The 72,089-nt window shown below is 35.9% G+C and overlaps 4 protein-coding genes and 2 long non-coding RNA genes across 7 annotated transcripts in view; 2 read left to right on the top strand and 4 right to left on the bottom strand.

Moving 5' to 3' along the window:
• LOC131012432 (uncharacterized) overlaps positions 1-6,417 on the bottom strand; it is a 10,123-nt gene extending 3,706 nt beyond the window's left edge. The window contains exons 1-5 of one of the 2 annotated variants that reach the window (XM_057940383.1): positions 6,233-6,417; positions 4,570-6,126; positions 3,262-3,402; positions 1,372-3,130; positions 1-170 (exon numbers count right to left, since the gene is read on the bottom strand). The exon at positions 1-170 is cut by the window's left edge and continues 81 nt beyond it. In XM_057940383.1, the coding sequence (XP_057796366.1) occupies positions 1-170; positions 1,372-3,130; positions 3,262-3,402; positions 4,570-5,991 (3,492 nt within the window). In that variant the 5' untranslated portion in view covers positions 5,992-6,126; positions 6,233-6,417. Of the gene's footprint in view, positions 171-1,371; positions 3,131-3,261; positions 3,403-4,569 lie in introns of both variants that reach the window. The other variant, XM_057940382.1, reaches the window with a different exon arrangement.
• A 15,957-nt stretch (positions 6,418-22,374) lies between these two features.
• On the bottom strand, positions 22,375-24,915 carry LOC131012430 (uncharacterized). The gene is made up of 4 exons (XR_009097323.1): positions 24,776-24,915; positions 24,620-24,684; positions 23,193-23,268; positions 22,375-22,597 (listed from the first exon to the last, which is right to left on the bottom strand). It is a non-coding gene; the product is annotated as an uncharacterized LOC131012430 (long non-coding RNA).
• A 14,925-nt stretch (positions 24,916-39,840) lies between these two features.
• Positions 39,841-41,791, bottom strand: LOC131012429 (uncharacterized protein At4g28440-like). The gene is made up of 2 exons (XM_057940381.1): positions 41,434-41,791; positions 39,841-40,287 (listed from the first exon to the last, which is right to left on the bottom strand). Exons 1-2 carry the CDS (start codon positions 41,657-41,659, stop codon positions 40,097-40,099), a joined length of 417 nt encoding a protein of 138 aa, XP_057796364.1. The 5' UTR covers positions 41,660-41,791; the 3' UTR covers positions 39,841-40,096.
• A 1,424-nt stretch (positions 41,792-43,215) lies between these two features.
• LOC131012428 (uncharacterized) lies at positions 43,216-44,069 on the top strand. Its single transcript, XR_009097322.1, has 2 exons — positions 43,216-43,500; positions 43,567-44,069. It is a non-coding gene; the product is annotated as an uncharacterized LOC131012428 (long non-coding RNA).
• Positions 44,070-52,976: 8,907 nt separating this feature from the next.
• On the top strand, positions 52,977-56,487 carry LOC131012427 (D-amino-acid transaminase, chloroplastic). The gene is made up of 5 exons (XM_057940380.1): positions 52,977-53,123; positions 53,220-53,284; positions 53,859-54,031; positions 54,116-54,789; positions 54,878-56,487. The coding sequence occupies exons 1-5, from the start codon at positions 53,099-53,101 to the stop codon at positions 54,973-54,975; spliced, it is 1,035 nt and encodes a 344-aa protein (XP_057796363.1). The 5' UTR covers positions 52,977-53,098; the 3' UTR covers positions 54,976-56,487.
• On the bottom strand, positions 55,265-58,471 carry LOC131012426 (probable aminotransferase TAT2). The gene is made up of 6 exons (XM_057940379.1): positions 57,632-58,471; positions 56,830-57,169; positions 56,519-56,737; positions 55,903-56,118; positions 55,704-55,797; positions 55,265-55,612 (listed from the first exon to the last, which is right to left on the bottom strand). The coding sequence occupies exons 1-6, from the start codon at positions 57,883-57,885 to the stop codon at positions 55,500-55,502; spliced, it is 1,236 nt and encodes a 411-aa protein (XP_057796362.1). The 5' UTR covers positions 57,886-58,471; the 3' UTR covers positions 55,265-55,499.
• Positions 58,472-72,089: the final 13,618 nt, after the last annotated feature.

Raw genomic sequence — 72,089 nt, 5'->3', positions numbered from 1 at the left:
AGAAGTTTGAGACTTGATACCCTCTACATGAGCACTTGGGCAGAACTCATATTCCATGGCAACCTTAGATGTTTCACAATCATCTTCTGAGGCTTCATCATATGTCTCAATAGCCCATAAATCGATCATTGGCATATAAAGCATGCTAACATGTCCCCCAGCAGATCTCACTGCGACATGTAATATTCATCATCCAGTGCACAAAGGGAAATATAGGATAAGGTTTATTAGAATCATAACAGCTTTATAAGCATTTAATCAATTGGAAAAGACTTGGAAGCTAAAGATGAAAACAAAGCTTAAGATGAATTGAACTGTCTCACTAGCTAAAATATGGCTACAATCCTTGGCAGAAAAACAAACAATTATATCACATTCTCATAAATCACTTAATTCTATCCCTCCCTGACATTTTATATAAATCCTAAATACAATTCCAAACCATTTTCCATCTATTCAAATGCACACGTATAGCTAATGCGACAAACTGACATCTAAATAATATTTCCTCTTTAAAATTGCAATAGAACCATCTTAATGAGACCCAAGACACACTAAACCAAATACTTTCTATAAACAGAACGAATTAAATAATAAAACAAACAGCAAAGGCACCATGCCTAACACAATATAAGGTATTTGCTAACATTAAACAGGGACTCTAACTGTAAAGGAACTGAAATGGGCCTATTGCATTTGTAAAATGCATACACTAATGCAGATAAAAATACATTGACAGATAAAATGGAAAATATTCTCTTACACTTATGAGAAATATATGGTCAAACAGATTTACAGATGAAAACCAAGTTTGCATCACCAACAATATTAAAAGAAAAAAAAAATGTGCAGAAAACAACAAAGTTATTAAACAATAATATTCAACAATCACTGATGAAGATCGTCCGAGACATACTTAATTGTAGGCAGTTTTTATGAAAATATTATCAATTTAATTTGAAATCTTGTGCAGATTATACAAATTGAGCATGATTTCAAATTCAAATCCATAAAGCAGACTCTACATTTAGCTGAAAACTCGGAAATAATCCTTAATATTAGTAAGTCACTTCAATTATCCTGATTGGACTCGAGATATCTTAGCACAACATGCAACCCATGTCCAACATAACTTATGTTTCACTCATTAATAAACCAAGACCAAAATGATAAACATAATAAGGTCATGGAAGAGGAGCTCCCACTTCCATAGGTATGAAACAGAAATGTAGGTGTCCCAAAGAATTTTGCAGTCTATCAAGGCAAGAATAACTTTAAAATTAGCATAAATCACAAATGTGCTACTTTTTTTTTCTCCTGAAACGGAAAGAATCAATTTCAATGAGTTGAAATGGGAAGTCATTGACATACTCAGTATACGTGTTAGCCCATGAACCATGTCTCCATGTCCTTCATGGGAGATACTAGCCAAATCAAGTTTCCATACATCAACATTGCCAACAAAACAGTGGAGAAGACATGAAGCAAGATGCCTTTGGCCGGATCTAGGATTCCCACAAATCAAAACTTGAAATCCTGCATTACTAGAGGGCACACAAGACATATTTTGAGACAACGTAGTGCGAGCACCCATTTGCAGAGATTTGGATGGGAATATTCCTGAATGTTCATCAGTATCTTCATCTGCCACATCAGAACTGCATAAGTTACTCTCTCCAACAACAAGGTTTGCAAGCAAAAGGTTCTTCTCAATCTCATTTCTAACATCCAAATCCTGAAGCAAACCATCAACATGTAACCACCAATTATCACTCTGCACTTGCCGGTCATCTAAGACAGAAACAATTACATTTTTAATCAATTTGCAAGCCTTTTTAAGGTTAGATGGCAACCAGACACGCTCATCCAGACACAGGCAAACCAGAAGCCTTGTCAGAGACAGGAGAAGGCATGGAAGAAGATGAGATTTAAGAGGTGAAGAAACCACATCATTCAAAGCAATTGCACTTTCTCTTCGAGAACATGGAGGCGGTGCACATGAAAGAGCCTTTAACCAATCTCTCTCGTCCACAGCAAAATTGGGAATAGCAGGGCATCTTCTGCCAGGGCTATTAGTTCCAGCTGCAGCTAGAACTTTTTGCAAAGGGAAGCTCCTTCTTAGACCAAATATAGCTGCTTGAGTACAGAGAGCCTGCAGATCAGCACCTGCAAATCCTACAGTTTTCTTTGCCACCCACTTCAACAAGGATCCAGCTATTGGTTTGGGCCACTTCTGAGTGTGCAATGAGAGAATTGCTTCTCTATCCTTGGAAGAAGGCAGTGGAAAATAAATTTCCCGGTCAAATCTCCCAGGCCTTCTTAAAGCTGGATCAACTGAATCAGGACGATTAGTTGCTCCAATTACAATAACTGAACCTCGAGATTTTAGGCCATCCATCAAAGCAAGCAATGTGGACACAACTGAATTATGTGTTTGATCTTGCTGCTTAGTACGACAAGGTGCTAAACCATCTATCTCATCAAAGAAAATTATAGAAGGTTGAGATTTCTCAGCCACTTGAAACAAAAGTCTTAGCTGGCGCTCAGCATCACCAACATATTTTCCAAGACAATCTGCCCCTTTGCGTGCAAAGTATGCTATCCTCCTGTCACCACGAGCACAACAACCAACTAGTGCACGCACAACTAATGTTTTACCAGTTCCAGGATATCCATGCAACAGAACTCCCCTAGGAGGTGTAAGTCCTAGATTATTGAAAAATTCAGGGTACAAGAGCGGTAAAATAACAACCTCTTTCATGCATTGAATCACATCTTGCAACCCAGCAACAGATTCCCAGCCTGCAAATTGTCTACCTTGCTCAGAGTTTGCACCTCCAATATATGTAGGTGCTATTCTCCACAAATCCCTTTGAAGCCTCTTGCTCTCACGCTTTAGGAATTCTTCATCCTCCCCACAGTTCTCTAACCATTTTTCTTCAGCTTCAATATCCTTACGATACGAATCATTGGCCATCTTCCGCATATCAAACTTCAGCTTCTTGGCCTTCAGTTTCTTCATTCTCTGTGCATTATGTATTCCATATGGTTGAAATAGATGGCGATGATCAGTGCAGGCTATGAGAAATTTACGATGATCAAAGATGCAATTTTTGGCTCGTGCACATGGCTGCAAAAAAGCAAACAAATAGCCTAACACCGTCAATACCAAAAGGGAAAAAGGGTACAGCAAAGCATGTGCAAGAAATGAAGCCTGAAGTGGCGAAAGAGATGCTAAAACAAAATACGCAAGCCACTCACTAGGTGGTAAGTTTTGGGACATCTATCAACACGACACCCTATGGTTGCTCCAGGTCTCCTACAGCGGCTACATTTGAGTACCTTTCCTCTGTAAAGTGCAGCCCTCACATTTTTCAAGCATCCAAGTCCAGCGAAATAAACCTGTAAGAAAAAATCATCAGACTAACAGATAGAAAATTGTATAGAACAATTAATAAATAAATAAATAACATGTCATTAGATGTTTCGACATAATGAAACCAAAAAGCAGGAACATGTGCTGTATGAAAGAAGTCCAGAAAGTCGGACAGACGACATTATTGCACATATGATAAAAGAAATGAAAGAAGATATATTTGAAACTTGCAAAATCTGTTGCATCCTCATTGGCAGTTGCAGAAGACCAATGATGTAGCACCTGAAACTTTTTGCAGTTTTTGTTCAACAAAAGGTTCCTCAACAAAAAAATGATTTAGTTCAAATTTCAGAACCCAAGTCACAGGTCAAAGCTTGTATTAACCAAATAATAAAAAACATTAAAAGAATATGCCACATATATTTTGCACATTCTCAAGGAAAGCATATTATCAGTAAGTCGATCAACCAGACAAATGGAGAAAAACTTAAGAAGTCGGGCAACCAATATGATGTAATATTCAAAAGCACAAACTTATTACTAGAATTTATTCAAGCCAATAGAATACATATCCCCCATAAAAATAAAAGGCAAGACAATGCCTCGGCGATCTTCCTGGCAATGGCATACTGTCTGAAATGATACAAAACTAATAAACAATTAGAACCCCCAACCCATCCAGAATCACAAAACTCCGATCATACCAACTGTAATTATAAAACTAGAGATAAAAGAAAACTGAAAAAACTAATAACCACATAAATTAAGTAACTCTTTTTGGCCATTCAAATTGAGGCTCCTTAGAGTGGGTTTGGTGGCCAAGTTTTTGAAGAAAAATCATTAAACCATACACACTTCTCTCTTCATCCATTGATGTTTTAGTAAATAAATTATTGCTCTTACCCCATATAAAGAACATTATTTTTTAGCCCTTTGTCTGCCTCTACCTAGCTTCTCATATGCTCAACCAGGTAAAAAAAGGAGAAACATTATTTCCATCCTAATTAACTTTCTGTATTTAATGATTTTCCACGAGTACTAAAACAATAGGAATACAAAATCATGATAAAGTTGTAAAAGGCTGCCCATGAAAGCATAAGATAAATTAACAGTCTAATAAGAGATCAAATAAGACATTGCTAGTGAAGCGAGATATAACTGCAGTGATATGAAACTAAGAATGTAAAACACACCTCTGGACTCCATACAGCACATTGCTGATGAACCCAAATTCCAGCTATACCAAATCTGTCATTAATAGGACCAAGGAGTCGTCCAAGCCATCCAGATTGATCACCAAATCCATCACAAACATCATAATTAGGTTCCTCTGAAGCAGATGATCCACTATATGCCTCATTATCACTGCCGCCACCTTCCAGTAGAAGTATTTTTGGAGGCTTGCCATCCGTACCACCCCCACATAAACCACAACGCCTTCCAAGTTTTATTCTTGGTTTTCTGTCAGTAACAGCTGAAGGTTTGTATTGGCCTTGTGGTTTAATATCAATATCATCTTCAAGTGGCTTTTCAGGATGTCCATCCTCTTTTGTTTGGTCAGCTATGCCACAATCAAACCCGGCAGCATTTACTCGGTCAGGTACAATATCACATGCTAATTCTTCCAGCTCCACTTGCTCGTCCATTGTCTCGTCATCTTCAAGAGGCTTTCCAGGATGCCCTTCATCTTTTGTTTGGTCAGCTGAGCCACAATCAAACTCAGCAACATTTACTAGGTCGGGTACAATATCACATGCTAATTTTTCCTGCTCCACTTGCTCTTCCCTTGTTTCAACATTCCCATTACTGTTGCATTCTTCTAATCTCATCTTTTCAATTGCAGTCTCCTCTCCCTCAGCTAACTGTGAAGCCATATTGCAATCTACTTCAATTTCATTAGTGCACTCCAACTTATTCTCCAAAGATGACCCTTCTGCCTCATCTATCACTTCTAAAATCTCGTCTTTGTTCTTTTGTTTCCCATCCTCCGACCCACTTTCCAAATCAACCTCCTGGTTGTCATTTTCCAAAACATTCGATGCTTTAATTCTTCCCGGCCTCTTTGATTTAACAACCGTTGATTTCTCACCCATCAGGTGCTCTTTCTTCTTATAAAACTGAGGTTCCTGTTCATCCCGTAACCGATCAAGATCCTGAAACAGCTTTCTTTTACCCTTCAGTGGCAAATCCTCCCTCACCCTCCCAGAAAAACCTCTACTCTTTTGCCTAGATCTCAACCTTGACCTCCAACCATCACTTTCCCCATCACTTGAACTTGAGCATGGCGTTTCACATTGCCTCCTATCTACTCTCTTAACTTTCTCAACACTACTAGCCACACAATTATCAACCTTCCTTCGCTTTTTAGGTGGAAGAGGTGATGAATCGAGCAGCATAGGCGCTTTACGAGCCCTACTGCTCCTCCGGAGTTCAAGTTCATTCTGTTCATTATTAAACTCACTTGACTCAACCTTTGGGACCCCTCTATGGCTCTTATTGTAACCTTTTTCATAAATAGCATCTAATTTCTTGTGCTTCTTCTTCCCCTTAAACTTATTCCTGAGCTTCTGATCTTTCCTTCTCTTCACAACTGAGTCCGACCGCGATAATCGCATAGCAAAAACCCTCCGACACCAAATACAAAAAAAACTATACAAAATCCCTGAATAACTACAAATCCTCCCCACACATCAGACGTTAAATCCAACAATTAATTCCCCTTTTTTCTTCAGAAAGGAGCTTCAGAGAATCTGAAAATAAGATAATCTGAGATAATGAGGCCGACGAAAGACTGACCTTGGATAACGGATCATGCACAGTAGACACACCAAAAAGAAAAAGGAACCCTAAAAATACCAGATTTCAGCCGATTTTAATCGCGCAAACATAATTTTCTGCAATTGATACTGAGATTTTCCGGCAATAAAATAAAATCCTGCAAATTAATTCCGATTTTCTTTCCTCCTCCGCTGCTAATTGGTTTAGGGCTTTTTGTCTACTGTTTTAGAAGACTACTTTGGGGCGGAGGTATTGAGAAAAAAGGGTTCTGAATTCAACAATGGAAAAACTATATACTGATACCTGAGGGTTTAGAGCACTCGCGTCTTCAGCTCGTTTCGTGCACGATTCAGTAAGAGAGTCGGAACTCCGGGCCCACCTACTTTTTATTGGTACGTGGCTCTGGTCTGTAGCCACGCGCTGAGCTCTGCGAATTGGATACGTGCTGTGTAAAGTGAATTTCTCAAATTTTTGTTGATTTTTCCCACCAAACGTTACCGCCAAAATGGGAATATATGATTTTATTTGGGTGTGGAAAAATATATAATTGGTTTTTGGACTGTCTACGTGAATAGCTACACCGTACAAACAAACTTTCAAAAGAAAAACAAGAAAAGATAAACGCAAGTGAAAGGGGTTTCAAGTTTGAAAGTTATTTATTCCTCAAAAAAAAAGTTTAAAATTATTTACCTTAAAAACGAAATTTTTCTTTATTTTAGTAACATCGTCGTAGAATATAGGACTCGTTTAGCATAAGTAATTAGAGTATATATATATATATGATACCCTAATATCTTGTATAATATACATAGCACACCGGAATACTTTTTTGAGTTAATATATAAAACTATCAACTTTTATATTGTAAAGATAAAAATTGTTCACTAAGATAAAAATGATAAAAACTATCCATTTTTTGATTGAAAAGACAGAAATAACCCTCACTTTAAAATAATAAAAACTATCCACTCACTTCTATCCCTCTCTCCTCTCTCTCTCTTCACGTCACTCCCTCTCTATCTCATTGCCTCTCTCCTCTCTCTCTTCACGTCAGTCTCTCTCTATCTCACTACCGCCACCACCTCTCACTCGTAGCATCATCCTCCGCCGCCGCCTCTACCATCTCTCTCGGCGTCGGAAATCCGCGCCACCACAAGCTCCTCGGCTCAGGGATCGACGAGTCTAGATCTGCTCCATCTCTCTCTCTCAGCGTCCGAAATCAGTCGTCTGCCGCACCATCTCCGGCGAAGCGCCGCCGCCTCGGCCTCGTCGCCTCCGCCATCTCCTGCTTCGCCCCCGCCGCGAAGCGTCGCCGCTCCCGGCCTCGTTGCCTCCGCCATCTCTCTCTCTCTCCCTCTCCCTTTCCTCCATCGCCACAGCGCCCCACCCAATCCCTACAGCCACCGTAGAACCCTCCACCACCGAGGCTAGCCATGACAACCACCACCACGGAAACCCCCAAAACTCAGCCCCCTCACCACCACCACAGAATCCCTCTCCATCGCAGATGCAAGCCGCCGCCGACGAAAGTCGCGCCGCCTAGGGTTTCATTCCCTTAGAGCGGCGCCGCCTCTGCTCACCTTCCGGCCAAACAATGCGGCGCCAGCATACATCCCCAGCCACAACAACTTTCGGCGAGCCTCCTTCCCAGGCAAAATCGCAGGTCAAAAAAAAGAAGAAGCGCGAACGCGGCGCCGCTGCTCTCTACCTCCACACGATCTGCGGCGAGTTGAATTTAATTTGTGTTTGATTTGGCAGATTTGGGGACAAAGCTTACTGATGCTAAAAAGACCATGTCTGCTGATTGATTGGGGATTGATTGGGGATTTGCGGCGATGGCGGTGGCGATGGCGCGACGCCGGCGATGGTGTGGCAACTACGACAAGGAGATGAGATAGCTAGAGAGATCTAGGGAAAGGCAGGTTGGGACGAGAGAGAGGCGATGATTGTGATTTGTGAGATACTGTAATTGGGAGTAGCGATTGCTGCCCAAAATTGCCGGTAACAAATTCTACAAAAAAAAATTGGATTATCAAGTTTGTTTTATGATGGATTTGAAATCAATTGTATTCATCTTGATTCAGAATTTTACTTTCTCTTGTACTCAAAATTGGGATGGATTGTTTATCTAAACCTCAATTCAATTTTATTTTCTTCAAGTTAGTTTAATTGCAAGGACTGGAAATTAGGGAAAGAGCAGGAAATTGGGGAATTTATGGAAGAAGATTATGTGTGAATTAGTTTAGCTTGATGAATGAGAAATAGATGTGAAAAAACAGAGGAAATTTATTTCACTGATGTATAGTCAATTGATGGTAGATTGAGTTGTTGTATTTTGGTGTTGTACACCAATTTGATTGAGCTGTATAATTATTTTTTTAATGTTCTTAAATTCACAACCAAATTTATGAATTCACAATTTAATGTTCTTGAATTCACGACCACATTTATGAATTCACAACTAGATTTAAGAATTCACAACCAGGTCGATGAATTCACAACTTAATGTTCTTGAATTCACAACTAGCTCGATGAATTCACAACTTAATATTCTTGAATTTACAACCAAATCTATAAATTCACAATCAAAATAAATTACAGTTTTAATTGTGAATTCAAACTTTAAAAACTCAAACTCACAACTACTTGAATTCACAACCAAAATAAATTCTAGTTGTGAATTAAATTCAGGTTGTGAATTCGACTGATTGTGAATTCACAACCAACATAAATCTGGTTGTGAATTAAATTTTGGTTATGAATTCGTTTGTTGTGAATTCACAACCAAAAAATTCTAGTTGTGAATTAAATTTTGGTTGTGAATTCGACTGGTTGTGAATTAAATTTTGGCTGTGAATTCGACTAGTTGTGAATTCACAAACAAAAAATTCTGATTGTGAATTCGACTGGTTGTGAATTGAGAATTCACAACCAGTGTGAATTCACAACCAAAATTTTTTGGTTGTGAATTCACACTGGTTGTGAATTGCGGGATTTTTTAAAGGGGTGATGTAAAGTGGACATTTTTTTTAATTTTTAATGTGAAGGGTATTTTGGTAACAGTGGACATTTTTTATGTTTTTTATTTTAGTGGACATTTTTTATCTTTACAATATGAAAGTGGCCATTTTAAAAATCCACTCTACTTTTTTTGTATAATATATCTATCACACCATAATATTTTGTTTGGTAAAAAATAAATGAAACATAAGGGCATCCACAGTGGAGAGCCAACCTTGGCTCTTAAAAGTGGTCCCCACCAATTGTGAGCCAACACCCCACATTGGTGAGTTAACCTCCTTAGCTCTTAAATTTATGTTTTAATTTAGATTTAAATTAGGATCTGATTAAATTTCCTTAATCACGATGGAAAGAAATTGATGTATATAACCCTTTCGAATATAAAATTAATTTCCACAACTATTATTAATTACTAAAATGATTTCATAAATTAAATCTGAAGCGTTGGATCTGTTGAAATCAATGGATTAGATTGCTTATTGCTTCTTACTCTTAGAGGGTTTAATCTATAGAAGTGAACCATATATATATATATATATATATATATATATATATATATATATGGTGGGGTTAACATAAAAACCCTCCTTAAGATAGGAAATAAGAATCCAATATCAACCATTTATTTCTTAAAAACTAACGGTTGAGATTAGAAATTTTAAATGCACACGGTATTTGTAAAATAAAGGCATGTAATATAAAAAGGTTATAATTGTAAATGTGCATAACCATTTAACTGCCAACCGTAAAAATATAAGGATCATAACAAACATAATTTCTTATAAATTATTGTATAATATTTTTTTGGGGAAACTAATACAAACTATTAGGATACAACAATATTAGTGAATTAATCATCTTTAGAAAATAAATCGTGCAACAACACATTAAAAGATTTCATTATTTTTTTATGCGCAAGGTACTTGCTTATATTGTTATAGCATAAATACACATAAATTCGTGAATAAGACTATTGGGATGTCCATTTGCTTTAATTTTTTAGTTTAAGTGCATTTTAATTGTGTTAGTGGATTAGTAAATAATATGTTGCATAGTTGCATAGCTTAAAAATTATAAATTATTAAGTTTTGCACATAAAATAATATGTGTTACTCGATAATACTGTGTGTTGTTGATTTTCATCCGTTTTATATTAATTATAAGAGATTTTAAGTGTGAATTTATGCATTGAAAATTACTATTTGCACAGTTAGCTGAATTGGTTGTTGCACAGATATGTTTGGTGGTTCGTATGCAACAAAATACCAGATTGTGCAACTATATCCTTATTATATGCAACTAAAAAATATTGTTAACAACAAAAAAAACACAAATATAACTCTGCGAAAATACTTGAATAAGACTATTGGGATGCACAGATGCATAGATGTTAAGATGCACAGTTGCATAGATGTTAAGAATTGCACACACAGATTTTGTTGTTACATAGATGTTAAGAATTGTTACACAAATTCCTGAATAAGACTATTGGGATGTTCATTTGCTTTAATTGTTTAGTCCAAGTGCATTTTAATAGTGAATTAGTGCATAGTAAATAATCTATTGCACAAAAGTATGTTGAGTTGCATAGGTTAATAAATTATTAGTTGTTAAGAATTATTGCATATACGAGAAATTACTTAATTAATTCATTATGATTTGTATACAAATTACCAAACTAACCTTAAAACTAACAAAAAGAGAAAAAAAAAACGGCACCTCCTATTTTGAATACCTAATTAGGCGTTATTTAATAAATGAAACAATGCTAACCATTAGATTTAAAATTTAAAAGGCCAAGATTAGGTTCTTAGTTCTCATTTTAATAGAGGTTTTTATTAGAACCTCTCCCTATATATATATATATATATATATATGCATGCCCGTCAAAATGTATTCGGCAAATTAATTTGCATGTCCAACATTCTTGGAGAATAGTTGATGGCCCTTCATATTAAGAAACACTTCAAATTACAACTATTACGTACATTTTATAATTTAATTTATCGCCTAACTAATTCATAGCTCCATTATTACTTATTACATGTCAATATTATACATGTGACATAGGTGTGCATCAATGCGCTAATTTTCTGAAATCAAAAACCAAATTGATCCCTAACTGCTAGAATCACACCGCACCAGCCACACTCCAAAATCGAACCATAACCGAACTGAGAAAATCGTCGGTTTAACCGAACCGACCGATTATATATTCTTTTTTAGCTATATATTTTCTTGCTAAATTCTTTGTACAATATTGAAGAAATGATACAAATAGATCTATTACAATAGTAATCCTTAAAGCAATGAACTAGCTAGTATACATAGTAATAGGTCTGAATTAATATGTCACTAATGAAAGAACCTTACTTTGATGATTTCAGAAAGATATAATATGAATCTAATATGTATATCAATAAATTGATGAATGGTCATTCATATATGGTTACAATTAATAATTTCATCTCATAGAACTTTAAAATCAAGGAAGAATAAAGAACTACTTAAAACAAATCACATAGGAGAGAAGTGAGAACTTAGAACATGAATTGGAATTGAGAAGTGAAGGCCGAAGGGGGAAATTGGGAAGGAGGAACCTGTTGGCTGTTTATGTGTGCTGTGGTGGAGAACAAGATAAGGGAGGGATTGCTGCTACTTGCTGAGCGGCGCCGAGCGGAGAAGGGATGAGGGTCGGGCCGCCAGTGATTGTAAATGCCAAAAGGAGGAAAGCTGCGCCGAGGAAGGGGGAAGGCCGCGCCAATGGAGGACGTGTGGACAGGCACCGGCAGCGCTGCAGCGGGGCGGCAGATTGAAAGACGGCGGTAGGTTTCGATTTTGGATTAAAAGGAGACATAAGATTCAAATTTTCAGATTGTGTGTGTTGTGTCTTGTGTATTGTATACTGTGTAGCTAGGTTTTCACTAATAAAAATGTTGGGAACTTAATGAAATATCCTATTCCTTGTTTTGATGATACCAAAATCAAAAGGTTTCTTTTGTAATAGACTAGAACTGCTCGAACTCAAGTGCTAGAGTTCTTTTTCTAGTTTAGCTTGCTGTTCTGAAGACTGAAGAACGAAGGACTGAAGACTGAAGTTGCCGACTGAAGCAACAGTCGAATAATCAGTTTTGAACTGATTACTTAATGCGTGCCACGTGGAATAAGCGGACTAATACTGAAGTCAGGTATCAGTTAAACATTCTTCCTCGGACTGAACCTCCAATGTTCAAAGGAAGCCACATACTCCAGAAGTACAGCCGCATTAAATGCAGAGATCTCAGGATCGTCCTTTCTCTGCAGAGGACACTCCTCTTTGGTGATTACCTTTTCAGAGATGTCGCATCTCCTGCTCTTCAAGATAGTCGTTCTCACCAAACAAGGAACCTCGAAGATTGAAGCCTCAGCCCAAGTTCAAATTACTCTCTAACGGAAGAAATCTTGAAGACCTTCACCGCCAACGGATCTATTCAAGACTTCTCCTATAAATAGCGCTCGAGGATCACTTCAATCTTCACCTATTCAACAACATAAGCTGAAACTCTGCCAAAATTATTTCTTAGCCAAAGCTCAGCCTCTCCAAAGTTTGAATCGAATAAGAGAATCCTAAAGCCAAAAATCAGTCACTGCTGATTACATAAATTCTCTTAGACCTTAGGCAAACCTTGTTTATTCAAAGCCTAGGTCAAACTAACTCCAAAGAACTTGTTCTTTGAAGTTTAGTTGGCAAGTTTTCAAACCTCCCTTCAACCGAGTGAATTGAGTGTTTGAGTTGTAAAGGAGTTCAGAAAGGTACTCTGACTTCGTGAGATCCTAGTACCAGATCGTGCTAGGAGTGAGAAATCCAACAAGATATGTTGGTACTGAAGATTGGATCTTCAGTTGTTTCGGTTGTGTGCACCAGCAAGCACACGTTTCGATTTTCTGTGCACCCGTAAGCACGAGCATCGGTTTGCAGTGCACCCGTAAGCACTTGCAGAGTGAAGTTGTTGGTTTGATCAACCGACCGTGGACGTAGGAAGTGTTTTCTGAACCACGTAAAAATCTTTGTGTTATTTACAGTTTTCAGTATTTACTTTCTTACTTATGCTCTTCCTTTCATCAACTGAAAACTGATTAAGTGCAAAGAGAAACTTAAGACTAACAACGTGCTCAACCCAAAAGGCTATTGTGAAACAAAAGTTTTCCGCTGCGTGTGTTATCAGTCTGACTGATTTATCCTCTGATAGTCAGTAAGATTTATAACATCTCTGTTTATCAAACTCAATTGAAGCTTTACATGCATCAGTTAAGATATTTTAACTTAACTGATAACTCTTTACTGAAAAGTATTCAGTATCAGTCGTCAACCCTGTTTTGGTCAAAACTCCTTTCTGTAAACAGGTGTCTGAGTTTGTGTTAAAAGTTTCATTTTGATCTTTGTGTTGAGATTTCAAAAATAGCCTATAGGTGTATTCCCCCCATATACCTATTAGAGACCCTCCGGACCTAACAAAAAATAATATATATTATGTAATATATATATATATATGTATATATAGGGTTGGTATCAAGTGAGAATTTAGGAATTTGTGACACCTAAGAACAATCATACACCTTTGATTAATGTTGATCCAATGGTTCTAATTAATAGATGATAATTAAAAATTAAATCACTTACCAAAATGTAGCAAACGAATTTTGTGAATAAAGGGCTAATAAGTAATTTTTTATTGTGAATAAAAAGGCAAGATTTTATAGATCCCTAAATTACCGCGTTGACTTAAAGTGAAAACTTGTTTGGGATTTATCCCTTCTTCAACGCCGATTTACCCTTTCTTCCTCATAGAATTCATCCGCCATATTCTTCGACGCCGATTTACCCCTTTTTCCTCATAGAATTCGTCCGCCATTATCGAGGAAGAAGAAGTTTTCCAGGATCCGGCGACGCTGTTCATCCTCAGTGCGACGTTGTTATTTAATAAGTTGTTGTTCATGTTTGTTTTAAAATAATAAGTGACGTTGAATATAATTGACATTTTTCTTAGAATTCATAAGATGTTGCTAATCTTCAGGGACCATATTGTGCGTGTGCTCCTCATCAAAGGTGGTGACCCTGTATCCACGATTACCAGCATGATGGAGGACAATGCGTAGACATAGTTTGCCTTTGCTTCTTAGGTTCCTTTCTCTTAGTATTCGACGGAATTTTTTTCCTGGGCTTCAATCCAGCTCGGTTACATAACACATACCTATAAAGCATGGTACCGTCTTCTGCTTTTTGGGCGTACTTAGACGTGTCTCAAAGCCAGCTGCATCCGCGTACTCCTCATAGAATTTGACACCCAACTCCAATGTAGGAAATATTTGTCCCTCAAATAGAATCAATTGAGGATCACACGTGGGTGTGACTAAGTCAATGATAACACTCATGTTTCCATGGTTTTTAATGTTATTATGATGTTAATTTTATAGGAAATTGAGTGTTGGATGATTGTTTTGTGCTTAATTTGCTTTATCTTGTGAAACATGATTCTTACTCGAACTTTGAAGGAATTTTCAGATTTATTGAGTTCGAATTTGGAAAACTATGCTTAAATAGAAGTTGTAGATCGTCTCGATAAGAGTTCGTGAGCGCAAACGGATCATAAATCGGAGTTTGGAAGAGAAAGTTATGGCCGAAACAAAAACGTCGCGCGCAGCAGTAAAAATTCGGCGACCTAAACGGCGACCGCCGAGTTGGTCGCCGAAATTCCTGTTTCAAATTTGCACTACGAGCGTTAAATTCGGCGGGCGCCGAATTTGGCCAATTTTCAGACCAAAAACGGCGACCAATTCGACGATCGCCGAGTTTGGTCGCCGATATGGGCGGTTTTGCGAGATTTTCCGATTTTTAGAGTTCTTCTGGGTTTCAAACACTGTATTTTACCCTGACACTATAAATAGGTCTTCTTTTGACCTATTTTGGGTTCTCTTTCAGTTCCCAACTTTTTTATATTTCAGTTTTCTAGCTTTAGAATTTTATTGCTTCCATACATTAGCTTTATTTTTCCTGCAAGATTTCAGCTGTCATTCAACATTCATTCCGGGTTTTATTTAATTCAGTTTTTATTATTGTTTTCTTCTTTATTATGCTTTTGTTTTATTTTAGTATGTCTGGCTAGTTCTTTAATCTGAACCTAGGGTTTGTACATAGCTGATTAATTATGGGTGTATGATTTATTGATATCAATTTGCCCTCCAACTTGTGATTCATGATTCCTGGTGCTTGTTCTCTTGTGAATTATCTGATCAATGATTTACATGTTTAGCTGTTCAGTTTGAGTCTTGAATGCGATAATTGTTCAGCCGATTCAGGAATGCATGATATAGTGTTAGCCTTGAGTCTTGAATGCGATAGGTGAAGCTACAGGAAGCTATTCTTTATGTGCTATTTGGAGTTAATTTATTCCTTGGAGTCTTGAATGCGAAAAGGGATTAATTAATCTACGTTCATAGGTGGTCGTTAGAGACGCTTGTGAATAATATAGTGATCTTTCATCAGGGTTGGATTGAAATTGGTAATTGAATCAATAGGTTGAATACATGTAGTTGATTAGTGAAAGTACATCCCTAGGGTCAGAGCTTTCCTTATATTTGAGTTAATTATCATAGTTTACATGCTCTTTAGTTTTTATTTAGTTAATCTTAGTTCGTAATTCACCTTCAAATTCGTTTTACCTGCATACTGTGAGAGTCTGTTTAGGAAGTAGATAGAGTAATTTCGTTTTACAGTCTCTGTGGATACGATACTCTGCTTGCTGTTTTAGTACTACAATTACACTGTTTAGTGGCAGTTATTGTTGCTATAAAAATAGTGATCAGTCAATAATATATTGTTCATCACGAGATCTATGAACATCTGTTAAACAAAATATTACCAAGATGAATAACCATAGTTGAATAACCAAATAATTTATGTAACAATACATAACAGTATGTTAAGAATAACATAAAATATGAACAAAAATCATGAAAAATTGATTACACAAGCATGAATAAACATGTTCGAATGAACATAAGTGGATTAAAAATTACTTAACATCCGAATCAAAAGCATGAAACATTGAAATCATGCCTTGACTATACGCATTCGAATAAACATATATATAAATTATGTATTAAATCGAAACATTGAAATCATGCCTTGACTCACTAATTCATAACATAAAACGAAATAACTTCGTACTTATTTAAGCCAAAAATAACAATGAGTAAAAAAAATAACAGTGAGTTAACCAGGATATGAAACTCCTACAAAGACGTGAGTTAGTGGGTAATTAGAGATATGTTTGTTTGACCAAAATCTAAAATACCATAATTATGGATATTATCTTGCATCAAATAAGTAAAGTAATGTATTGTGATAATAGATGAAATACAAAATTGCCCTTTAACGCCAATTTTAAAGGCTTAATACGGTTTTCATCTTAGAGCCGTTGGATTCACAAAATCAATGGATATGATTAGTTCTTAGGTGTCACAAAAATATACAATTCTCACATGACCCTCTCTCTCTATGTGTGTGTGTGTGTGTGTGTGTGTGTTTGTATATCGGTTCGATTCGGTGCCCGACCGATAAAACTTAGGAGAATCGAAACAGAATCGAAAAATTTTGATTTTTAATTTTTGGTAACCGAACCGAAAACCGCAACAGAAAATGTTGAACCGCACCTCACCAATTTCATGCAGTTCGGTCGATTTTTGTGGTGCGGTTCGAATTCTGCACACCTCTAACGTGACATTATATGCTACATGTTCAAATTCGAAGATCATAAGCACAGTACTATAGGTTTTATTCTTTAGTTGCAGTTTTTTGTTTTTTTATTTTTGTTTTTATTTGAGACAGATACAATGGCTACTCCTGAGCAAATCCAAATTCGAGCTCTGCAAGAGCAGTTGAAGAAGCTGCTTGATGCACAGGAGATGAGAGAGGCTCAGAAACAACTAGCCATCAATGAAGCGTTCATTCCACAGTATGTGTACCAGGAGCCCCCACGAGTGAACGTCAACAACTTTGAGCTGAAAACGGGTTTGATCACGATGGTCCAACAGAGCCAATATGGTGGACAGGCGATCGAGGACCCTAATGCGCACCTGGCGCATTTCCTGGAGTGTGTAGCACGGTGAAGATGAATGGTGTCCCTGATGACATTATCCGTCTTCGTCTTTTTCCCTTCTCACTGCGAGATAAGGCGAAGTCGTGGTATCATACGCTGCAGCTGGGAGAGAATATCGTGTGGGAGAATTTGGCTCATGCATTCCTACGCAAGTTCCATCCGCCTGGCCTTACATTGAAGTTGAAGATGGACATCTTGCAGTTTCAGCAGTACGATGGAGAAAAGCTAGCGGAGACTTGGGAACGGTATCAGGAGAAGCTCAGAAAGTGCCCAAGCCATGGATTTGATGAAGGCACGCTAGTGATAATGTTCTACAATGCCTGCGGGGAGCGTACAAGGATGCACATGGATACAGCTGCAGGTGGCTCTCTACTTCAGAAGAGCAGTTCTGATGCATGGAACATTATTGATAGTATGGCTTCTACAAGCTACCAATGGCCATCTGAGCGAATACAATTGAAGAAGGTTGCAGCTGTTTCCAGTTCTGATCCTATTGCAGCAATGGTTACTCAACAAGCAGCGATGGCTACGCAGCAGACAGCAATGGCTACACAGCTGGCAGAGTTGACTACAAAACTTGGTGAGTTGAATGTTGGACGTCCTGAGCAAGCTGTGATAGATCCGTCAGTTATGGAAGATGTCAATTATGTGACTGGCAGAAATTATGGGAATTTCCAGCGAGGACAGCCAGGAATGTATGGCAGAAATCAACAATTTCAGCAGGGTCAGCAGCAGTTTCAACCAGGAGCGCGCCCGCATCCTAACCTTTCTTACGGTAATCCAAACAATGCTTTGCAGCCTCCACCTGGATTTTCTGTGTCTAGCGGAGGAGTTATAAATGAGCCGAAGAAGGTATCAATGGAGGATATGATGCAGCAGATGTTAATGAAGATGACTGGGATGGAGACAACTGTTAGTTCAAGGATGACTAATTTGGAGTCTCAGGTGGTAAATATTGGGAGTAATTTTTCAGCACTGTCCAAGCAAGTGCAGATTTTGGAGACTCAAGTTGGTCAGATGGCCAACCAAGCAGCTACACAGCACAAGCCAGGCCAATTTCCTAGCAACACTCAGTTCAATCCGAAGATCCAACATCAACAGCCTCAACAAAATCAGCAACGTCATTCCATCCGGGTGGTTGATAATTTAGTTGAGGATGAAGGTATTTCTGTTTCTCCTCCTCTTCCATTCCCGAGGCCAAGATTAGATGAGTAAAGCTCCAAATTTTTGGAGACATTTAAGAAGCTGGGTGTGAATATTCCTTCCGTGGAGATCTTGAGAAACAAGCCAAATGAGGTGCAAATTGTGAAGGCTGTGATGGAAAAGAAGAGTGCATTCAATGAATTTGAGGAGGTGCTCGCAGTGAAGGAGTATCAATTGCCTCCAAAGAGAGAAGATCCGGGCAGCTTCAATATTTCTGTGAAGATTGGAAAGTCATTGTTTGAGAAAGTGATGTGTGACACCGGAGCAAGCATAAATGTCATGCCTCTCAAAGTTTATAGGAAGTTGGAGCTGGGGAATTTGAAGCCAACCAACAAGACAATTCAGTTTATTGATAAGTCTTGCTCTAAACCTCTAGGAGTTGCGGAAGATGTGCTTGTGAAGGTGAGTGATTTTTTCTTCCCAGTCGACTTTGTAGTGTTGGATATTCCGGAGGATCCAAAGATGCCTTTGCTGTTAGGGAGACCTTTCCTTGCCACTTGTGGAGCAAAGCTAGATATGCAAAGGGGGACGATGACATTGGGAGCCTATGGGGAAACTGTGATTTTCAAGAAACCTCCACCAAAGGAAGTTCCCCAGAATGAAGTGATTAACTTGGCTGACAGTTTTCTAGCAAATTTGGAGGATGAAGAGGTTGAGAAGAATGAGCTGCCCAAGTATGAAGCCAAGAAAAAAACTCCAAAGCCAAAAGAAGTTCTGACTTTTGAGATGTGTTTGTTTTTGGAGCATGATGGGGGGTCTTTGAAAACCCATACCCCCAAGAAGAAAAAAGTAAAATTTCGGATTTTTCGGAACAAGAATGAGAAGGGGGCAATGCTTGTGGAGGATGTCCGAGCCAAGAGAAGTGTTTTTGTGGAGAGGGCACCCAAGAGTAGAAAAGCTTTCCAATGGTTAGAGTGCTGTTTCCGACCTCCATGAGTTTTTGAGGTATCGTCAAGCTCTAGACGTTAAATTAAGCACTTGTTGGGAGGTAACCCAACCGTTTTCTTTGTTTTGTTTTCCTTTCGTTTAGTTTCTTTTTGTTTCTTTGTTTTCTTTGTTTTCTTTGTTTTGGGGTTTTTAGTGCAGCGTTGAGCTTGGAAGATGCGGGAACTCGCGCTTGGTTCATACCACCACCATGGAGCATGTTTTTTCTGTGAGTAGTGACACACATATCATCATCCCTCCAAACTTATTTTCGAACTTATGTTCTGTAATAAATTTGGGGGAGGGGGGTGAGAGTAGATATGTGTATCACTTTTATCTTTTTGTTAGCTTTATTGTTTTATCCTGCTTGGTTGGTGGTGCGTGATTGTTTTTGAGATGATTATTGCTCCTTTAGATTTCTGGTGAGATGCCAATGATGATTTATGTGAAAAAAAAAAAAATTGGAATTTGATTTTCTTTGATGATTTGAGCATATTGAAACTAATTTGCATAATTCTAGAGTGATTTTGACCTTGACTTTTAGACGTTGAATAAACCTGTGAGTTTTTGAGCTATATCTGTTTATCATACACAGTTTATTCTTTGTTGTGAGTTTTGTCATTGCATGTGGTGATCTTCTAGAACTTGCCATGGTTTCTGTGTCGAGGTTGCTGTTGTGCCCAGGATTAGGAGATGATTTTAGGCCATCTTTTGCTAGCCACATTATTATCCCAAACACTGTCCTTGAAAAAATTATCCTTTGTTATCCACTTTGAGCCTATTTAGCTTTTATTCTTTAGCTGGATGATAGGGGGTGATGAAGTATATGAGAATCTTTATGTGGTGAATATTCATAGTGGGTTGTGAAGAAGAAGGGATGATTTTGTGTTACTATTTACTCTTATGAGCTCTAGAAAAGTTATGGAAAGAAAAAAAAAAAACTGTTCAAAAAAAAAAAAAAGAGAAAAAAGTATAAAGTCGAATGTATATTGAGATATTTGTTAGAAAATCGACTTTGTCTGTTGGAAATAAATTGAGAGCATAAAAGAGTGTTTAGTTCTGTATTGTGATGATTAAATCCCTTGAGTTGTGTTGTTTATGGTGATATAGTTGGGTGGAAGATGGGATTTATTCCATGCTTGATTAGTGAAGTCATAAGGTTGGTGTTCTTGATTTATTTGAGTCACTTAGCCTATATTTCCCTACCTTAACCAATGTCCCTACATTATAACCCGAAGAAAAAGACCTTTTTGATCTTAAAGCTGGCACACTTTTAGCGATGGAGATTGTAGACGATTGGCAAGCCTATGGTAAGAGATCTGCATTGCATTGAATTCGATGAGAGCATACACGTCCTATATATTCCATCAAATTGAGAGTTGAGTGATACACATACCTTGTGAGATTCAATTGTTTGAAATGTCAAGGTTGATTTTGCTATAGGTTGTGTTTATTGGTGAATTTTGTGCTTGATTATTGAAGATTTGAGAATTCCATTATTCTTTATTTTTCGGAGGCATCTATGAGCTAGAGTTCTTACCCATTCGTGTTATTGTTTGTGTTCTTCTCATTATTCGAGGACGAACAATGGATTAAGTTTGGGGGAGTTGATAACACTCATGTTTCCATGGTTTTTAATGTTATTATGATGTTAATTTTATAGGAAATTGAGTGTTGGATGATTGTTTTGTGCTTAATTTGCTTTATCTTGTGAAACATGATTCTTACTCGAACTTTGAAGGAATTTGCAGATTTATTGAGTTCGAATTTGGAAAACTATGCTGAAATATAAGTTGTAGATCGTCTCGATACGAGTTCGTGAGCACAAAAGGATCATAAATCGGAGTTTGGACGAGAAAGTTATGGCCGAAACAAAAACGTCGCGCGCAGCAGTAAACATTCGGCGACCTAAACGGCGACCGCCGAGTTGGTCGCCGAAATTCCTGTTTCAAATTTGCACTACGAGCGTTAAATTCGGCGGGCGCCGAATTTGGCCGATTTTCAGACCAAAAACGGCGACCAATTCGGCGATCGCCGAGTTTGGTCGCCGATATGGGCGGTTTTGCGAGATTTTCCGATTTTTAGAGTTCTTCTGGGTTTCAAACACTGTATTTTACCCTGACACTATAAATAGGTCTTCTTTTGACCTATTTTGGGTTCTCTTTCAGTTCCCAACTTTTTTATATTTCAGTTTTCTAGCTTTAAAATTTTATTGCTTCCATACATTAGCTTTATTTTTCCTGCAAGATTTCAGCTGTCATTCAACATTCATTCCGGGTTTTATTTAATTCAGTTTTTATTATTGTTTTCTTCTTTATTATGCTTTTGTTTTATTTTAGTATGTCTGGCTAGTTCTTTAATCTGAACCTAGGGTTTGTACATAGCTGATTAATTATGGGTGTATGATTTATTGATATCAATTTGCCCTCCAACTTGTGATTCATGATTCCTGGTGCTTGTTCTCTTGTGAATTATCTGATCAATGATTTACATGTTTAGCTGTTCAGTTTGAGTCTTGAATGCGATAATTGTTCAGCCGATTCAGGAATGCATGATATAGTGTTAGCCTTGAGTCTTGAATGCGATAGGTGAAGCTACAGGAAGCTATTCTTTATGTGCTATTTGGAGTTAATTTATTCCTTGGAGTCTTGAATGCGAAAAGGGATTAATTAATCTACGTTCATAGGTGGTCGTTAGAGACGCTTGTGAATAATATAGTGATCTTTCATCAGGGTTGGATTAAAATTGGTAATTTGTCACACCCCAATTCTTGAAACAATAACTATAACTGGGGTACGACTAATCATCTAAATGAACAAGGGAAAATCCTTGTGAAATCCGAATAAAAGGGATAACAATCGGGCTTAGCCCCTTTGGATGAAGAAAGACAGGTATTCAAGTGATACGAATCAATCAACAAACATAACAACTTCAGGATCACAAGTTTAGTGTCATGCTTCAGATAACCAACATTCACTGATTGAAATACTTTGAGAGTCAATAGTTTAGGCTCAACAAAAGATATTGTTTAGAATCACAACATGATAGGTCTTAAGTTAAGAAACAAAAGACAGATACTGGCTAGTTCTGCAGCGGAAATCAAAATAAGGAGTTGAACTCTAGCCTCAGCTCTGCCCCGTCATCACCCGCCATTAACCTGAAAACATTTGAAAGTATTTTTGGGCTAAGTACTAATGTACTTAGTGGGCTGCAACTTTTAAAACATTTCACAATCTATAAGAGCAGTTTATCCAATCTTACTGACATGACATAGAAGGTTTTAAAAAGAAATAACTTCTATGCATGTTAAAACATTTCATATATATATTTTTCTTTGATTGCGCGCAGTTGTCACACTCTATTCTGTTACTCGCTGTGATCCTGGACCTTTTAGCCACCGACGGATCTCTGTCTCCCGCTGGCTTGGACTGAGGGCGTAACCCAGCCAAGTATACTTTGACCTCGGGATGCTACCCAGGCAGGCCTCTTATTTCTCATGCTCCGGAACACATCCAGCCGAGCACCCTTATAACGCCTCTGGTTAGAGCCCGATGGAGATCAACCCACCGAGTCACTAACAAGTGTACACAATTCTCAAACAACGTATTAGGTCATAAGAGAACCTCAATTGATTAACTGCGCGAGCCTTAAACATGGTAGAGTGCACAAAAATATTTATTGGATAAACAGTTTTTATTTCATGAAACATTTAAGCTCATTAGCTCAATCATACATTTGGAAAATAAGCCCACCTGTCTAGGCAAAGCCTGTCGTTTAACCTTATCTCTGAATCGGAATAGCAGTGCTAATCCTCCTGTTGCTCAAAGCCTACAAGAAATCTATTCTCAATAGGTCTCCTTGAATTCTAATCTTAAGTCATGGTGAAGTGCTTAATATTCTATGATTCACTTAGCCGGGTTTTCAAAATTTAATGAATAAATAATTGAAAACATTTCTCTTGAGTTAAGAACACCAACAATATTCTTACTCATCTTTCTTTAATAATTGGAATTATAAATAAAACCAATTAAATCTTAAATACTCTTATTGCAAAAATATAATGCAAATTCATGTCATGCTTGGCATATAATAAGAAATTACTTAAAATATGCTTATAATAATAATTAAATATTATTATAAAAATTTTCTCTTTGAAAATAATTAATTAAACTTAATAAGTCTAATTAATTATAATAGTGTAGCTCCTTTAAATAAAATCTGCACAAATCCAATTAAATTAATACTTGGGCAGCCCATGATTTAAAATAATCAAAGGCCCAGCTTAATAAAAGAAAATCGGCCCAACTGACTCGGCCCAAAATTAAGAAATAACCCAGCCCATTTAATTAAAAATATCGGCCCAAAAACTCATAAAAATCGGCCCATTGAAAATTTAACACAAAAGCCCAATATTCAAAGCCCAATAATCAAACCCAATTCCCAAAACCCAAACCTAAAGCCCACACTCCCTCCCCCCTTCTTCTTCCCCCCAGCCGCATAACACACACACGCATACAACTAAATCTGTCATCTCTCTCTCGACCTCTCCCTCTTCGGCTGGTAACAGCCGCCCACCGTGGTGCTCGCCGGAGGAGCAGCAGCGACAAGCCGCGCCACCGTCGACAACAGCAACAGATGAGGCGGGCTGCCACCGGCGCCCTCTATCTCCCATGCTCCATCCTCGGCCGGACAACAGCGGCGGAGCCGCCGCCGAGCCCTAGCCTCCCTCCGCTGAACCCAATTGAAGCAGCCGCTCCTCTCTCCCCACCCTCTGTTCACAGATCCGGCAGCCTCGGTCAGTGGCTCCGCGCCACCACCGTCAGCACACCATTCCCGGCGAGCAACCATGAAGGCCACCGCCGTCCTCTCCTTCAGCTCACACAAATACAACTCTCATCCTCCCCGACTCAGCAGACCCAACCAGACACTCCAACATTGGAACTCGGCAATCAAAATCAAACTCAAGACTTTTTTTTTTATTCTTATTAATAGATATGCTTCAAAATAAAATCTTTTCTTTTCAATGAATCATGCTATCATGTATGTATATGTAATAATGAAAGTCATACTATTGAAATGCTTGAATGTTTTGTTGTGTATATTGGTTTACTGGAATGGCACATATGAAGAGCTTGATTTTTAACAGTTGAGCAAATGAGGTAAGGGCTCGAGAGGAAACCTTTAGGTATTTAGGATGTGAAATGGTTGCTGCCTGATTCTGAATTTGCTTGTTTGATGGAATCACTGCACAATATTTCAGATTTTTGCTTCTCTTCAATATATGCAGAGAAACTAAGAATGAGATGGAGAAATCTCAAAGTTGAGAGGAATTTACCTATGGTTGCTGCGCACTTCAGGGATGAAGAAGAGCTTGTGAGGAAATTTCCAAGTGGATTGATTGTTGTAAAATATTGATTTGCATGTGATTGATTTAACAAAAGTATGGCTGATTGCTTTAAAAAAAATATGGCTAAAGTTGTGATTTTGGGGAGACAATGTATCGTGTGTGGTTGGAAAGGAAATTCTTTAGGTGGAAAGAGTGGATGGGTGGTTGGAAAGGTGTTAAAGTGGCTGATGGGAGAATAAAATAAAATACAATAAAAATCTTCCGGGTTGTACTATGAAAACTGTAATATTCGTTCAGTGTTCGCTAAATAAATATCTCGTGAAAATACTTGAAAGGTAAATTAAATAAATATGCAATGCATATAAATTCAATAACTAAATTTACAAATATTTTTGTAAATCATTTTTGTTGGAATTAAAAATAAATTCATTTTCTTTTATCCAGCGTGAATCAACTTAATATCTAAGTTCAAAAATTATTCTAAACTTAGTAAAAAAAAGAACGGGGTATTACATCCCTCCCTCCTAAAAAAAAAATTTCGTCCCCGAAATTACATACCTTGATAATCTAGCTGGGGATACTTGACTTTCATTGAATCTTCAAGTTCCCATGTGGCCTCTTCCATCCCGTGATGGTTCCACTTCACTTTAACGAGAACAATGTTCTTGTTACGTAAAACTTGAACCTTGCGATCAAGTATCTGGACTGGTTTCTCTTCATAACTTAAGTCCTGGGCTAGGACCACTTCATCATGCTTAATCACATGTTTTGGATCAAACACATACTTTCTTAACTGAGAGACATGAAACACATTGTGTACGTCTCCAATACTGGGTGGCAATGCCAACCTATAGGCTACAGGGCCTATCTTATCTAGGATCTCAAAAGGTCCTATATAACGGGGTCGTAACTTGCCCCTCTTTCCGAAACGTATAACTCCCTTTGAGGGAGAAACTTTGAGAAAAACTCGATCCCTAACATTGAATTCTAACTCCGATCGGCGTTTATCGGTGTAAGACTTTTGTCTATCTTGAGCTTCTTTGATTCTTTGCTTGATGTGGTCGACCTTCTCAACCATCTGTTGGACCAGTTTAGGACCTAACAGCTTTCTTTCACCTACTTCATCTTAGTAAAGTAGTGAACTACATTTTCGGCCATACAAAGCCTCATATGGAGCCATTCCAATTGTTGCTTTATAACTGTTGTTATAAGCAAATTCTACAAGAGGTAACAAATCCTCCCAACTTCCACCTTTGTCTGCGACAATCGTTCGCAACAAAAATTTTAGAATCTGAATCGTTCTTTCTGACTGTCCGTCAGTCTGAGGATGGTACGCTGTGCTGAAGTTCAGCTGAGTGCCCATTGCTTCTTGTAAACTTTCCAGAAACGTGAGGTGAATCTGGTGTCACGATCTGACGTGATAGATACAGGTACACCGTGGAGGCGTACTATCTCTTTGACATATAACTTTGCAAGTTTCTCCAATCCAAAAGTCATTTGAATTGGCAGAAAGTGCGCTGACTTTGATAATCGGTCCACTATGACCCAAATAGCAGTGTTTCCACGTGCCGACCTCGGTAAACTCACTACGAAGTCCATGTTCATGTGCTCCCACTTCCACTCGGGGATAGGTAGTGGTTGCAGCATTCCATACGGCCTCTGATGCACGGCCTTCACTTGTTGACAAGCGAGACATCGCTCTACAAACAACGCTACATCTCTTTTCATTCCTTTCCACCAGAAAATTTTCTTCAAATCCTGGTACATCTTTGTGCTGCCTGGATGTGCAGTGTAAGGAGTATCATGAGCCTCGCTCATAATCTCGTTCTTTAATTCTTCTTTGTGTGGCACACACAATCTTTCACCAACCATAAGTGCGTTATCCTTTGCTTCAGTAAATGATGCTATGTGAATTGCTTACCGCTTTCCATATGCTATAAGTTATGAATTGCTAATCGCTTTCATATTGTTATTTTGAGTCTCCGACTCATATAACCAGCTAAGTATCGTGTTTGGGACAACCCGAGCCCTTAACGATAAGATAAGTCAGTATCGTGTTTGGGACAACCCGAGCCCTTAACGATAAGATGAGTAAGTATCGTGTTTGGGACAACCCGAGCCCTTAACGATAAGATAAGCTAAAGTCGTGTTTGGGACAACCCGAGCCCTTAACGATAAGATAAGCTAAAGTCGTGTTTAGGACTATCGAGCCTTTCACGAATACCAGATGTATGGTCGAGTTAGATTCTTTAAATCTTTTCGGCATTAGAAAAGTTTCATGTGGCATTTAATGTCGACATGTTTCAGGTTTCAAAGAGAATGAACGAATGAGAAAGTTATGTTATCGTTTTAGGTTCACTGCCTATACGATCAGAATGATGGGAACTCTTACAAACTGTTTGAGTACCACCCAAGAATGCCTTGGGAATGTTAGTCGTGATAGCTCCGCTTGATCGATTTAAGTAAGGACTGGTAAGATAGAAACGTTTAACATAGATATGTTATAACGTAGCAGAAATAAGATAAGAATAAGGATTCACTTGAGTATTCCACCAAGATAGATCAGTTTTCACGTAGAGTTAGCCTTTCATAGGGTTACACTATAGAAGAAATATACCTTGGGTATATCTATGTATGTATACATGTATGCATGCATGCGGAATGAGTCTCACATTTGTGTTGATTTCATCCGTTAATCAGAATGGAAGATGCGCCAAGAGGACGCAGTAGGGGATTCATCCCTGAACAGCCTATCCCTCAAGTAGCACCAGAGCATACTGCTGAGGAAAAGTTTCGTAAGGAAAAGCCTCCAACGTTTGATGGCCTGGGCGATTCCACGAACGCCGAGAAATGGGTTAAAGCAGTAGAGCGAATCTTCAGTTACATTCGTTGCGATGACGAAGACAAAGTGACTTGCGCGACTCACCAAATGGTAGACGAAGCCGACTTCTGGTGGGAAAATTTCACATGCTGCCTGTAAGAGATTAGAACTGACTCCGCAATTGGTAGAGACAACTTTAGAGGTTAGCACCCCTGGTGGTGGAAGATTGGCTGCTAAGGACATTATCTCGAACTTAGAGCTAAACATAGGTGCTGAAACGTTTAGGGCAGATTTGTATGTCATCGTTACGATAGAATTCGATATCATCTTAGGAATGGACTGGCATACTCAAGTTGGTGCCACGATACTATGTAGCGAGAGAAAGATCTCTTTCCAATCCGCTGGAAATAAGAAGGCAAGTTTTCATGGCATAAGAATGGGAGGAAGAGTACCAGTAATTTCAGCAATGAAGGCCACAAAAATAATGAGGAAGGGAGAATGTCATGCTTTCCTAGTCAGTTTGACAGGAGAACGTGAAGTGGAGAAAACGATCGAAGAGGTTTCAGTTGTGCAAGAATTCAAAGATGTTTTTCCCGAAGAATTGCCCGGTTTGCCACCGAACAGACAACTAGAATTCACGATTGATCTTTAACAGTCGAGCAAATGAGGTAAGGGCTCGAGAGGAAACCTTTAGGTATTTAGGATGTGAAATGGTTGCTGCCTGATTCTGAATTTGCTTGTTTGCTGGAATCACTGCACAATATTTCAGATTTTTGCTTCTCTTCAATATATGCAGAGAAACTAAGAATGAGATGGAGAAATCTCAAAGTTGAGAGGAATTTACCTATGGTTGCTGCGCACTTCAGGGATGAAGAAGAGCTTGTGAGGAAATTTCCAAGTGGATTGATTGTTGTAAAATATTGATTTGCATGTGATTGATTTAACAAAAGTATGGCTGATTGCTTTAAAAAAAATATGGCTAAAGTTGTGATTTTGGGGAGACAATGTATCGTGTGTGGTTGGAAAGGAAATTCTTTAGGTGGAAAGAGTGGATGGGTGGTTGGAAAGGTGTTAAAGTGGCTGATGGGAGAATAAAATAAAATACAATAAAAATCTTCCGGGTTGTACTATGAAAACTGTAATATTCGTTCAGTGTTCGCTAAATAAATATCTCGTGAAAATACTTGAAAGGTAAATTAAATAAATATGCAATGCATATAAATTCAATAACTAAATTTACAAATATTTTTGTAAATCATTTTTGTTGGAATTAAAAATAAATTCATTTTCTTTTATCCGGCGTGAATCAACTTAATATCTAAGTTCAAAAATTATTCTAAACTTAGTAAAAAAAAGAACGGGGTATTACATAATTGAATCAATAGGTTGAATACATGTAGTTGATTAGTGAAAGTACATCCCTAGGGTCAGAGCTTTCCTTATATTTGAGTTAATTATCATAGTTTACATGCTCTTTAGTTTTTATTTAGTTAATCTTAGTTCGTAATTCACCTTCAAATTCGTTTTACCTGCATACTGTGAGAGTCTGTTTAGGAAGTAGATAGAGTAATTTCGTTTTACAGTCTCTGTGGATACGATACTCTGCTTGCTGTTTTAGTACTACAATTACACTGTTTAGTGGCAGTTATTGTTGCTATAAAAATAGTGATCAGTCAATAATATATTGTTCATCACGAGATCTATGAACATCTGTTAAACAAAATATTACCAAGATGAATAACCATAGTTGAATAACCAAATAATTTATGTAACAATACATAACAGTATGTTAAGAATAACATAAAATATGAACAAAAATCATGAAAAATTGATTACTCAAGCATGAATAAACATGTTCGAATGAACATAAGTGGATTAAAAATTACTTAACATCCGAATCAAAAGCATGAAACATTGAAATCATGCCTTGACTATACGCATTCGAATAAACATATATATAAATTATGTATTAAATCGAAACATTGAAATCATGCCTTGACTCACTAATTCATAACATAAAACGAAATAACTTCGTACTTATTTAAGCCAAAAATAACAATGAGTAAAAAAAATAACATAACCTATGAATTAAACTCATGAATCAGTGAAGGTTATGACTGGAATATCACTATTCAACTAAACAGAATTGTAGCTTATGTATCCACACTACTAAAAATCGATAATTTAAAACACATAATATATACGTTTCGTCTATATTTTAACCAACCATTTCAATTCAGGATTTTAATACAAAATCATTTACAGAATAAAAATGAAAACTGAGATCGACGTATTGCATTAAGCAAAAAATTACAATGGAATTAATACATGAACAACCGATTACTAACCTTCGTCAGACATTGTTGAATTGAGGATTGAATCTCTGCGGATTGTTATGGAGAAAAAAAAACCGTGAGTTATTGAGTCATGGTGTGTAAAATGCCTTCGAAACTTTTAGCAATCAAAGATATGTAATTAACCAGGATATGAAACTCCTACAAAGACGTGAGTTAGTGGGTAATTAGAGATATGTTTGTTTGACCAAAATCTAAAATACCATAATTATGGATATTATCTTGCATCAAATAAGTAAAGTAATGTATTGTGATAATAGATGAAATACAAAATTGCCCTTTAACGCCAATTTTAATGGCTGAATACGGTTTTCATCTTAGAGCCGTTGGATTCACAAAATCAATGGATATGATTAGTTCTTAGGTGTCACAAAAATATACAATTCTCACATGACCCTCTCTCTCTATGTGTGTGTTTGTGTGTGTGTGTGTTTGTATATCGGTTCGATTCGGTGCCCGACCGATAAAACTTAGGAGAATCGAAACCGAATCGAAAAATTTTGATTTTTAATTTTTGGTAACCAAACCGAAAACCGCAACAGAAAATGTTGAACCGCACCTCACCAATTTCATGCAGTTCGGTCGATTTTTGTGGTGCGGTTCGAATTCTGCACACCTCTAACGTGACATTATATGCTACATGTTCGAATTCGAAGATCATAAGCACAGTACTATAGGTTTTATTCTTTAGTTGCAGTTTTTTGTTTTTTTATTTTTGTTTTTATTTGAGATAGATACGATGGCTACTCCTGAGCAAATCCAAATTCGAGCTCTGCAAGAGCAGTTGAAGAAGCTGCTTGATGCACAGGAGATGAGAGAGGCTCATAAACAACCAGCCATCAATGAAGCGTTCATTCCACAGTATGTGTACCAGGAGCCCCCACGAGTGAACGTCAACAACTTTGAGCTGAAAATGGGTTTGATCACGATGGTCCAACAGAGCCAATATGGTGGACAGGCGATCGAGGACCCTAATGCGCACCTGGCGCATTTCCTGGAGTGTGTAGCACGGTGAAGATGAATGGTGTCCTTGATGACATTGTCCGTCTTCGTCTTTTTCCCTTCTCACTGCGAGATAAGGCGAAGTCGTGGTATCATACGCTGCAGCTGGGAGAGAATATCGTGTGGGAGAATTTGGCTCATGCATTCCTACGCAAGTTCCATCCGCCTGGCCTTACATTGAAGTTGAAGATGGACATCTTGCAGTTTCAGCAGTACGATGGAGAAAAGCTAGCGGAGACTTGGGAACGGTATCAGGAGAAGCTCAGAAAGTGCCCAAGCCATGGATTTGATGAAGGCACGCTAGTGATAATGTTCTACAATGCCTGCGGGGAGCGTACAAGGATGCACATGGATACAGCTGCAGGTGGCTCTCTACTTCAGAAGAGCAGTTCTGATGCATGGAACATTATTGATAGTATGGCTTCTACAAGCTACCAATGGTCATCTGAGCGAATACAATTGAAGAAGGTTGCAGCTGCTTCCAGTTCTGATCCTATTGCAGCAATGGTTACTCAACAAGCAGCGATAGCTACGCAGCAGACAGCAATGGCTACACAGCTGGCAGAGTTGACTACAAAACTTGGTGAGTTGAATGTTGGACGTCCTGAGCAAGCTGTGATAGATCCGTCAGTTATGGAAGATGTCAATTATGTGACTGGCAGAAATTATGGGAATTTCCAGCGAGGACAGCCAGGAATGTATGGCAGAAATCAACAATTTCAGCAGGGTCAGCAGCAGTTTCAACTAGGAGCGCACCCGCATCCTAACTTTTCTTACGGTAATCCAAACAATGCTTTGCAGCCTCCACCTGGATTTTCTGTGTCTAGCGGAGGAGTTATAAATGAGCCGAAGAAGGTATCAATGGAGGATATGATGCAGCAGATGTTAATGAAGATGACTGGGATGGAGACAACTGTTAGTTCAAGGATGACTAATTTGGAGTCTCAGGTGGTAAATATTGGGAATAATTTTTCAGCACTGTCCAAGCAAGTGCAGATTTTAGAGACTCAAGTTGGTCAGATGGCCAACCAAGCAGCTGCACAGCACAAGCCAGGCCAATTTCCTAGCAACACTCAGTTCAATCCGAAGATCCAACATCAACAGCCTCAACAAAATCAGCAATGTCATTCCATCCGGGTGGTTGATAATTTAGTTGAGGATGAAGGTATTTCTGTTTCTCCTCCTCTTTCATTCCCGAGGCCAAGATTAGATGAGCAAAGCTCCAAATTTTTGGAGACATTTAAGAAGCTGGCTGTGAATATTCCTTCCGTGGAGATCTTGAGAAACAAGCCAAATGAGGTGCAAATTGTGAAGGCTGTGATGGAAAAGAAGAGTGCATTCAATGAATTTGAGGAGGTGCTCGCAGTGAAGGAGTATCAATTGCCTCCAAAGAGAGAAGATCCGAGCAGCTTCAATATTTCTGTGAAGATTGGAAAGTCATTGTTTGAGAAAGTGATGTGTGACACCGGAGCAAGCATAAATGTCATGCCTCTCAAAGTTTATAGGAAGTTGCAGCTGGGGAATTTGAAGCCAACCAACAAGACAATTCAGTTTATTGATAAGTCTTGCTCTAAACCTCTAGGAGTTGCAGAAGATGTGCTTGTGAAGGTGAGTGATTTTTTCTTCCCAGTCGACTTTGTAGTGTTGGATATTCCGGAGGATCCAAAGATGCCTTTGCTGTTAGGGAGACCTTTCCTTGCCACTTGTGGAGCAAAGCTAGATATGCAAAGGGGGACGATGACATTGGGAGCCTATGGGGAAACTGTGATTTTCAAGAAACCTCCACCAAAGGAAGTTCCCCAGAATGAAGTGATTAACTTGGCTGACAGTTTTCTAGCAAATTTGGAGGATGAAGAGGTTGAGAAGAATGAGCTGCCCAAGTATGAAGCCAAGAAAAAAACTCCAAAGCCAAAAGAAGTTCTGACTTTTGAGATGTGTTTGTTTTTGGAGCATGATGGGGGGTCTTTGAAAACCCATACCCCCAAGAAGAAAAAAGTGAAATTTCGGATTTTTCGGAACAAGAATGAGAAGGGGGCAATGCTTGTGGAGGATGTCCGAGCCAAGAGAAGTGTTTTTGTGGAGAGGGCACCCAAGAGTAGAAAAGCTTTCCAATGGTTAGAGTGCTGTTTCCGACCTCCATGAGTTTTTGAGGTGTCGTCAAGCTCTAGACGTTAAATTAAGCACTTGTTGGGAGGTAACCCAACCGTTTTCTTTGTTTTGTTTTCCTTTCGTTTAGTTTCTTTTTGTTTCTTTGTTTTCTTTGTTTTCTTTGTTTTCTTTGTTTTGGGGTTTTTAGTGCAGCGTTGAGCTTGGAAGATGCGGGAACTCGCGCTTGGTTCATACCACCACCATGGAGCATGTTTTTTCTGTGAGTATTGACACACATATCATCATCCCTCCAAACTTATTTTCGAACTTATGTTCTGTAATAAATTTGGGGGAGGGGGGTGAGAGTAGATATGTGTATCACTTTTATCTTTTTGTTAGCTTTATTGTTTTATCCTGCTTGGTTGGTGGTGCGTGATTGTTTTTGAGATGATTATTGCTCCTTTAGATTTCTGGTGAGATGCCAATGATGATTTCTGTGAAAAAAAAAATTGGAATTTGATTTTCTTTGATGATTTGAGCATATTGAAACTAATTTGCATAATTCTAGAGTGATTTTGACCTTGACTTTTAGACGTTGAATAAACCTGTGAGTTTTTGAGCTATATCTGTTTATCATACACAGTTTATTCTTTGTTGTGAGTTTTGTCATTGCATGTGGTGATCTTCTAGAACTTGCCATGGTTTCTGTGTCGAGGTTGCTGTTGTGCCCAGGATTAGGAGATGATTTTAGGCCATCTTTTGCTAGCCACATTATTATCCCAAACACTGTCCTTGAAAAAATTATCCTTTGTTATCCACTTTGAGCCTATTTAGCTTTTATTTGCTGATAGGGGGTGATGAAGTATATGAGAATCTTTATGTGGTGAATATTCATAGTGGGTTGTGAAGAAGAAGGGATGATTTTGTGTTACTATTTACTCTTATGAGCTCTAGAAAAGTTATGGAAAGAAAAAAAAAAAACTGTTCAAAAAAAAAAAAGAGAAAAAAGTATAAAGTCGAATGTATATTGAGATATTTGTTAGAAAATCGACTTTGTCTGTTGGAAATAAATTGAGAGCATAAAAGAGTGTTTAGTTCTGTATTGTGATGATTAAATTCCTTGAGTTGTGTTGTTTATGGTGATATAGTTGGGTGGAAGATGGGATTTATTCCATGCTTGATTAGTGAAGTCATAAGGTTGGTGTTCTTGATTTATTTGAGTCACTTAGCCTATATTTCCCTACCTTAACCAATGTCCCTACATTATAACCCGAAGAAAAAGACCTTTTTGATCTTAAAGCTGGCACACTTTTAGCGATGGAGATTGTAGACGATTGGCAAGCCTATGGTAAGAGATCTGCATTGCATTGAATTCGATGAGAGCATACACGTCCTATATATTCCATCAAATTGAGAGTTGAGTGATACACATACCTTGTGAGATTCAATTGTTTGAAATGTCAAGGTTGATTTTGCTATAGGTTGTGTTTATTGGTGAATTTTGTGCTTGATTATTGAAGATTTGAGAATTCCATTATTTTTTATTTTTCGGAGGCATCTATGAGCTAGAGTTCTTACCCATTCGTGTTATTGTTTGTGTTCTTCTCATTATTCGAGGACGAACAATGGATTAAGTTTGGGGGAGTTGATAACACTCATGTTTCCATGGTTTTTAATGTTATTATGATGTTAATTTTATAGGAAATTGAGTGTTGGATGATTGTTTTGTGCTTAATTTGCTTTATCTTGTGAAACATGATTCTTACTCGAACTTTGAAGGAATTTGCAGATTTATTGAGTTCGCATTTGGAAAACTATGCTGAAATAGAAGTTGTAGATCGTCTCAATACGAGTTCGTGAGCGCAAACGGATCATAAATCGGAGTTTGGACGAGAAAGTTATGGCCGAAACAAAAACGTCGCGCGCAGCAGTAAAAATTCGGCGACCTAAACGGCGACCGCCGAGTTGGTCGCCGAAATTCCTGTTTCAAATTTGCACTACGAGCGTTAAATTCGGCGGGCGCCGAATTTGGCCGATTTTCAGACCAAAAACGGCGACCAATTCGGCGATCGCCGAGTTTGGTCGCCGATATGGGCGGTTTTGCGAGATTTTCCGATTTTTAGAGTTCTTCTGGGTTTCAAACACTGTATTTTACCCTGACACTATAAATAGGTCTTCTTTTGACCTATTTTGGGTTCTCTTTCAGTTCCCAACTTTTTTATATTTCAGTTTTCTAGCTTTAGAATTTTATTGCTTCCATACATTAGCTTTATTTTTCCTGCAAGATTTCAGCTGTCATTCAACATTCATTCCGGGTTTTATTTAATTCAGTTTTTATTATTGTTTTCTTCTTTATTATGCTTTTGTTTTATTTTAGTATGTCTGGCTAGTTCTTTAATCTGAACCTAGGGTTTGTACATAGCTGATTAATTATGGGTGTATGATTTATTGATATCAATTTGCCCTCCAACTTGTGATTCATGATTCCTGGTGCTTGTTCTCTTGTGAATTATCTGATCAATGATTTACATGTTTAGCTGTTCAGTTTGAGTCTTGAATGCGATAATTGTTCAGCCGATTCAGGAATGCATGATATAGTGTTAGCCTTGAGTCTTGAATGCGATAGGTGAAGCTACAGGAAGCTATTCTTTATGTGCTATTTGAAGTTAGTTTATTCCTTGGAGTCTTGAATGCGAAAAGGGATTAATTAATCTACGTTCATAGGTGGTCGTTAGAGACGCTTGTGAATAATATAGTGATCTTTCATCAGGGTTGGATTAAAATTGGTAATTGAATCAATAGGTTGAATACATGTAGTTGATTAGTGAAAGTACATCCCTAGGGTCAGAGCTTTCCTTATATTAGAGTTAATTATCATAGTTTACATGCTCTTTAGTTTTTATTTAGTTAATCTTAGCTCGTAATTCACCTTCAAATTCGTTTTACCTGCATACTGTGAGAGTCTGTTTAGGAAGTAGATAGAGTAATTTCGTTTTACAGTCTCTGTGGATACGATACTCTGCTTGCTGTTTTAGTACTATAATTACACTGTTTAGTGGCAGTTATTGTTGCTATAAAAATAGTGATCAGTCAATAATATATTGTTCATCACGAGATCTATGAACATCTGTTAAACAAAATACCAAGATGAATAACCATAGTTGAATAACCAAATAATTTATGTAACAATACATAACAGTATGTTAAGAATAACATAAAATATGAACAAAAATCATGAAAAATTGATTACTCAAGCATGAATAAACATGTTCGAATGAACATAAGTGGATTAAAAATTACTTAACATCCGAATCAAAAGCATGAAACATTGAAATCATGCCTTGACTATACGCATTCGAATAAACATATATATAAATTATGTATTAAATCGAAACATTGAAATCATGCCTTGACTCACTAATTCATAATATAAAACGAAATAACTTCGTACTTATTTAAGCCAAAAATAACAATGAGTAAAAAAAATAACATAACCTATGAATTAAACTCATGAATCAGTGAAGGTTATGACTGGAATATCACTATTCAACTAAACAGAATTGTAGCTTATGTATCCACACTACTAAAAATCGATAATTTAAAACACATAATATATACGTTTCGTCTATATTTTAACCAACCATTTCAATTCAGGATTTTAATACAAAATCATTTACAGAATAAAAATGAAAACTGAGATCGACGTATTGCATTAAGCAAAAAATTACAATGGAATTAATACATGAACAACCGATTACTAACCTTCGTCAGACATTGTTGAATTGAGGATTGAATCTCTGCGGATGATTGTTATGGAGAAAAAAAAAACGTGAGTTATTGAGTCATGGTGTGTAAAATGCCTTCGCAACTTTTAGCAATCAAAGATATGTAATTAACCAGGATATGAAACTCCTACAAAGACGTGAGTTAGTGGGTAATTAGAGATATGTTTGTTTGACCAAAATCTAAAATACCATAATTATGGATATTATCTTGCATCAAATAAGTAAAGTAATGTATTGTGATAATAGATGAAATACAAAATTGCCCTTTAACGCCAATTTTAAAGGCTGAATACGGTTTTCATCTTATAGCCGTTGGATTCACAAAATCAATGGATATGATTAGTTCTTAGGTGTCACAAAAATATACAATTCTCACATGACCCTCTCTCTCTATGTGTGTGTGTGTGTGTGTTTGTATATCGGTTCGATTCGGTGCCCGACCGATAAAACTTAGGAGAATCGAAACCGAATCGAAAAATTTTGATTTTTAATTTTTGGTAACCGAACCGAAAACCGCAACAGAAAATGTTGAACCGCACCTCACCAATTTCATGCAGTTCGGTCAATTTTTGTGGTGCGGTTCGAATTCTGCACACCTCTAACGTGACATTATATGCTACATGTTCGAATTCGAAGATCATTAGCACACGACCGATGTATTTAATTATTCGTTTTTTACTCGATGCTAATTTTTCTCTGTTTCTAAGAAAATGGAACTTATGCATCATGTATTTTTTATTATAGCATATGTCCTTAAAATAATATTGGAACTTTGGATTCTACCTCAACAACAAAATTTAGGTCGGAACTCTATATTTCATAAAGTCACGCTTGCACGTGCCACTAGTTAAAATATAATGACAATAATTCCAATAATGAACATTGAACAGTAATTAAAAACAATAAATCACAGACCCTACTAAAATTATACAAATGAAAATCAAGAAAATATGACAATTGATCTCATCTAATGATTTTTTGTACCGAATAAATTCTCGTTTTAAGCCAAAGTTCTATAAATCTATATAGAGTATTTCGATTTAAGAATAATATTAAAATTCAAAAAATGTACGTAATAATAATATTACCACCCCACCAATTTGGCGGTACCTTCAAATAACGGCTTATCAGGTTAGGAATTTAATTTTCCACGGTTGGTGTCATCAATGTCAATAAATTCAATCTAGAAAAGGCAAAATAAAAAAATATTGCGTGATTTCCTTTGTTAGAGACAATGACATCTTAATCTATATAATATATAGCAACGAAGCTGGATTACCATAAATAGTAACTTCCATTTTCAGCCTAATCAATATTTCTGGATCGGAAAATTATATTTTTGTAACTCCTTCTGTGCATTAAATCAAATAATTCACTTTTATTATATTCAATGAAATTTATATGAATTATGCATTTTATATTGGTAAGACTGACATTATTTACATTCAACACATCAACGCAAAAGAGCATAGACAAACAGAGAACGTATACACCTAATCAGAGGAAGGTAAAAAACAGTAGGGAACTAGGTTTGAAGGTAAACTCACCTCTGCTCGATGAAAATCGAGCAGATCAGAGGAATAACTCCTTCATCCCTTTTCGAATGATTGCCCCACACCGAGCAAGATGGAGTTTCGTTAGTTTCAGTAGCATCGCCATCGACGCCATCAACCAAGCTCATCGAAGTTGCATTGTTAGCTGAGTTTTCGAGAATCGAGATGGACGACCTCAAGCGAGTAAGTCGGAATTTCAAAAGGTATAGGAACCACGCCATGGACGCCCTTAACCGAGATCATCGGAGTTGCGTTGTCGTATGAGTTTTCAAGGGTGACAGCCTCAAGCGATGAGATCGAAGGAATATCGAAGTAACCAGTAGCTAGTAGGTTCAAATAAAAGTAACGAGTGGCTAGTGGGTTTGATAACCATGAGGGATAAGGGATGGATTCCGTGTGAGTTGCAATTGGTATAGATTCCATCTCTTTCAAAAGCGAGCCTGAAATGAATTGGGATATTCAACCATTTTAAGCAGCTAAATTAGGGCGAGAGATGGAGGCGTAACATCTAGGGCGAGAGAGTGAGATGGTTTCACTCTTATAAGGTGCAGCGCTAGAAAAAATAAAATTATAGCTAGGGTTTGCACATTTTATCCATGGCGTGCAAGAAGAAATGAGCAGGGTTTGGGATAAAAATCGAAGAGAAAGTAAAAATTGAAGAGTACGGTTAGATAAGGTTAGATTAATTAGCAAAGTCAAATGAAGATTAGTTGAATGCCTTGAGTTAATGGGCTGCCAGAAAATGGTGGGTAAGCCTTGGTTATTTTGTAAATAATGTTAATAGTAAGGATAGAATTTAAGAATAGATGGTGGAATCATAACCTAAAAAAGAAAGGGACATACTCTTTGCAGACGCTCAAAATGACAATTATGATATACTTTTGGCAGACGAAAGATGTATTTCTTATGTTCATTATTTATATTTATTTTGATCGTGCAACGCATATGAAAATGTACTACTAATAATAATAGAATAGAGATAATATTTATATAATCTCACCAATTTTAAAAGAGTGATGTTAAACAGTCACATCGTGGTCATCCACAAATCAGTTTAAAAAAAAGAAAAAATATTTAACTTGTTTTTTAAAATAAAAATAAAATTTAATCATTTTATTGTATTTTCTATATTGTAGTAATTTTTTTATAATTTTTTTGTAATTTTTTAAGTTTTATTAAATAATAAATTAAAAAAAATAAGTACTACAATGTAGAAAATACAATAAAATTACCAAATCATATTTTATTTAAAAAACTAAATTAAAAAGTTAACTATTAAGCTAGTTTGTGGGTCACAATGTGGGCCTAAATTTATTGACTTTAGAACATGATAAACAGGCCCGATATGGTTTTAACTTTTAATCATTATTATAAATTTGTAATCATGAAAGCTCAACCCTTACTGTTTCATTTTGTTCAATTTAAATTACAGCCCTATTAAAGAGATGCATGATAAAAGACAAAAGGTTTTCAGTTAATTAAACATAGATACAAAATCATAGCCCATAGTTCTTCTCCAGATAGGGATTGTACAAAGCAGGTAATTAACATGGTTCCTTTTTTTACATGCCATGTCGAAAAGCCTAAAGAAGCTTTCCCCGCCAAATCCTTAACTTCACCTAAGATAGGTAATAGGTGAAAACCATTACTACAAAAAATCCTAGATTTCATGTCCACATATTTGCAAAAGTCAAGATGGCACTTTGTCACTCAGCCACAACATTCACCAGTTCATACTCAATGAGAGACAGATTGTTATCTTCCTTGACCACAAATGTTGCTGGTTCGGCCGCCTCAATCCGGCCCCATTTGTCGACAGCAAGCCTCATTGTTCCCTTGAACATGTCGATCTTTGCATTGCGTAGGATCACACTAGTCCCAGGTTTCATCAGGTCAACTGTAAACAAGAGCCAAATGGCAAAGGAATCAAACATGACACAAATAGATGCTATGCAAACTCCAATGCTGTTTGAGTTGTGAGATACAACTCTTATAAGCACAAAAGATGATAGGCTAAGATCAGACAAAATGACAAGAGACTGGACACAGATTTGGGACCAGCAACAATTATGCCTTTTAAAATGCAAAAAGCTTATGATATGGACCCATGAAGAAGAAGAAGAAGACAAGTTAACTGAAAACGCAGGTGAGATATCATTAGACCATCCACATCCTAGCCTAAATATGCCCTAAACCATGGATTCTTAGCTTAAGTCCACGTCGTTCCTCTGTTTCGTCTTATGAGAGAAGATAAGAATCAAGAATGCACAAAATAGCCTTCTTGAACTACTTGCCTTTTGTTTTTTTAGTAGCTCTGCCCAATGAATAACTCCATCATCAGCAGCAAAAATATCATCATCATAGCTATCTTAACCAATGCAAGAAACCACTTCTGAATAACCATTTTGTGAAAGTATATCAACTGAAAAAAAAAACAGCCTGCACTCTAACATTGTGTATAACAATTTAGTGAATTTAAATTTAAATTAAACAAGAAAACCTCATACTACTACACTGACATTTTCCGCAACATTCTTTTCTCAAAAAGTTTACGAGGCACAGTCAGCTACATCTGGATGCACCGTGGATCTGCCCTAATTAAATCCTAATTTTGATTAATAAATTGTAATTCGGTATTAAATAAACCTTAATTAGGCGTACATGTTTTTGCCGATATTTAAACTAGAATGACTGTTAGATATGTTTTGCTATGAATATTGGTGATTTAATCGATCATCAAACCAGGAGTAACAAACACAAGAAAGCAGCCAACGATGATAAAATATTCCCAAGTTCATACTTCATTATTTTATACTGTACTAAATAAATTAAGCATCCACTGACAAATTCTAGCAGATAACTAGGTAATACCTGCAACCTAATAAAATAATATAAAAATATGAGGAGCAAACTAAAAAAGAAAAAACTAAAAAACAAGAGCAAACAAAAACCACAATTTACGGAAGTTTTTGGGTGCACATTGGGAAAAAAATCGCAGGCATACGTTTACGACGCAGTAGCAGTACGTAGAGAAGCGGAATACCTTGATCGTTACGAGCGGTGAAGACAATGGAGGCAGTGTCGTCACCGACGAGGCACTCAGCAATGCGGGTGTTGCGGAGGTGCGGGGAGGCGGCGGCGCCCTTGTGCAGCACGGTGGTGGAGTCGACGACCTTGACGACGAGCGTGTGGCCGGTGGTGCCCGGCTTGAGGCTGTCGACTTTGACGAACACAGGCTTCCTGAGACCTCGAGCGCCGATTGCCGCCATTTTTGTGGTGCGATCAAAAGCCCTAGTAGGAGAATATGGTGGTGTGGGAGTGGGAGTGGGAGTGAGTTTAGAGAAGAGAAAGGGTGTTGGGTTCCGATTAGGTGGGGGTGGGCTCACCAGTGGACTCGTGTCCATTCGGCTTTCGCTCATCATTAAATTTCCTCGGGAATGAACACCCTACCCATACCCTCCTTTCTAATTAATCCATTTCATTTAAACCTAATCTTCCACTAATTTACGCATTTTCAATTGCCACACGTTACGTGAAGTCGGACGTACAAAAAGTATTACTCCATCCGTCCACGAAAAAGTGCCCCATTTGGGTGCTGACACGGGTTTTAAGAAAGCTGAAAAATGTGGTGTAAAGGTGGTGTAAAAGACTAAAAGGGTAGTGTTAATGTATTGTGGTTACTTTTACTAATCTTGCACTAACTATTTGGCATTATTTTATTAGGTGAATTCAGAAAATAAATATATAAATAAAATAGAAAATAAATAAACTGGAAATAAATAAATAAATAAATAAATAAATAAATAAATAAACTGGAAATAAATAAACTGGAAAATAAATAAACTGAAAATTCAAAAATAAATAAATAAATAAACTTGAAATTCAGAAAATAAATAAATAAATAAACTGAAAATTCAGAAAATAAATATATAAAAAAATGGAAAATAAATAAACTGGAAATAAATAAATAAACTGAAAATTCAGAAAATAAATAAATAAACTGGAAATAAATAAATAAATAAATAAAATGGAAATAAATAAACTAAAAATTCGAAAATAAATAAATAAATAAACTGAAAATTGAGAAAATAAATAAATAAATTGGAAATAAATAAATAAATAAGTAAATAATCTGGAAAATAAATAAACTGAAAATTCAAAAATAAATAAATAACTAAACTTGAAATTCAGAAAATAAATAAATAAATAAACTGAAAATTCAGAAAATAAATAAATAAATAAACTGGAAAATAAATAAACTGGAAATAAATAAATAAATAAGTAAATAAACTGGAAATAAATAAACTGGAAAATAAATAAACTGAAAATTCAAAAATAAATAAATAAATAAACTTGAAATTCAGAAAATAAATAAATAAATAAACTGAAAATTCAAAAAATAAATATATAAATAAAATGGAAAATAAATAAACTGGAAATAAATAAATAAACTGAAAATTCAGAAAATAAATAAATAAACTGGAAATAAATAAATAAATAAACTGGAAATAAATAAACTAAAAATTCAAAAATAAATAAATAAATAAACTTGAAATTCAGAAAATAAATAAATAAATAAACTGAAAATTAAGAAAATAAATAAATAAACTGAAAATTAAGAAAATAAATAAATAAATGGGATTAATTGTGTGGGTTAATTGCATAGATTAAATAAAAGTGTGGATTTATTAATGACATAAGTTGTAAATAAATTGAAAAGTAAAGGGTATGAATGTACAAAAAGGTAAACAGGGCACTTTTTCGTGGACGAAAGAAAAGGGGTAAGTAGGGCACTTTTTCGTGGACAGAGGGAGTACTAATACTTTTAGGGTGTGTTTGATAGGGTTTATTATGTGAGATAGATAATATTTCTCACCATTTCTAAGTGTTTGATAGGCTATCTCAATAATCTTCCAGGCCCGCAAAAGAGGTGAAGCCCGCACCAAAACACTGTAGCATTTAGAAAATACATCCGCCCCACCCCACCGGATCGGTTTTCTCACTTTGAACAGTGATTGAGATTAGGTTTTGTGTTTCCAATTTTCTCCCTGAAGTTAGTTCAAAATCGGTACACAGCGAAGATGAGTTCTTCAGTCGAATCCCCTTGAATGTAAGATCTGCGAAATTGTTTTTGGGCATGCAAAGATTTTGTTCTCAATGCTTTCTCTTTCGCCAGATTTGTTTGCTTTTGATACAAATCTGAAAGGGGCGGTGGAAGCTTACCGGGAGGAGATAAGAGCTGCTCGCGACGGCGACAGGGAGACGGGACGCGATTTTATTTTGGGTTGGGGGCGACGGGAGACATGAATTTGAGGGTGGGGCATGGCGCCGTTGGAGGGAGGAAGGCTGCGAATATTTTTTTTGCAGACAAAGATGGGGGAGGCGTAAATTGGCTGAGGAAGAAAGGGTTGGGGTAGAGGGGGGAGGTGTCTGCACAACAAAGGGAGAAAGGGGTGGTGTGTGTGGGTGGGGGGCAGGTGTCTGCACAACAAAAGGGGTGAGGGGTGGGGTGTTACGTGTTCTACCAGTACTTTTTTTCTTTTTTTTTCCCCAATTATGCTAGGATAAATTTTGTCATTTGTTGTAATAGTAGAGGGCATTCAGGTAATTTCAGCATTTAATATGTCTGTTAAATTATTTTAGCAGAATCTATCAAACATCTAATTCCAGTTATACATACATTATTTGGTGGCCATCAAACAATAATTTACTTAATTAAACTCACAAAACATGGATTAGTTATCTCTATATAATTAATACCTTCATTTCTATAATTCTCTATCAAACAGACGGCTGGTAAGAGCAACTCCAGCGCTGGTGTCGAGCGCTGGATCGATCCGGGTGGAGGAGGAGGGCGCCGCATTGGAGACGCGGCCTGATGCGAGGCCATGTCGTAGCAGCGACACGGGGCGAGCGGCGTTTATGTATGGCGCGTCCTTCGGACGCGCCCAATTAAAAAAAAAAATCGAAAATCGTTTTTTTTTTTAAATGACCTTTTGAAATATATATATATATATATATATATATATAGGGAGAGGTTCAGGAAAGAACCATAAATAAAAAAAGAACGGAGAACCATTTTTAGCCATTCGATCATCAAGATCTACGGTGGATGTATCATCTTGTTGGATGAATGCAGATCCTGGGTTCGAATCCTGAAGGGAGCAATTTTTTTTTATTTTTTTGAGTGCATTAATTTTAACAGCGAATGCATTAATTTTTACAGTGAATGCATTAGATTTGATGGTTCTCTCGTTCTCACAAATAATGTAGTTCTCTCCAGAACCACACCCTATATATATATATATATATATATATATATATATATATATATATAATTTTGACTGTTGCTTTAAACGGCTATTTTTTGTTTTTTCTTTTTTTTTTCTTTTTTCCCTTCTATAAATACCACTCTTCCACAATATCAAATCCACCACATTCTCAACTACAATTCTCTCTTTAAAATTTTTCCCAACAACAATTCTCTCTTCTATATTTTTAAATGGATCGTGAATTCGATGAATACCTCGAGCAACAAGGCGGTTCGAGGCTTCCAATGATGGGATTTGCTCCATTTTCGCAAGCCTCCAATGTCTTAGCTACGGGAAATCTTCCCACGCCGGCGGCGAACGCCAACGTCCAAGAAGAGCCGGAGGCGGTGAAGCCGAAAGCCAAGGGCCCCCGCGCTTTATACTCTAGCGAGGAGTCCGAGCTCGTGGCAATCTTGTGGGCGGAGGCAACCCACAATCCTATTTTGGGGACCTCCCAAAAGTTGCTCCAATATTGGGGAGCAATCGCGGAGAAGTTCAACGCGCTCAATAAGTCGGGAGCGCCGCCGCGAAAGCCGGATCATCTCAAGTCCCACTTCGCCCGTGTCCAAAAGGAGACGAAATTCTTCGAGGGCTTCTACAACACTTGCAAGGAGAATTAGGGGAGTGGTATGAGCGACGATCAAATCACCCAACAAGCCCAGACGATGTTCGAAGCGAATTTCAAGAAGCAATTCTCCTACATCAAAGCTTGGAAAGTGCTTCGCGAATGCGAAAGATTCATGTCGCAAGCCGGGGATGTCCACTCCGCAAAAAAGTGGAAGGGCTCTGATGGTGGAGCAACTACCACTTCTTCGGAGCCGAGTGTCACGACGAGACCCCAAGGCCAAAAAGCGGCAAAGCGAGACAAGGGCAAGATGAGGAAGGGAGAAGGGTCTTCGGGAGGAGGTTTGACGTTCTCCGTCGCCCTCGAGAAGGTGGCCGAAAGCATGAGGGAGCATGCTCTCAAAACGGGGAAAATCGCCGAGGTCAAAAAAATGCAAGCCGAGATAAAAACGGGAGGAGATGGATATGAAGCTCTTGAATAGGGACACGACGGGTATGACGGAGGCACAATTGGCCTTGCACAACCACCTAGTCCAAGAAGTGCTCAAGCGTCGAGGGCTTATTTAAATTAGGAAATTATTGTTATTTTTTTATTTTATTATCGTATTTTAATTATGTTTTTAAATTTATTTTAATTATTGTAATGTTTAATTTTATTTTTAATGAAATTGGGAATTTAAAAATAAAAGTGTAGAAATATGAATTTTGTGGAAATGGAGATCTAATACACCCTTTAAGACACAATGCATTGGAGAGGGGTGTGTCTTAGGTGGGGACCACCATCTAAGACACCCCCTAAGACACAACCCACTGGAGATGCTCTAACTAGTAATGAGGTGGGAATGAAATACCCATTCCTTTATTAATTCCTAAACCTACGGGTGGTGATTTAATTCAGTTAGGAATAGCTATTCCCATGGGAATTACTAATCCCTTATTTACGGTATTACTGATTCCCTTCTCTCGTATGGCATTACGTAATCCTAATTCTATGGATTTTATTTTAATTTTGGATAAAAATCTTCCTATTTATTTATTCTTATGATAAATTAAACATCAAACCTAGTAATATCTTCCACACGCACTGATACGCAAACGAAATTCTGCCTCAATTTTTTTCAACTTCATAATTGCAAAATCCTGGTACGATTTCTTGACTTGCATCTTTCGTTTATCGAATATGTGAAATTCGAGTTTGATTTTTGGTTTACATATTCGTTTCTTATTTTTGGGTGAAGATTTAAAGTAGGATATTGTACTTATCATTGTTTCCACGTGAATATTGAATTGGTCTAGCCTTTGCGATTTTTTTATTTTTTATTTAGAGAATGAGCCTTTGTTATTTTCTTTTTGATTGGTTGCTTTATTAATATTTTTGTTGTAGTGATTGACTTGCGTCTTTCACTTGTTGAAATTTGTGATTAGTTTCGATATTGAATTTACATGAAGTTAGTACCTTAGCATTGTTTATAGGAATATCTAGTTTATCTGATATAGTAATATTTTTCTTATTTATCTGCTACAATGGTTTAGTGGTTTGTACAAAATCGTTTGAATGATATATATACATGTGTTTTATTACCTTCTTTAATCGTTTCCCTACTTCTGCATAGGTTACAATTAGAAGAGTCTTATTCATTGGCAAGAGAACTAAATAAATAATATGGGATGATTTCATTGGCTTAGTCTTACTATTCTAATTTATATTTTGTAAATACAATTTGCAGCTATGGCAAGATTAAGTTATTCGCCAAAAAAAATTGCAAGACGGAAGAAACTGACCTCCCAAATCAGATTATAGAGGTGTGCAAGTTCCTCGATCCGAACTGGTCTCTCAAATTTGTGGTTATTATTGCACAACGAATGATATATTAAAAGACAAAATCGAGAGTGAATACGATGAGTGGCAAGGGTAAATTTGATTTTTGAAAAAAAAAATTATTGCATTTCATTACCATTACCATCCATAAGAATGGAATCAATTAAGGATTTACCATTCCATTCCTTATGAATACCAGCCATAGGATTTTTATTACTTAGTTCATTCCATTCCTATTCTGATTCCATTACTAAAGTCATTTCATTCCATTCTGCATACCAACTGTCATATTTCACGATATAATGTTATATATTTTCTTTATTTTTTATTCTTATTAATATTATTCATTTACGAAAAAATCACTTTTAATTCAAGGGGTAATTGCCTGTAAATCCCTAACGTTTACACAAGATTTGGTTTTTGCACCTATTTTTATTTTTCTTCTTTTAAATACCTAACCTTTAGTTTTTTGTCTGAAAATTATCTGGCGATCGATTTTTTCTTACGTCGGCGCCGGAAATGCCACTGTGGCAGTCGAAATTGACACCTAAGTATATATTTGACATGTGGAATAAAATTAAACAAAAAAAAAATAAAAAATTCACATGTGGAATAACCCCCCCCCCCCCCCGCGTCTTCTTCCCCCTCTCCCCCGTTCTCCCACCCGCCGCCCGCCGCCCTCCCTCCTCTCTTTCCCCCACCATCTGCCACCAGGCGCCGATCTCTGCAAATCGGCTACGCCACCACCGCTGCCGCCTCCCCTTCCCTATCTTCCGTCGACCCCTCCCCTTTCCCTTCCCCCATCCAAATCGAGAGGCCCCTCTCATGTCTTTCTCTGCTGGCCTCTCTCCGTCGGCCCCTCTCCAATTCGAGAGGCCCATCTCCGCCGGCCCATCTCCAAATCGAGAGAGTTGCTACTATCGACCGATGTTGAAATAGAGGAAAGGGAGTCGTTTTTGTCGTCGAAAATCAGAGGGAATGGGGGCTAGAATGTCGCCGCTGCCCTGAGTCGCCGTAGAAGGAGAGGTGGGTGTGTCGAGTTTTCAGAGGGAGACGGAGATGGCGGCGTAGTTTTGAGGGAGACAAAGGTGCCGAGAAGCTCTCTATGTGTCACGGCGATGGAGGTGGCGGCGTAGTTCTAAGGGAGACGGAGGTGCCGAGAATCTCTTTGTGTGTCGCGGCGACGGCGGGTTGGGGGAGGGAAGGGGGCGGCGAAGGGGCGGCGCCTGTGGTGCTGGCAGGGGGAGGGGGGATAAGGGTTTGAGGAAGATGATGATGATTTGGAAATTTTTTTATTTTTTTATTTTTATTTTTTTGCCACATGTAAAAAATATGTTTAGGTGTCAATTTCGGCTGCCACAGTGGCATTTCCGGTGCCGGCGTAAGAAAAAATTGATCGCCGGATAATTTTCAGACAAAAAACTAAAGGTTAGATATTTAAAAGTAGAAAAATAAAAATAGGTGCAAAAACCAATTCCGTGTAAACGTTAGGGATTTACAGGCAATTACCCCTTAATTCAATGTCAACCACTTCCCAAAAAAAAAATGACTCATCTATATATATATATTGGGTTCCGGTGGATCCCTATGCTTATAATAGATCCGTAGATCCAAATCTAGACCACACATTTATGACATGTGGCGCATCAAGATGGTGACACGTGGCAAGGCATTTCAAGGCAAAATCTGGAGAGGGGTAAAATTGGAATGTAATTTTCGAAATTCAAAAAAAAAAAAAAAATTATATTTTCTCAAAATAGGTATATTTTAGACGCATAAAGTTTCATACGAGAATGCATGAACTTTCATATAAAAATGCATAAAGTTTCATATAAATATGCATAAGATTTCACCCCACCACCCCCCACACCCCAGAACCCCACCCCACCCCCACCCACCCCCTACCCCCCCCCACCCCCCCACCCACCCCCCCCCAAAAAAAAAAAAAAAAATTTTATTTTTTTAAAAACTGATTTTCTGACCACTGACCCACCCCTACCCCCACCCCCACCCCCCACCCCCCCCCCCACCCCCCCCCCCAAAAAAAATTTTTTTTTTTTAATTTTTTTATTTTCTCAAAAACTGATTTTCTGACCACTGACCCCCCACCCACCCACCCCCCACCCCCCACCCCCCCAAAAAATTTTTTTTTTTTTTGAAAATCAGTTTTTAAAAAAATAAAAAAATAAAAAAAAATTTGGGGGGGGTGGGGGTGGGCCAGCAATTAGAAAATCAGTTTTTGAAAAAAAAAAAAAATTTTTTTGGGGGGGGGTGTGGGGGTGGGGGTGGGCCAGCAATTAGAAAATCAGTTTTTGAAAAAAAAAAAATTTTTTTTGGGGGGGGTGGGGGTGGGGGGGTGGGTGGGGTGGGGAGGCAGGGGGCAGGGGCTGGGGTGGGGTGGCGAAACTACCAGATTTATTAAAATGAAATGCATTTTTTGTATAGTTTAATGCATTTTATGTGAAAACTTTATGCATTTTTGTTTGATTTTATATGCATGTGAAACATGCCTATTTTTGGGGGGTGGTAATGGGGAGGGTTGGGGGGTGGTGTGGGCTGGATTGGGGGGTGGTATGGGGTGGGGTGGTGAAAATACCAAAACTGGAAAAATTAAATGCATTTTTCTGTTCAAAGTTATGCATTTCATGTGAAAACTTTATGCATCTTTGTGTGAAACTATATGCATCTAAAATATATCTATTTTGAGAAAATCTAAAAAAATATATATTTTTTTTAATTATTAAATCCGAAAATTACATTCCAATTTTACCCCTCCAGATTTTGCCTTGGAATCCTTGCCACGTGTCACCATCTTGATGCGCCACATGTCATAAATGTGTGGTCAAGATTTGGATCTAGGGATCTATTATAAGCATTGGGATCTATATGATCCCATTCCTATATATATATATATATATATATATATATATATATATATATATACTCCCTCCGTCCGCCAAGATTATGTCACAATTACTATATTGGGCGTCCGTCAAGATTATGTCACTTTCCTTTTATGGCAATGGTCCCACCATCTTCTTTAATATTTTATCCTTACTAACACTCTTTATTTACAAAAAAAACCACTCAAAATTCAATCGCAACCACTCATCTCATAAAGTGGTGAGACCATTTCTCCACTACATCAAAATCATCACCAATTTTATTAAATCTCGTGCCCAAGCAAATTGCCATAATCTTGGCGGACGGAGGGAGTATATATAAAAAGGGGCCGCTCCAATGAGACCCTCTAATTTTAGTGAGATCTAGGGCACGATCTGGTGTGTTTATTTCATCAATCCTATGGCTGATATTGTATCTGGAGGGTGATTTTTTTTCGCAGGGTTCGAATCCTGAAGGGAGCAGAATATTTTAAATTTTGTTATTCATCACTATATACTGCATTGTTCATCAAAGGCTATGTCTGCCAGCGCTGCACTCTGGCAAGGCTGGTAACTCTGGCTCTGGGCAAGCGGGTAGCTTTGGCTCTAGCGAGCGGGTATCTCTGACTCTGGCGAGGGGTAGCTCTGCTCTGGCGAGCGGGTAGCTCTAGCTCTGGGCGAGCGGGTAGCTCTGCTCTGGCAGGGCGGGTAGCTCTGGCGAGCGAGTTCTTCAGGCATCTTCGATTGTGCTGGAATCCCAAGTCTTTTAGTTAAACCTGCGCTGGTTAGTTTATTAAATAACAATAACAATAATCGTGTAAAATGTCCCTGTATTGCTAAGCACAGCGCTGATGGGTATTACAGTCCTCATCACGTAGGTTTAACAACCTCCCTCAAAAAATTAAGATGCACCAAATATACCCACCTTATCTATTTTCACATATTCATTAATTTACAAATATCATGGAATTAAAGCCCACTTTCATTTGGAACTTTCCCATGGGAACACACCAATAATCCAACTGCACACGTACCATACTCAATTTTACAATTCCGTTCATTTTCTACTATATTACACTCATGCGCAGCGGTGGAAAAATTTATATTCATAGTTTTTTTGAAATTTTAGATTTAATTTTACCTTTCAAACTATTTTTATGGGTACAGCCCCTGGTTATGAAATAAATAGTAAGAACCTGCTCTGTGTAAAAAAAAAAATAGTTAGAACTTGCTAGGTCTGTCCAATGGTTCAAATTCGATCATTTGAATTGAAATGTTTGGTTACTTAAATTCGAAAATCGCCATATTTCAGTATCCATTATGAGTAAGATGTTCGATTACTCGATAATCGATTCGTTTAATAGAGTCGGTTATTTGGATAATCGGACACCTAAAGGAAATTTAAAACACTCATTTACAACTCAACTTATCCACTGCACCAAAAGAATTTTTTTTTAAATAAACATAAATTTACTTTAACTAGATAATTATAGGAATTAGAAAATTATAATTTTTTAATTAAATAATTAAATATAATTTATATATTTATTTATTTATTTTTGGTTATCGGGTTAACCGATAATCGAAATTTTTACAGATATACATACTAGTAATTGAATATGGATCCGATAATCGAAAAATCGGTTATCGGGTAATCAAACACGAATCGATTCGATTCAGTTATTGGATTAACCAATACTTGATAACCATTTAACAATCCTATATGAAATGTGATAGGTTAAGATCTATAAAAACATTGACGGAATTCGAACATGAAATGTTTTTGGTGCATTTTTACTAATAGAATACTACTTACCTAATACTCTCTTCGTCCCACTTCAAATGGCTCAATCCTATAGTTTTGGGCCATTTGAAGTGAGACGCAGAGAGTATTTTTCATTTTATTAAAATACAAATTATAATTTTTGTTTTGTAGCATTTTACATTGTGTCTTATACATTTATTATTATTATTATTATTATTATTATTATTATTATTATTATTATTATTATTATTATTATTATTATTATTATTATAAAATCTTAATTTAATTTAAGAATTATGAGTTATATGGTATTTTATAATATACATCGTTGTTACTAGAAAAATTATTAGAGAAATTTTTTATACATGTTAATTACAATTTAATTATTATATTTATTGATAATTATATAATGGATAAAAATTCAAAATCTTAGTAATTTTTCTTGATATTTTCAAAAATAAGATAAAAAATTTATTATGATATATATATTTTTCATGAAAATATATTTTTTAAAAATAATATTTTTTCATTAAGATTATTTTTGTGCCAAAAAACGGTAAGGGAAAAATTCGTCCATTTTTTGTGCTTGTCTAGATGCCTTTGCGAATCTATAATCTATAATCTATCTATAATATATTAAAAAGAGAGTTTTCAATTTCAAATTGATTTCAAATCAATTTCAAAATTGAGTGGCAATTTTGTAGTTAGAAATAAAATTGAAGGTTTATTTATAAGTTATACATCTTTTTTTTTTCTCTTTTTTTTTTTAAATTCCTTATTTTTCTATTTTATTTCATTTTTAAAATTGTGAAATTCGACTAATTATAAAATATTTGATATGCATATCAAATTAAAGATCATGACAAGAGCTTTAATTTGATACTATATGTTATGTAAATATTGGATTTAAAATATAAAAATTATATTTTTTTTAAAGATTAAAACTTAAGAAAATTCTCTCTCCTCTCTCCTCTTTTTTTTTTAATAAATATATTTTTTTCAATTATCTTTTAACTTATATTGTTTTCTTTTTTCACAATATCGTTTTTTATTAATATGAATTATTCTTTATTATTTTATATTAAACTAAAATATATTTATCTTAAATTATAGTATTTTTAGTTATATTTATAATTTTTATATAATAATCAAATGATAATCAATTTTATATATAATAAAATATAAAAATATTTTTCGTGCAACGCACGAGTGCAAATGCTAGTATATATTTAAAACAGAGATTCTGTCGTAAAGCAGTATCTTTCCATCAATAAAACTGCAGTATTTTCTGCATATTCTTTCAGTAGCACACTCTATTTCCAAATATATATTTTTTCGGCTATATATTTTCTGATCTTTTTGGTTAGATGGCAGCATCCGATTCTTGTTCTAGTGAGAAATCTGCTGATTTTTTTTCTGTCTTATTTCTCGTGGATTTTCTTGATCACGAATTCCCTTTTGGGTTTTTTTGTTTTCTATGATATGCAATGGTCGCGCCGGAGGCAGCAAATGGTGAAGAGTTTAAGGTTGAAGTTTTTGCATCGTCGTCGAAGGTGAAACAAAACCCGTCCTTTTCAAATAAATTGTGAATATTTGGATTACATGCTAATGCATGCAGCCTTCGTTGTATTATATTTTGACAAAAAAAAGAGAAAGTGAAGAATGTTATGAATTGACTACCTACGAACAAATCAAATAAGAGATGTTATTACTGAAGTCGAACTATTGAGAAAAAAAAATACTTGTAGTTGTAGGCAAGGTCGTAGGTAGAAAAATTCCTTTGCAGAAGGTGGATTTACAAAACTTTTAGTTCGAAATTTCGAAAAGCTAGTTTCCTACAATTCGGTTTGGTGATGGAAGGTTTTTGTGCAATGATTCACATGACATGCCAACAGATTTATGGTTTTGAAAGAGTAGAAAGATAAAAAGAAAAATTGTTTGGTGGGGGCTTGAGCCCCCCCTACATCCTTATTGAAAATTGTCGCAACCTTTTGACTCGTTTCTTGATCAAAGTTACTAAATTTCTCATGATCCCGATCCATTTAGAAACGTTTGTACAAAGCCTTATCCTGCAATGTATGCATGTATGCAAAACTGTATGATCTGATCACCTATTTTTGTGGTTAGTTATTGTCAAAGCTGCAAGAAAAATGGCCAGGGAAGCCAAAGCCTTATCCTGCAATGTATTCGAGTGTGTATGGTGGGATCCTTCTTGATTCGGCCATGATGGTCATCCCCATAGACGACCAGATGGTTAATCGAGGCCACGGTGTTTTTGACACGGCCATCATACTCAACGGGTACTTGATACAATACTATGGATACTCAAGTTGAAGATTTGTGAAGAATTAACAATGATTTGGAGGTTGATTGTAAGTTTTCAGGTACCTGTATGAGTTGGATGTGCACCTAGCTCGTTTCCTTAGATCAGCATCAAACGCCAAGATTGTGTCTCCGTTTCCTGAGACCACTCTCAGAAGCATTCTCATCCAGCTAGCAGCGTCGTCTGGGTGCAGGAACGGCACCCTCAGGTACTGGCTGAGTGCAGGTTTGGGGAACTTCTTGCTGTCCCCTGCAGGCCTCACGTCGTCTGCCTTCTATGCAGTAGTTATAGATGGTGGGTTCTTGCAGTGCAGAGAGGGTGTGAAGGTGATAACCTCGAGTATTCCAATGAAATCGCCTCTCTTTGCCACGATGAAGAATGTGAACTACCTCCCTAACATGCTGGCAAAGATGGAGGCAGAGGAGGAGAGGGCAGACGCCTCCGTGTGGATTGATGAGGAGGGCTGCATTGCAGAGGGTCCCAATGTGAACGTTGCCTTCATCACCCGCGATGGGGAGCTTGTGCTGCTAGCCTTTGACAAGATCTTGAGTGGCTGCTCGGCCATGAGGCTGCTGCAGCTCGCGCCTAAGCTGGTGGAGCAGGGGAGCTTGAAGGGTGTGAGGGTGGGCAGTGTGAGTGTGGAAGAGGGCAAGGGGGCTGCAGAGATGATGTATGTTGGGAGCACACTTCCTATACTGCCCATCATCATGTGGGATGGAAAGCCTATTGGAGACGGTAAACGCGCTAGTTTTACACACACTGGATGTGTGAAATACAAATTTGTAAGACTTGTGTGTTTTTTTTGTTTTTTTTTTTTTTGCAGGTAATGTGGGAGAATTGACAATGACGCTTTTGGATTTGCTATGGGACGACATGGTTGCTGGCCCTGAAACACAGAGGATTCCAGTTCCTTATGTGTAGGAAACACTGCTCATGTGTTTGTGATTGTCTTGTTTATGTTCAATTATTGCTCCATTTTCGAAAATAAGGAGTTGCAGTGTTTCAAAAATAGTCCTATGTTGTTTTCCATTTTCACCCATGTATTTGACTTTTATTTCCAAAAGCTAGCATGATTTCAATCATAACTATTTTGGTAAATGGATAGTAATCCAAGTTGATTACCATTTTGAAATCATGGTGTTTCGTATTCAATTTGGACTACACAATCTAACGTGTGAATTATCCTTAGTTACAAGCAAAGCTAAGGGAATTTCAATGAAAGTAAGACGATAGTATTCAGTATTTACTGGCTGCCAACAATCATTTCGGGGCAAATTACAAATTGAACATAATAAATTAACAATCTCAAACTGACTTATTCAAATAAACGAATTAAATGCAATACATTGTTCCAAAATGCGATCGATGATACAATATTTACTCGAGGAGAGCAATACATCATCTTGGCCATCCAACTCCTTCAACGGCTACCACTTTTACGCGTCTTAGTAGGAATGCCGTTCACAGAAAGACTTGAGCCTCTCCATGGCTTCTTCAAGAGCAGGTACGTCTACTGCAAATGTGATCCGGATCCAGTTCTTCAGACCCACAGCGAGCCCTGCAAAACACGATACACGCCACTTTGAGCTCACTCAACTCTTACATCTATTGCTATGAATTTTTACATAAGTAGCTCTTAGTGTTTGTACCTGGAAGAATGATAACAGATTCCTCTTTGGCCAGCTTGAAACAGAAGTCAATATCATCACTAATATCTTTCATCCTGGAAAGATTCAGCTTCACCTACAATGTTCAAAATGCAATCAGAAAAAATGACCGCGATAAATATATATACAGGCACGCGTGTGCGCACAGATTTGTACTAGTTGCAGCAGTTACAATACTCACCATGAAAGCCATTGCTCCCTTAGGTTTTGTTGGACAAGTGATGCCATTGATGTCTTCAATCTTTTGGTAACAGATATCAGAGGTTTGCTTCAGTATGTTAATTGTTTTCCTGAAGAAAACTTCTTGTGTTTGCTCAACAATTTCAGGAACTGCAGCCTGTATGAATGTAGCAGGACCTCCGCAGATGTCACAGTATTTCTTGATGCGTTCCACAAACTGAGAAAATGAGAGAAATTCACTGATCAGTAATTCGGTAAAATTTCATATAATTAAATCACTCAATATTTACTGAGCAGAAGACCAAATCATATTTGACTACCCACATTTTTTCTGGCCACATATCAATGTCATATCTCTAAAGCAACCCTATATCATAAATCACGCTTAATTTTCAAATCTATATAGTATATATTACATCATAAATCAAATACATCACCATCACCATCAAAACTACAAATTATAAGGAAAACTATAAGTGCAGATTCAACATACACAAAGACAGATTTTGGTCTAAATATCTAGGATACATAAAGGAAAACATGATATGTGGACTGTGTGATAAGTAAATATATGGTTCTTGGTACATGGCAGATATGAGATATGACAAGAAAAAAACCTTTGGGCTCATCAAACTGCCATCAGGGTCATTGATGACCAACCAACCAAGGCGCCAGCCAGGAACCAACCATCTCTTAGACAAAGATCCAAGCGTCACCACCGGGGCAATTGACCCGAATATTCCCATCGGAACAAAAGGGTTCGCCCCGAAAGCCAGATGGCCGTAGACCTCATCGGCTATCACCACTATACCAAGCCTCTTGGCTGTCTCAGCAATCTGATTCAAGTTCATAATCTCAAAGTTAGAACTATTAACTCAAAATTTAAACTCAGATGAACTACAATGGATCAAATCGTATATATATGAACCTTCTTTAGGTGCTGATATGAGTAGACGTTCCCACATGGATTCCCAGGATTGATGATCACCATTGCCACTGTATTGTGGTCTGCCAAATCTGCTACTGCATCGAGATCAACCTCCCATCCCTGCTCGGGGTGAAGATCGAAGTAGCGGACTTCGATATTTCTAAACGAGGCGCAAAGCCCGTATATCGGGAAACACGGTCTCGGCAGCAAGATATTAGCACCGGGGCGAGCCAAAACGGACAATGCTATCTCAATGGCTTGTGTGCAGCCGGCTGTGACATACACAGAGTCGGCCGGTAGCTTGTAGGGAAGATCTCGTGACAAATACTCGGCGATTGCCCTGTTTGGAGACGCGGTGCATCAGATTAGTCCATTTCAAGGCGATGTTTAGAGAGAGAATTTTTTGCAAACACGTAGAGCGCAAATTTAAAACTACTTAAAGATGATGAGGTTTAAGCAGTCATCTACGTCATAACCTAGCTAGGATGAACCTAGAATCATCTTTCAGAGAAAGAGCACATGAATATTCTATCGCGAGGCGAGGCTCCCTATCTCGAAACTGCTTGCCGATTAACATATTGTTTCAAAATCGAGGTGTTGCATTAGGTTTAAATGCGCCACCAAATCAAATCAGTCTAAGGAAACGAAGTTAGCCAGACTATATTTGAAAAGTTCCGAGTTCATCCTCTAGATCCTTCACTCCAAATGCAAATTAATATAGAATAATGGAGATTTTCGAAGAAAAGCTCCAAGGTCAACAACCTAGCAAGCTAAAGCAGGTAGGTAGTAGGAAGAAATTTACTCTCTGGTTTGTGGAAGACCAGCAGTTGGAGCGTAGCCGTTGAATTTGGTGGAGCGCAGAGCCTCCACAACACCTTCCTGAGCAGCATTACTAGCGTGGAAGCACGAATACGCAGTCGGATCCCCAATCCCCAGCGAAATTACTCTCTTCCCGCTCTCCTTCGGATCCGTACTCGACATCAACAACCCCAAAATCCCCTTAATGGTGATGGTAGTCGGCGCGTCGATCTCCTGCGCTGGATTCTGCAACTCCATTGCCGCAACTGAATCGAGAGATCTGAATCACGAATTCCGAACTCCGAATCTCAGCTGCTTCAATGAGTGGAGAGGAGAGAGAGAGGTTAGAGAGAAGATATTTTGTTTGTTTGAGACTTGAGTAGTAGTTTGAGCATTTGGGTTCTCAATTTAAAGGAGAGACGGTGTTCTTCTGCTTCTGAACAATTTGCATGAAAATTCTTGCAAAATAGTAATACGAAACACGTGTTCTTTCTAGAATAAAAAGCTTACCCAAATATTTCGCGTTCATAGTATTATTTTTATTATTATTTTTTATTTTTTCTCGAAATTTCGTTTTACATTTCAGTCAAAACATAGAGCATTCACACGGAATTAGTTATATTTCTGATTCCCTTTTGCTACTTTTTATCTCTTTAATCTCATTGCTAGTATTTGACAAACATAGTATTGTTACACGCTCGTTTTCAAATATATAGATATACGCGCACCGCTAAAATGAAATTTAAAAGCCTAGAAAATCCAATATGCATGGTTGTCTTATTGAAGTGCCGTGTTTTAGGTCATATAAAAACTAAAATGTTTGGTGTATATATATATATTACTCAATTTTGAAATGGTTCTCGTCCACATATTTAATCTGCAGTCGTGATACACGTCACTTTAAAGTAACTTACATTCAGTTGCTATTTACAGCTTTCAAGATAAAAATGTGAACAATAGCGGAGATTTATTACTTGGAACGTGGAATATTATTTTTTGAAGAAACTATTAGGTACGCAAGAGAATGGTAGGTGGCAATATATGCCTTTTCATTTGAACGCATAATAAATTTTGGTCAAGCAGATCCAATACAAAATTATTTGTATATTATTCGATTGCCGATGGAAATATACGTAAATCAATACAAAAGTGATGCCCACGCAACTACATAGTTACATACAATTCAAACCTAATGCCCTATTAGCGAATACATGCTGAAATTTAAATTAAGGGTTAAACATGACAATAAAAATGAAAAGGAAACTACATGAAAATAAAGTAGTACTACTTCATTTGTTTCGATGCAATAACTTCTTTTTGGGTAATCATGAATGTTCGTAACAAGAAACTTCCTATACATTTTTTTTGTCGAGAAAATATTAATCAATAGAGATTTAATACGACAAAAAAATTAAGAGCACATTTTTAAGTAGCGCGTTTGGCAGCCATGAATATATTAAAGGGAATGGGAACACAAACTACATTCATTAACAAACATAATTTATAAAGTGATTATTATTTTATTGTAATAGGATAAAATATCTCTAGCTCTCTGCAGTTTGCGTGTGTAAAGTTTGGGAAATTTTGATTTTTTAGGGGCGGCTCCGTACTAAATTACTAATTAAGATAGTATATTATCACTTTATATATAAAAAGAGAAAAGATAGTACTCCCTCCGTCCCATTAAAGTTGGCAACATTTCTATTTTGGGTGTCCCACTAAAGTTGGCCACTTTCTAAAAATGGCAAAAGTTCACTTTAATTAAGTCAACAATTACTCACTAATTTGGTCAACAATTGTAGGCCACTTTCTAAAAATGCCAAAATTACTTTAATTAAGTCAACAATTACTCACTAATTTGGTCAACAATTGTAGGCCACACTCTATTAAAACATATAACACTCAATTTCTTAATCTCCGTGCCGAAACGAATGTTGCCAACTTTAACGGGACGGAGGGAGTAGTATATTATCACATAATGTATATACGATAAACGCGAAATTAGCGTATACATTTTTAACTTTAATTGTCTAGATTTTAATTACGGGAACAATATCCAACTACACACATAGATTTAATTAGAGTACATGCATTATGTGTGACTGTAACCAGTGTAAATTTAATTTAAACATTTTTTAAGTATGAAACAACATTGTTTAGCATTTATTAGCCACATTAGCCAGTTATAAGTCATGTAAAATTAAAATGGTGTACGTATGTGGCTGAATACTGTTCCCATAATTAAAATCATAAACAATTAAAATTTCAAATATTTATACACTGAACTTTTTGTTTGAGATTAAAATTGGAATATATATATATATATATATATATATATATATATATATATATATATATATATATATATATGCCCAAAATTCGTGGTTTTACAGGCCATTAACACAAGAAGTTATTGTAACTAGGACCACTTTTAGGATATAAATAGTTATGGAAATTTACAAAAATAACTATATCGTAGACATATTATTAAGTACACCTCAAGCAAGTATTAAGGCACAAGAAATTATAATCAAATAGCCCAAGTCATGAATATAGAATATGACTTGGTATTGGTTTTTATTGGCATTCCTGATGCCTTGATCCCTTTTCTTTTAATAAAATTTTTACTTTACTGATCAAAAAAAAAACTAAGATCTTAGCGAAGAAATAAAATCAGATGAATTAATGAATGGTCCAACCTAAGCTTAACGTTTGTGAGTGATATTATAATATGCTAAGTAGTAGTATTATCTAATAAGCTTAAGTGAAATATTAAGCATCATGTTAATAGAGTCCACAAAATGATCATGCACGCACTTCAAAAGATTTAAGTATATATATATAGGGGAGGGCTAGAATAAAAACACTCTTAAGTGTATAAAATATAAATGATTTCCAACCCTTAGATCATCAAGATCTACGGTTGATTCGTAACCCTGTTGGATGAATTCGTGGTCCTGGGTTCGAATCCCAAAGGTAGCAAAAATTTATTTTTCACAATTCGTAACCATGTTGGATGAATTCGTAACCCTGTTGGATAGAATTCGTACATTAAAAAACGTTTATATTTATATTTTAAGAAGTGTTTTCACTGTAGCCCTTAGATCGTCAAGATCATGCACGTACATTAGACTTCGTACATTAAAAAACGTTTATATTTATATATATAAGCATGATTTAGCTAAATAAATTCAAATTTATGATCATTAACTTGCACATTCACACTATAAATCCCAAGAATGTCGTCTAATAAAAACTTATACTGTACAAGCTACGCACAGCTGGCGGCATAGGAGACAGCTGGCTTATCTCTATTTCAAATTGCTAATACTATTAGTTTTACTAGAAAGTTTGTACACGTTGTAATAGGTAAATAAATCCGTCGCATGTATGACTATTTCTGGTAAATTTCATTGTGTAGGGTATATATCATCTATAAATTACACGCATTAGGAAAAATTATAGGTAAATTTCAGGTCGTTACTTTCACCCCAAACTCATCCACTTGTTACTTGACGAAACATATGTTTTCATTTACGAGAATATTTTACTAATGCGTGTGAAGGTTATATTAATTACTAATTACAATTTTACGAATTATATTCAGTATATTTCGTCGGCAGGCATATTTAAAATATATTTCGAAATGAATCGGAAAAGTATGCTCTTGGAATATTGCATGAATCAATTATAATTAGTGGAATGCGACTAATTAGTTCACATGCCAAAGGCGTGGGTGGATATATAGAAGTACAAATATTTAAAAAGGGAATAAGATAAAAGAAAAACTAAATGCAAGTTCGTGAATCTATAATAAGAAAAAATATTAAATTACGTTAATCACGGAAAGAAAATCTACAGATCTCCTTCTACATTTAAATATTTTTTAAAATGACATAACTAATTACTAGTATCAACTAACAGAGATGACTACTCGGCATCGAAAGACTCAAATAAGGAGTTTATTAGTATTATAAATGTAACCAGTGTTGTAAAATATGGGCACAATGAGATGTCACTTATCATCATATCATGTGCGTTATATTGATAAAGAATGCTATATAAATATATTGAGATTTGAGAATGCATATGTCAATAATTTTTATAAATAAATCAATAGCACATGAATAGACTTCCTCGTTTGATTTCAAATCCTATATATATAGGAGTATATATTATGATATAGAATTATAACAAAATAAACATTATTATATTATCATATATGCAAGGAATTGAATAATACGCATATTATCAACCTACATTATGCATGTCATGCTTACCAAAAGATAATGTAAAGATCAAGATCAATTAAGATAGATAAAAAATTAAATTCAAATACAGTCAAACATAAATAAAATTGAAATATGCAACCGGGAGATGATCCTGACCCAGACATTCACTCATCTTACCGAATTTTGACCTGTAATCACAATTTTTTACAGAAATTGTTATATGCCATTGTTCGCACAGTAATATAAGTAATCCTTAATTTCAACGTTGTATAAATTTATTACAAAAATTATTATCTCGTCTTTTTTTACCTATAAGTAAATAACTGAAATCGGACACCTACCACCACCTATCAGTATATAATCAGCACCCGTACATAACGTCTATAATTATCAAATTAAAATCAGACAAGACTGATAGCTGGAACTATAGCTGTGTTCGAAATTTCATAACAAAAAATAAAAATAAAAGAAATCGATTAATTCGCTGAAAATACTAGCTAGGGACCATTCACCTTTTTTTTTTGAGGTACAAAATATTCGACAATGAGATCACCTAAGGCCAAAATGGATTATCATTTTACTATTTATTTCGTCACTTAAACTAGTCCAAATTTGAATCTTAAAATGGAAAAGAAATAGGTAAATAAAAAAATTAAAGTAGGACACTCAATTTTCAATCAAAATCACGGCAAGATGCAAATTTTTTAAGCACTGGTACAATTACTGTCATCATTATAAATATTCAATACTTATACAAAAAATAAACGTAATTATTGCGCCATCCCAATTTTAAAAATAAATTTTTTTTTGATTTCCACAGACTTATAACCTTGACTTTGAATTGTGTATACCGTCAATTATTAATTAAATAAAAGAAGTTAAGCACTCGAAATGAAATGGTTGATTTGCTGAGAAGTTTCCATAAAAAAACATGCGTATTTTTTACCTAATTGTCTGTGTGAGTCTCTGCGTTGACCAGCAAATACAGCACTTCCAGCACGTGCATCCGCTAAAGCAGCAATCATTTGTGGGTCGTCATATCATATAATATTAATAAATAATTAAATAAATTTGTCCAACCTATATAATTAGATGTATTTAGGTTGGACAAATTTATTTAATTATTTATTGATATTATATGATATGACGACCCACAGATGATTGCTGCTTTAGCGGATGCACGTGCTGGAAGTGCTGCATTTGCTGGTCAACGCAGAGACTTACAAAGACAATTAGGTGAAGAATACGCATGTTTTTTGATGAAAACTTCTCAGCAAATCAACCATTTCGAGTGCTTATCTTCTTTTATTTAATTAATATTTGGCGGTATACACAATTCAAAATCAAGGTTATAAGTATGTGGAAATCAAAATTGTCGCTAAATATTTATTTGAATCATCCTCTTGTAAAATGGAATGACTTGAACTCGAAACAATTCCTTTATGAGAAAATACATTCTAGAACAAATTGCATGAAAGTGATGTAAATAATTGTTTCAAAAAAAGAAAGAAAAAGTAAATGATGTAAATAAGATATGATTATTAAATAAATTTGACAATGGGTAGTTGAGAATTTTTAGGAACCAAAAATAATGACCCTTCTCCCCAACTACCCTTCTCCAACTACCTAAAAAGTTTCATTTCGTTATCGCCATCGTGGGTCTGTCTAAAACCACGATGACAATTATTTTTTTTAAATAACCATCAAATTTGTACTAAATTGTGTTACAACCAATGCTCATAATTAATTTTACCTTTTGTTCTATCACGGTAGATTTCTCAATTGTGACATAGAGTCGAATTTACTGACACGATCAACAATGACGAGGCTTCTATAAATCTATATCTATACTATATTTATACGAGTTTTCAATTTAAAATCAATTTCAAATTAATTTTAAAATTGAGTGATAATTTTATAGTTATAATAAAATTGAAGGTTTATATTTAAACTATATTTTTCTTTTTATTTTCTATTTCTTTAACTTCTTATTTGTTATTTTATTTCTTTCCAAAATTGTGAAATTCGATTAATTATAAAATATTTAATATGCATATCAAATTAAAGATCACGATAAGAGCTTTAATTTGATATATTTTATGTAAATATTTGATTTAAAATATACAAATTAAATTTGTTTAAATATTAAATTTTATAAATTTCTCTCTCCTCTCTCATCTTCTTTTTTATTAGTATTTTTTTATTTTTAACTTTTCTTTTTTCATAATATCATATTTTATAATTGTAAATTCTTTTTTATTTTTAATATTCAATTCAAATATATTTAGTTAAAATTAATTTTATTATATTTATGAGTATGATAATTGAATTAGTATTAATTTTTATATAAATATAAAAAATAAATATATGGTCCTCAAATTGATTGAAATGACAATTTCAAATTGATTGAAATGACAATTTTAAAAATATATTCAATATGAAGGTTACAAATAAATTATATCCCACTCACACGACTATCTCATTCACACATTAACTCATTGAAACAAGTCCTCTAGTACAGTATAAAAACAAATAAGCAATCTATACTATATTAAAAAGGGAGTTTTCAATTTCAAATCAATTTTCAAAATTGAGTAGCAATTTTGTAGTTAAAATAAAATTGAATGTTTATTTATAAGCTATACATTTCTTTTTCTTTAACTTCTTATTTTTCAATTATATTTCTTTTTTAAAATTGTGAAATTCGACTAATTATAAAATATTTTATATGCATATCAAATTAAAGATCATGACAAGAGCTTAATTTGATATATGTTATGTAAATATTGGATTTAAAATTTAAAAATTATATTTATTTAAAGATTAAAACTTAAGAAAATTCTCTCTCATCTCTCCTCTTTTTTTTTTGAATAAATATATTTTTTTCAATTATCTTTTAACTTATATTGTTTTCTTTTTTTCACAATATCATTTTTTATTAATATGAATTATTCTTTATTATTTTTATATTAAACTAAAATATATTTATCTTAATTATAGTATTTTTAATTATATTTAAATTTTTTATATAATAATCAACTTTACATATAATAAAATCTAAAAATATTTTTCGTGCGTTGCACGAATGCAAATGCTAGTTATATATAAACACTGAAATTGGATGGTCTTTTATGTACTGAAATTGGATGGTCTTTTATGTGATTTTATATGTATATCCATATTCGCAAATTATATATTCAAATTGATACTGTAAATGTTGCACATGCTATAGACAATTAGGTAGAGAAATTAGATTGTATATTTGAAGAAGTATTTTACTTTAAAATGGATGGGGCACTTGTATACACGTAATTAACTTATATATTGAAGTTTAATATATATATATATATATATATATATATATATTCAATGAAAATGCTTTAGATATAATATTTTTTATGGTAAAAACTATTACATAATTCATATTAGAATTTGACGAACTAATTTAGAACATTTCATTTTTCTCAGAATAACCTCATTCATAATAAGTTTATACATAAAAGACGATTCAAATGTATTTCATTGTTTTTCATTACCATAATTATAAATTTAATGAGTATTATGTGAAATTTGAAATATTTTCTACCAATAAAAAAATCAAATGAATTTGAATGGAATGATAAATTAGATCAAAGAAATGATAATGGACACTATTCTTAGTTGGCAAGTGATTACATAAATAATTTAAAATAATTTATTCGCTTTAGTTCTTATGTTAATTTATTGATTTTTATATACAATTTGTTTCATGTGAAATTTATTATATTGTAGCTGAGATGATAATTTTATTCATAAGTTTGTTGGTCATGATATTTTTTAATTAATTATTGTCAAATATTATCATAATTTGCTTTATGAGTTTAAATGAACACAATTATTTGATATTAATTTAAGCAAATGCCAAAGCGGATGAAAACTTTTCTTCTACAAATGGTTAATCGTTCAAAGATGATTGACTTATATATTGATATAAATATTGAAATAACAAAGGTATTGCATAAACATTACAAAATTCTTTTATATATATATATATATATATATATATATATATATATAGGGGAGAGCTAAAATAAGTGCACTTCTTAGGATATAAAATAAGAATCATTTTCAGTCATTAGATCATCAAGATCTACGGTTGATTCGTAACCCTGTTGGATGAATTTATGGTCCTGAGTTCGAATCCCAAAGGTAACAAAATTTTATTATTCACAATTCGTACCTTTATACAGCGAATTCATACGTGTTCTACATAAAATTCATACATTAAAAATTGCTCTTATTTCTTATTTTAAAATGTGCTCTCACGGTAGCCCACCCATATATATATATATATATATATATATATACATATATATATATATAGGGGAGGGCTAGCATAAAAACACTCTTAAGTGTATAAAATATAAATGATTTTCAGCCCTTAGATCATCAAGATCTACGGTTGATTCGTAACCCTGTTTGATGAATTTGTGGTCCTGAGTTCGAATCCCAAAGGTAACAAAAAATTATTTTTTGCAATTCGTAACTCTGTTGGATAAATTCATACGTGTTCTACATAAAATTCGTACATTAAGAAACGTTTATATTTTATACACTTAAGAATGTTTTTATTCTAGCCCACCCCTATATATATATATATATATATATATATATATATAGGGTGCAGTTATAATGAGAACCACACTTATCGTGAGAACATAAGAACCATTGAAATCAATGCATCTGCTATATAAATTAATGCATTCGCTATTAAATTTAATGCATCCGAAAATAATAAAATTTTTGTTCCCTTCAGGATTCGAACCCAGGATCTGCATTCATTCACCAAGATGATGCATCCACCGTAGATCTTGATGATCGAATGGCTTAAAATGGTTCTCCGTTCTAATTTTATTTAGTGGTTCTTATTTGAACTTCTCCCTATATATATATATATATATATATATATATATATATATATAGGGAGAGGCTAAAATAAAAACCAAATTTAAGCTATAAAATAAGAACCATTATAGACCCTAAGATTTTGATATTTCAACGGCCAGATCTTAATTATCTTAAAGTATGTAATTAATGCCAGATGTACTATTAGTCTAGAATGGTAATTTCAATATTTTAACAGTTATCTTTTCCTTAAATAAAAAAGAATTGCGTTTTAGCAAATACATAACATTCCATACACAAAAATAATTCGTACAAAAATAATTCATACGAAAACTAAAAACAATTCATACAATCAGAGTTGAGCCTAAAATAATTCGTACGAAAATCAAAACAATTCATACGTAAACCAAAATTAATTCGTACGTAAATAAAAAATAATTCGTACAGAAACCAAAAATAATTCATGCAACACATATAGGGTGAGGCTAAAATAAATAATTCATACGTAAATAAAGTATTGACATAAAATTCATATATGAATGCGACAATTCATTACAATATATTTATATCACAATTCTGTTTTGGTACTCAAAATATTATAATTTGTGTATAGTACTGTTGTTTTTCTGTCATAAGAAAAATATGAAAATTAAGCATTCATAAATTTTTGGCATATAATTGATACATATGAATGTGATTATTCATTACATGATATTTATATCACAATTTCATTTTGGTGCTAAACAATTATAATTTGTTTATCCTATTATTTCTTGTAACAAGGGAAATATGAAGTAATGGATCTCTAAACTCTCATTTATCTTGTGAAGTTTTCATTTAAATACTGTGTATTATGTTTACATGTATCACGAAAAAAATAAAGTTTAGAAAATAAGTTTCTCACTGCACCAAATCTTAAAATGCATTTGTTTCATATCTGGACGAATTATAGTAAGTTTTTTTTTTTAACGAATTATACCCTAACACGATCTGAATCATTAGGTATTTTAAAAGTATTGCATTGATATGAATTAATTATTTCAGATATGGAAAATATAAATTTCCATATAATTGGGCGTCAGATTTGGGGATGAAAGATATAGACATGGTAAGTCACAATTACTCTTTTACCCTTACAGCTAGATTTGCGACGAATCATTTCCTTTAATCATACGAATTGTGAAGGTTAGGTAATTTCAAATCTAGACCGTTGATTACAGGTAGATCTATGGCCAATATATGTTCCTATTTTATACTCTAAGGGGAGTTTTCATCCTAGCCCTCCCCTATATATATATATTGTGTTGGAAACTTAGGGAAATATCCTAATCCTTGTTTTAATTATACCAAAATCAATAGGTTTCTTTTGTAATAGACTAGAACTACTTGAACTCAAGTGCTAGAGTTCTTTTTCTAGTTTAGTTGCTGTTCTGAAGACTAAAGACTGAAGAACGAAGGACTGAAGACTGAAGTTGCCGACTGAAGCATCTGTCGAAGAATCAGTTTTGACTGATTACTTAATGCGAGCCACGCGGAATCAGCGGACTGATACTAAAGTCAAGTATCAGTTAAACATTCTTCCTCGGACTGAACCTCCAACGTTCAAAGGAAGCCACGTACTCCAGGAGTACAACCGCATTAAATGCAAAGATCTCAGGATCGTCCTTTCTCTGCAGAGGTCATTCCTTTTTGGTGATTACCTTTTTAGAGATGTCGCATCTCCTGCTCTTCAAAGTAGCCGTTCTCACCAAACAAGGAACCTCGAAGATTGAAGCCTCAGCCCAAGTTCAAATTACTCTCTAACGGAAGAAATCTTGAAGACCTTCTCCGCCAACGGATCTATTCAAGACTTCTCCTATAAATAGCGCTCGATGATCACTTTAATCTTCACCGATTCAACAACATAAGCTGAAACACTGCCAAAATCATTACTCAGCTCAGAGCCTAACCTCTCCAAAGTTTGAATCGAAGAAGAGAATCTCAAAGCCAAAAATCCGTCACTGCTGATTACACATATTCTCTTAGACCTTAGGCAAACCTTGTTTATCCAAAGCCTAGGTCAAACTGACTGCAAAGAACTTGTTCTTTGTAGTTTAGTTGGCAAGTTTTCAAACCTCTCTTCAACCGACCGAATTGAGTGTTTGTGTGAAAAAGGAGTTCAGAAAAGTGTTCTGTCTCCGTGAGGTCCTAGTACCCAGTGTGTGCTAGGAGTGAGAAATCCAACAAGGTGTGTTGGTACTGAAGATTGGATCTTCAGTTGTTTCGGTTGTGTGCACCCGCGAGCACACGTTCAGGTTTGCTGTGCACCCGTAAGCACGAGCATCGGTTTGCAGTGCACCCGTAAGCACTTGCCAGTGAAGTTGTTGGTCTGATCAACCGACCGTGGATGTAGGAAGTATTTTCCGAACCACGTAAAAATCTCTGTGTTATTTACAGTTTTCAGTACTTACTTTCTTGCTTGTGTTCTTCCCTTCTTAAACTGAAAACTGATTAATAGCAAAGAGAAACCTAAAGACTGACAACGTGCTTAACTCACAGGCTATCACGAAACAAAAGTTTTTCGCTGCGTGTGTTATCAGTCTAACTGATCTATCTTCTGATAGTCTGTAAGATTCATAACATCTCTTTTTATCAAACTCGACTGAAGCCTTACGTGTATCAGTTAAGGTCTTTGACTTAACTGATAACTCCTTACTGAAGAGTATTCAGTATCAGTCGTCAACCTTGTTTTGGTCAAAACTCTTTTCAGTAAAACAGGTTGTGTGAGTTTGTGTTTGAAGTTTCATTTTGACTCTTTTAAAAGTAAAAAATAGCCTATAGGTGTATTCCCCCTCCCCCCATACACATATTCGAGACCCTCCGGACCTAACAATTGGTATCAGAGCAGGTTGTTCGCAAGAACAATTCTGTTTTGATTAGGTTCTTTTGAACTAGATCCTTCAAAGGGTTATTTTCACCTTCTTAAAATCCTTTCAAGTTTTTTCTTGGGTCTGCATGCTCTGTGTTTTTTTTCTCTGTTCCTGTGTGTTCTTTTTCTTTGCCTCATGAACAGGACCAAGGAAGGCTCATCCAGCGACTATGTCAAATCATTCTTTCGAGGAGTCAACGGACTTGAGATTGGGCCATTGGATTCAGATCTCAACGATAGATTCATCTTTCCTGAAGAAAATAAGAGTCCAACCCAATCACCTCCAGGAGAAATTTGCGAATACGATCAAGTTCGACAGGAATATCAAGACCTAAGAATGAGATTTGAAAATCTCCTTAGGGAGCACAGGCAAAACATCAGAGAAATTCTCTATGTGCAAGACATTCGGGAAAATGTCATGTACTATCTCTCAGATCAAGTCGAAGTTGATAGAAGAAACATTCAAGAGCACAGACTGATCAACAGACTGAAACTTCTACAGTTTCAAAAGCAAGATCTTCTAACTCTTCTTGAAGCAATTGAAATGAACTTCAAGAAGACGTCAGAAAAGTTTGAAGGAGTGATTCATGAAGCAACTCTACAGATCAGAAGAAAGATGAAATAAGAGAAGCAAGTGCAGTAACAGTCAAAACCAAAATGCCTAAAGAAGAATCAGTCATCAATTAAGGGGGAACTTCCACTGCTTTTAACGTCCAATTCAAAACTGATTGACGTTTAAGTTTCTCTCGATGAGTTTATAAGTTTAATGACTACCCTTCTTTATTATCTTTCCATAGAAAACTGTTGCTAGGCTGTTTTGTAATGATGTTATCTTATCCTTTTTTTTATGATGTTTAGAATTTTTGTCTAAATATGGTCGTAACACGTTCACACGATCCCGCCCTTTTTTACTAACAAGCGGACTGATCCACACGTGTCACGTCTCTATTTGCACGGATTTCAAAAGATCATTGAAACCGCCTTGTGCACGATCTTCCATATTCTCTTCAAAATCGTTTCATTTTCTGCAAAAGATTTACTCTATCTTTGAGAACTCATTCGCCTCAAATCAAACAGTGTCTTCTTTCTTCTTGACACACCGTGAAATCCACAGTTCAATCTCAGTGAGAAACTTTCAAGATTTTTGCAGAAACCCTTCATCTCAAAATCTACTCATGACAAGATCTTCAAAATCCGTTCCTCAACAAGTTGTTTGCTACGAACCCATTGTCACAACTGAGGCTCTTCAGAAACTCCCTGAACAATGCAAGATCAATGAAATCTTGAGTCGACATAGATGGATAAAGTTTCTTCACAGTGCACCAGAATTCTTACTCAACGAACAAACCATCAAAAAGTTCTATGACACCATTCAACTAGACGAGTTGACTGGTGATTACACAGCAGAAATCGACATCTTCACCAATGAAGACTTCTCGAAGTCGATAAAATTTACTGTTGACTCAACCCAAAACACCTAAGGGATTGACTCGCAATCGTACGAGGTCGTCCTAGTGTAATAAGCTAACCCAAGTCGTCTCTCAAGGAAGGCTAAACAGGGCTCTAATAATGTTATGCACAAAAAATAGAAAATAACCTAAACACTCTAATCAGAAGGTTGGGTCTGACACTCTCTCTCCGGTTAACTAATTCGTAATTAAAATAAAGCATATAAATTTATCTAGGCGAAAGATAGGAAGCAGGTAAAGAAAGCAATAAGACAACATAAAGAACTAGGGTTCTAATCTAACAATCTAAAAATCAATAATTAAATCCAAAATCATAAAGCAACAATTATCTAGGCAAGGAAAATAAATAAGCATTCAAATCTATGGCAAATACTAATCATGATTTTTCCTAAGAGCATCCACAATGGGGTTACATGATAGCTTACATGATAGCCTACTTTATGATGGGGGGACCACATGGTGTAAAGATGCTGCAGTGGGGTTACATGATAGCTTACATGATAGCATTAGTTTTGATTTTTATGCTTTTTACTTAAATTTAATTGCTCAAATTTAAATAACACATTTTACTAATAATTAAAATTTCATTAAAATAAAAAACCTAAAAATTACATAAAAAAAAGGGATTATAGCCAAAAAATACACGAACTTTGATAAAAGTTGCAATTTTCACCTGAACTTTCAAATTGGCCAAAATATACATGAACTTATATTTTTTGTTGTAAATTTCACCTCGACGGAGTTCAATCATTGCAAGTTCAGGTGAAATTTACAACAAAAAATATAAGTTCAGGTATATTTTGGCTAATTTGAAAGTTCATGTGAAAATTGCAACTTTTATCAAAGTTCATGTATTTTTTTGCTATAATCCCTAAAAAAAATTAAAAACATAATTTAAATTACATAAATTAAACTCCTAGTCTAGATAAGACCACGACGCTTGAGCATTTCTTGGACCATGTGCTCGTG

This window comes from Salvia miltiorrhiza, chromosome 2, assembly GCF_028751815.1.
Source record: "Salvia miltiorrhiza cultivar Shanhuang (shh) chromosome 2, IMPLAD_Smil_shh, whole genome shotgun sequence".
NCBI lineage: Eukaryota > Viridiplantae > Streptophyta > Magnoliopsida > Lamiales > Lamiaceae > Salvia > Salvia miltiorrhiza.
Note: the sequence above shows the minus strand (reverse complement) of the source record. Positions and strands in the feature narration are given on the sequence as shown.

What these genes read in the sequence shown, in the direction of transcription:
- LOC131012429 (XM_057940381.1), bottom strand. Translation starts at nt 41,659, where the DNA reads ATGGCGGCAATCGGCGCTCGAGGTCTCAGGAAGCCTGTGTTCGTCAAA. An exon ending in CACCGCTCGTAACGATCAAG is followed by an intron (nt 40,288 to 41,433) that starts GTATTCCGCTTC and finishes TCTTGTTTACAG; the next exon opens with TTGACCTGATGAAACCTGGG.
- LOC131012427 (XM_057940380.1), top strand. Translation starts at nt 53,099, where the DNA reads ATGGCAGCATCCGATTCTTGTTCTA. An exon ending in TTTTTGCATCGTCGTCGAAG is followed by an intron (nt 53,285 to 53,858) that starts GTGAAACAAAAC and finishes TTTTGTGGTTAG; the next exon opens with TTATTGTCAAAGCTGCAAGA. An exon ending in TGGAAAGCCTATTGGAGACG is followed by an intron (nt 54,790 to 54,877) that starts GTAAACGCGCTA and finishes TTTTTTTTGCAG; the next exon opens with GTAATGTGGGAGAATTGACA.
- LOC131012426 (XM_057940379.1), bottom strand. Translation starts at nt 57,885, where the DNA reads ATGGAGTTGCAGAATCCAGCGCAGGAGATCGACGCGCCGACTACCATC. An exon ending in AGGGAGCAATGGCTTTCATG is followed by an intron (nt 55,798 to 55,902) that starts GTGAGTATTGTA and finishes TGAACATTGTAG; the next exon opens with GTGAAGCTGAATCTTTCCAG. An exon ending in ATCTGTTATCATTCTTCCAG is followed by an intron (nt 55,613 to 55,703) that starts GTACAAACACTA and finishes CGTGTTTTGCAG; the next exon opens with GGCTCGCTGTGGGTCTGAAG.